A 72,089-nucleotide genomic window follows, 5' to 3' on the forward strand; every position below is an offset into this window, starting at 1 on the left:
AAAAATTAAATGCAAATCCGCCTCATTCATGATTATCTGCAGGTCTTCTTCTCTCTTCCAGACCAAGATGCAGCAATTGCATGAAGAGGCACCCATGGCAATGTCACTGGGTGTAAATACTAAGGGACTCTTGTGTGTATTAACATGTCAGTCAGAGTGGTCTGGAGATAGACCATGTCCCAGTAGACTACCAGAGGTGCGAGGAGCACTGGGTACTTAGCTTTCATTAGGCAGAGCTCTGACAGTAATGAGCCGAAAGCTCCATCAATTACACCCATCAGACTGGCCCGATGTCATCCGCTCATCACACCGACTATTTTCAGCTCGCTAGGCTACAGGCAGCTCGGGTGAATTGGAGTTTCTCTGTTCCCTCACCTTACATCAGGAGAAAGGAAGTTACTCTTCCAAAGGGGCCTCAGCACTGAGAGCTAATTGCTATAGTGTGGATTCGCGCAGACAGAAGTCCAGTTGCCGATTTGCTCAGATGATTGGATGTGCTCCAGACAACTTGTGGTAAATATATCTTTACAAAGTTGAGCAATGGTGGATATCACACGGCATGCTCTGAGAGTTACATAAAACTAATGAAGAGCAATTCAAAATGGCACTGGAGCTCTTCTCACTGTACTGGTGCTATTGCACATCAGTGCAATGTTCACTTCATACTACTTCATGTAAACTGATTTCCCAAAAGACCTGATCCACAGTCTTTATAAAAACATAGACAAATAATGATTTAGTGACATATTGATTTAATGACATATATATATATATATATATATATATATATATATATATATATATATATATATATATATATATATATATGTAATTTATATATATGACATATAAATGTCAAATGCACCACATGGATATGTCACTAAATCATTATTTGTCTATGAAATGTTATGCTACCAAGACAAATTCAATACAGCTTGTAGAACTGGAGAGTACTGTTGCATGAGAAGCACTCATTAAAACAATAGGTCATATGAGAACAACCCATTATAACCTTTAACAATGTTACTTTGTCATGACAGCCTAATCATGTCAGTGGTCAAAGGCAGGTAATTTGTAACAGCAGATAAGGTCTAAAAGCTGTCCTTACTTGATTGCAGAGGATGTAGAAGATAAATGAAAACACATCAGTCAGATTTTAACTTCAGCTGTTACCACTACAATACAATTACTGCTAATTATCCATGAACTCATGGATAATTGCAACCTCTCTGTAGAAATGAGGCCCTAGAGAAAACATTTATCTGTGTCTTTGCTGTTCTAATACTCAAGTTATTTATGTATTTATTTATTTATTTACATCATTCCAAAAATGTTGGGACAGTTCAGGTAAAATGTAACCTGTATTCAAATGTAGACAGTACAAAGACTAGATATTTAATATTGAGCTTCATTGTTTTTTGGTGAATATATGCCCATTTCATATACCAAAAAAGGCTTGGACAGGAGACTAGGTAGCTGTAAAATGGTGACATGTTAAAACAATACAAAAACTTTAGGCATAAATACAACAAATTTGACCCTAAAGACAGTTTTTCCATTTTAAAAGCAGTGCATTGTTTTATAACATAATGGATAAAACCTCATCAGAATTCTTCACCATCTGCACACAGGTTTTACATGAAGCTGAACATGAAAATCACATGATTTCCATAGAATATTTCCAATTTTCACCACTGACATCCAGCGAAAGCAACAGTGGTTGCATGTTCCACCCGATGAGGGTGAATATCATATACAATCACATGCAAACGTTTGGTGGGTCAAATGATATGTTGGTTTTCTTAGTGAAAATAAGTTAACATGCTGTACAAAAGCACTTCTGCACATTTGAATGTGCATTTACTATATAGTTGCTAAATTGTATATAGTATTGTAATGTAGTGTATAATGTTTGTATTAATTTAATATAGTATATAATATTTTTTCATGCTACATTTTTTTATCATGGTAATCTCTGCAAATAATTACAAACTGTCTGCTAAAATGTGTAGAACATTGTAATATTTTAGTGTGTTGTCCTCATTTCTACTTTTATAAAACATGCAATTTGATTAGGCGTGCCCAAGCTTCTGCATATGTCTGTAGGTCAAACATTTGTATGTTATATACACAGTTGCTCCAACTGTGATTGCACCTCTCTCACTCTCATTATGCTACTTCATGTCTCGGGTAACTGGAGCTTTCAACTTCCTTGTTGCTTTTGTTAGTTGTTTTCTGCTCATATCTTAATCCAAGTGTCTCCCACGAGTACCATCCAGTGTAGTCTGCTGAATTACTGATTGCCAACATCAGTGGTGTGTTTTGCCTGTAGATGATGCTTGAGGCATGATGTTCTTCAGTGATGAGCAAATTCAGAGCATTGCAGTAAGTAAGTGATACTTTTTTAATCCCAGGGAAATTCCATTTTCCATTGCATTTGAAGTGAAACATCACATACACACTAGTGAGCAAACACTAGGGGGCAGTGAGCACACTTGCACGGAGCGGTGGGCAGCCCTATCCATGACACCCGGGGAGCAATTGGGGTTAGGTGTCTTGCTCAAGGACACCTCAGTCATGTAGTGTCGGCACTGGGGATCGAACCGGCACCCTTTCGGTCACAAGGCCAGTTCCCTAACCTCCAGCCCACGACTGACCCCAGTAGCTAGAAATAGCAGTTTTATCAATAGAGTCATTAATGGAACTTACCATTTTGAGGCTGTATTTGGACTAAAGTCATAGCAACATACAGCAGCTGGGCTTTAGCGCGGAGTTATGGGTGTTTTGAAAGGTGAAACAAGGAAAAGGCATTAAAAAAAATTAGAAACATTAATGATTTATCATGACAACATGTTATGAACATCTGAATGTTGGCACTACTAATACTACATCAGAGAAAACATTGACAAAAAAAGTAAGCAATCAGTTCATTCAAAGCACTGTTTTTTGTTAGTGTATTAGAATGGGTATTACATTCCCAAAAGCAAATGCTCTTTGTCTGTTTCTTGCATTCTATAGCTGTCATTTTCCTTACGGACCCCTCCTCCTATACTGTGACACTGCCAAATGTGGGTACAGCCTTTTTTCATGTGTGCTGAAAATGGATCTCTATATGAAAAAAGCTTTATTCTTATGTCCACATTCACTCTCTCTGCTGCTATTGTAGAAGAGCACAGCTGAAGAGATGAGAGGAGAGGAGGGGAGGGAGGGAGGGAGAGAGAGAGAGATGGAAGGAAAACAGAGCCGTCAGAATAGATATGAGGAAAGCAAGTAGAGGAGCACCTGAGGGAGCAGGAATGGCGAACGCATCATTAGTTCAATTTTCACCCCACATCTGATTTCAAAAGAAGGCGCTCACATAAGAACAACATTCAACACAAATGTATCCTTTCTTGGAAAGGAAAAATGTGAAGTGAGCAATGGGCAAAGTATCTTTCAAATTTTAAGCAAATGTAGGTGCTGTGTTAATGTTTCTCAAGTATTCTGTATAAATTCTATGAACACATCTGTTTAAAGCTACCATACTAGATTCATAAAGGTCAAAGAAATGCAGACACAGCCTACAGAATGGTACCCTTGTATAAAAGCCCAGCACTCTTATGTGCAATCATCATCCACTTTACTAGGAACACAAACCTTGTGCTACCACTCACTGGCCACTTTATGAGACCCACCTACCATACAGGTCCATACAGGTGCATAATTTATCATCCACCTTCTAAACCTTTCATTATTGGTCAGTTTCTGACCACACGACTGCTGTTGAACATGTTTTATTTGGATGGTAGAGCATTCTCAGCACAGTGGTGACAAAGACACTGTAGTGTTTATTGCATGCAGTAGTATGAGTTAATGGGTTTTCAGGTAGAGTGATCCACCACTCAAAAATATCCAGCTGAGAGCAGCTCTGATGAACTCATGAAGAGCTAGAGGATGGCTAATGCAAACTGTGCAGATAGAATGCAATCCACTGCAAGGTGGATTTTCAAGGCAATAAAGATACTAATGAAGTGGCCACTGAGTGTAGTTGAAATCTGAGTGAAGCTTTATACCAGGAAACTGCAAGAGCACATTTGGCTTGTTTCTAGGATCAGCAGGGTTCCATGTCACTGATGAATTGCGAATCTGAGTTCTTTTTACCTGTCCTAAGAGACACACCTAAAAGGATAGCAACTGACCTGTCCATTCTCTGCCCCTAAATGTGTTCTTTTGTAAACACCTAAACTGGAAGTACATCATGTTTAGGCTTTGTAATACAGGTAATACTCTAACACTAGATCAGCTGCATTTTAGCAGTGTGGCCATTGTTGTTAGTATAGCCTTTTAAACTGTAAAATCAATTTAATGTAGCAACTCTAAATAAACAGTGTAGTAGTGAGATGAGAATAATGCTTGAATGCTGAATTTCACCTCTGGACATCACATCAACATCAACATGAGTGCTTACACCGTCAACAGTAGCAAAGTACTTTTTTTCAATTTTAAGATGAAATTATAGGAAAATTTGCTTTAGCTCAATGAACATAGAGACAGAGTAATTAGCCAAATCTCCAAGACAGACTATAATATAAGTTTTCTGTTTTGAGAAGGTAAAGACATAGTTAAAATGAATTAATTAGCCTGTTACTAACAATACTTGCATTCACGGAGGCATCTAGGCCTTTTCCCACTTTGGAAGAAGCATGCAAAAGCATGAAAATGGCAGAATTCCAAGCTGTGACTTCCCATTTCCCATTTATTTTTATATTTAAATTTACGGCATTTGGCTGACTCTCTTATCCAGAGCAACTTACAAAATCACTTTACACAGGTAGGCAAAGGTAGCATTAGGAGTCTTGCCCAAGGACTCTTATTGGTATAGTATAGGGTGCTTGTCCAAGTAGGGGATTGAACCCACTACACTATACCAACCACTACACCAACCATTTCTAAGTTGTATAAGGCGTATCTGATTTCTGATAACATTCTACTGTCATAGTTTACCTGTCTTGGCTCCGCTTTCCTCTCCTCAGTCTGAGTCTTTGCTTCTAAGTTTTTTGTTTCTTTTCTTTGCCAGGTGTTTCTAGTCTTGTCCCTTGTCTTGTAACCCCCTTGAATTAGTCTTGTTTTATCTAATCTTGCATCTGCTATGCTGTGTTTGAAACGTGTTTTCTTTGCTTTTTGAAGATCTTTGCTTCATATTTTGTTCCTTTAAATTACTTTATATAATATTCATCACACAGGGCTGAACAATTTGTATAACTGTATAATAATGCAATTGCAATAAGTGCAATTTTCTGACCAATAATGTAACTGTGATAATTGTGATTAATTTCTATAAGTTAAGCTCCGGGACTGCTTAGAGAAGAACACCAGCATAACCATTTTTTCTGGCTTGGGACTTAAACTCTGAACATCGTATTCCAGGTTGCCAGTTAGTCATGGTTGTGATGTGACATACACAGAACACGGGTGTTCAGTTGCTTCTGATTGGTCCAACTATTTTACAAGCAGTTCACAAGCTCTGTGATGTTACTTTACAATTCCCCACGTAAAACTTAAGCCAGCATAGTTGATGAAGTGGGCTTAAACTCTTGAGATTTGAAAACTGTACTCTTTCAAATTCTGATTTGGAAAAAAAATGATTAATCTTTCATCTTTAACACATACATACATCCTCAAAGTCTCCATTTGTGTAATCTGTAAAGTTAACAAGATAACAACAGTTGTAAGTCATTTAAGGTGGAGGATCGGTAAAGTTCCTAAGAAAGTAAAATATGGGAAATTTACATGAACCCCGTAGTGTAACACTGACATAGGCATGCCATAACCATCTCATGGCAGGTGTCATACACTATATTTCCAAAAGTATTTCCTTGTCTGCCTTCACATGTATATGAACTTGAGTAACATCTCATTCTTAATCCTTAGCATTTAACATGTCAGCCCACCCTTTGCAACTATAACAGCTTCAACTCTTCTGGGAAGGCTTTCCACAAGGTTTAGGAGTGTGTTTATGGGAGGTTTTGACCATTCTTCCAGAAGCGCATTTGTGAGGTCACATACTTTTGTGAGGTCAGATACTTTTGGCAATATATTGTATGTCATTATAACAGATTTTGACCAGGAAACATAACACGGTCATGTTACTATAACTTTGTCATTACAGATGTCATAATATTTGATGTACTGATGGCTTATGTCACATGCTAAAATATGCTATGAATACTCTGGTTAGTTGCCATGACAACAAACATCATGGTCTCTGTCATGACAGCATATAACAGCATATGATACCTGCTATGACATGTTTACAGCTTGGTTATGTCAATGTCATGTATCAGGGTCCATATAAAGTGTTATTAAAAGCAGTCTCTTGTTTCTTCTTTATGATGCATGCATGTTTGCATCCTTGGGCTCAGTGTGAAATTAAAATCCTTCTCCATTCTATCGATCCTGTGAAATAACACATTTACCGTAAAACACAACAGTGGCTCTGTGCTAAACGATGGTGTGCATACCTGGCAGTCAAAAGCTATTAAGAACTTGACCTTCACTCTGAGAGGCACAGAGTGAAAACTGCTGGCACAACGGGGTCCTGACTGAGAGACAGACAGAGAACCACACACACTCTATCCCTTCCTGAGCCCAGATTATATACACACAGAGAGGTGTGAGACTTTGACGAACACTCTCATTTCTCTGACAGCTTCAATCCACCTCTCTGTTGTTTGGGGAGGAAAAGCCTGGCGTTTAAATGAAACAGCTTTGTGGAGAAGGCGCTGGGCTGGAATGAGCTGTTTTTTGAAGGGAATGGGTCTGCTGCCTGCCCTGTGCTCTCCCTCTGTCTCCCTTTGCCATTGTGATTGGAATCTGCTGAAAGAAGATAGAGAGACCATTGGCAAGTACGATCAAGGCAGGTGACACAAGCCAGCATGTGGATGGTGGGGAACTGAACTGGTCTGGTTTCTTTGGGTCAAAAATCATACAGGTTTGTCAACAAGCCACCCCTCTCAGCCCAGAACAAACATATCACTGCGTGGCAGAGCTCTGTGGAGCATTGTGTAAAATAACTGCTGAGACGGCTTCTGGATATCAATCAGCTTTTTAAATCCTTTTAAACTGCGTCTGATTGTAGTCTTATCATACAATAGAACCATTAGATATATAGCTTGTAAGGCTTGCATTAAATGAATATCACCATTTTTAATTCAATTTAGTTTAGAAGTCTCAATTTGAACAACATTCAACATGTATCTTTTCTTGGAAAGGAAAAGTGCAAAGTGGGCAATGGCCAAATGTTAAGAAAATGTATGTGCTGTGTTTACATTTCTCAGATGTTCTGTATGAATTCTATAAACATCTCTGTTCAAAGCTACCATATGAAATTCATAAAGGTCAAAGAAATACAGCCATAGCATGTCAAATGGCACCCTTGTATGAGAGTACAGCACTTATATGTGCAATCATCACCCACTTTAGTAGGAACACCAACCTTGTGCTACCACTCACTGGCCACTTTGAGACCCACCTACCATCCAGGTCCATTATATCGGTGTCCAGTTACAAAGGTTAGCCCATCTGTCAGTGCACCAATTTTAGAAACTAATCTTAATCCATTTAATCTCAAATTTTACCCAGATATGTGAGGGCATTAATGTTTGATGAAAAAACAAGACACAGACTACAGTGGGATCCAGAGGTCTGAGAGTTAAGTGTTACAGATGACAAGTAAAACAAAGAAGAAATATTCAAATCCACATTTAAGGTCGCTATTCAAATAAGCAGATATGTGACATTGACAATGTCAAGAATTAATTCCAAAACAGTGTAATTCAGGGATTAAGATGTTCAAGAAGTCATTCAGAGTTGTAAATGGTTAGTTGTAGAGAAACTTGCTCACACTGATGCCTTTAGCGTCACTATGTCTACCGCACAAATATTGCCATTTTATTTACTACCCAAAACCACCAAGTGAACCTACATATGTCTGAGTTTTATATACACTCACCAGCAAGTTTATTAGGTGTACCCATTCAGTTGCTTTTTAACACAAAGAGCTAATCAGCCAATCACATGGCCACAACTCAATACATTTAGGCATGAAGAGGTGGTGAAGACAACTTTCTGAAGTGCAAACTGAGCATCAGAATGGGGAAAAAAGGGGATTTAAGTGACTTTGAATGTGGCATGGTTGTTGGTGCCAGACGGGCTGGTCTGAGTATTTCAGAAACTGCTGATCTACTGGGATCTTCACACACAACCATCTCTAGGGTTCACAGAGAATGGTCTGAAAAAGAGAAAATATCCAGTGAGCGGCAGTTGTGTGGACGAAAATGCATTGTTGATGTGAGAGATGATAGAAAGGCAACAGTAACTCAAATAACCAACCAAAATCTCTGAGGAATGTTTCCAACACCTTGTTGAAAGTATGCCAGAAGAATTAAGGCAGTTCTGAAAGCAAAAGGGGTTCCAACCTTTTACTAGCAAGACATACCTAATAAAGTGGCCATTTGGCCATTGAGTGTGTATAATGTTAATGATGCTAAAATATGGATAAATCTCTAAATATTTTAAAGTTTTCTTTTGGGACTATTTTGCCTCAAAATGCCCTGCATGTACTCTTCTACCATACCAAAGTACCATAAAATGATGTCTTGGACATGAAATCCTTAAGATGTCCAGTTTCTATCACCACCACCATTAACAATTTCTGGAGAATGGAGCACTTCACATCAAACTGCTTTGAATGACATGTTTACATATTGACTACTTAATTATGTAGAATAAATTTTACATTTCCTCTTTATGACCTTTGTACTCAAAGTTCAGGACTTTTTATTCCTTCCCTTCAATTAAAGCACATATTCAGATGACCCTCAAGTAGATTTAATCTACTCATCAGAGACTTGTCATTCAGTTAATCAGCTCTCAGGCACCCTCAGTACTCAGCAACAGACCATTTAAAGATTATATGTACTAATCATGGTAGTTGTAGAAAGGAGTGTAGGAAATGGGGGTTGCTGAGGCGATTGGAGCATGTTGAGATTTCAGCGCCCTCAACATACAACGCTTTCCCATGTCCCTGGTTATAAGTGTATAATAACATTTTCCTTACTTCCTTTCTCTAGAGCCTTGATGTAGACATCATGTGCCACAAGTGTGACCTTGAAGTAAACAGCTCTGATTATGTGACTAATTAGACCACCCTCATAAAAATGAAATTTACACTTTATTGTTGAGATGAAAGTACATTATCTAGTCTTTCAGAGCTTTAAAACTCAAAAATGAACTGACTGTAATGCAAATCACCCACAATTAATTCAATTTTTCATGGTATAAATATAACCTTTTCACTACATTGCGCCAATACATATTACCTCAGTAAAAACCATGAAAAGGAATTTGGCAGAGCTGGTCTGACTTTGCTTTATGACCATGAATCCTATCATAACACATCAGTTCTGGTCCTTATGAATAAAACTACAAACTAACCCCCAGAAGAGCACAGACTTCATTTGGAGTGTATAGGCAGCATAACAGCAACCCAAAAATGACCTCTGTGTTCCCTCCCCTTATAATATACTGAGACAGAAACAGAAGTTTAAGTAACCTGTAACGTAAATAGTATAAAATAGCTCAAAATGTGGCATTAACTACAAATTAAGATTGTCTTCGTATTTGAATTTTTACCTTGATGTATCTTGTTTGTCCATGGTACAGAGCCAGACGCTCTTGAGGAGCCAAGGAACAAATCAACTGTAGTGCCACATATATACATTTGTAATTTTAATACATCTCATGCACTGAGCATAGAAAAATCAGCCATATTGCAGCACTGACAGTGCCTTGCTCGAGGGCACAGTAGGTAGTATGGAACGATACATGCAGACTTTGTCTGTCACCAGATTTGGAAGCATAAACATGAAACCAGTCATCTAATTACATCCACACAGTGATATTATAATACACAACTTAGAAAAATCACAGCAATCCGCCAGTAAGTGATTTGTGAGTCATCAGCCTTCTTACAGCAATTCAAGAACCTAGTATCTTTGCTGATTGTGCCTCTCAACGTAAATGAAATTTGGAGAATAAACCACTATAAAAGGCCACAAACCGCTAGGCAACCCATAAATGAATGGAATAATTTGTTCTGTGATAAATGAACTCCCTTGAGTCCAGAAGGAGAAGACTAAGAACTACAAATGCATCTTGTATCTCTTTCACAATGAAAGTAAAGAATTTTTGTTCCAAGTAAGAATGTGAATATTGGGAAGATCTGCAATTCTGTAAGCTATAGTTCTATAAGCTAAGGTGGTTGGTTTGAAACAACCTTATAAATTCTTGCTGTGTACAATTTCTACATCCACAGAATGAGAAGTGAGCAAAATATATTGTGAAGGATAGAATCAGTTTTTCAGCTTGTATGTAGATTGAGGCTAAGTAAAGTCTACAACAGTGGTCTCCAACCCTGGTCCTGAAGAGCTAACTTCCTGCAGTGTTTAGTTACAACCTGTATCTGATAAGCTGCCCTGCCCCTTAAGTAGCTCTAATATATCTGATCCAGCCAATCAGGGACTTGGAAAGAGGTTAATTAGCTGAAGCAGATGTGGTAAACTGTGGTTGGAACTAGACTCTGCAGGAAGGTAACTTTCCAAAACCAGCGTTGGAGACCACCGGGCTACATGCTTTTGGTGTTTTATCATATCATTCTTACAAGATTCTTTAGTAAAGACACTAGTTTTATATATATATATATATATATATATATATATAAACATGGCAACTCAAAGAACCATTTCAATGTTTCCATGTTTCGGTAATCCATGGTTAAATAGTTCTTACAAACCCAATTCCAATGAAGTTGGGATGTTGTGTAAAACATAAATAAAAACAGAATACGATGATTTGAAAATTGTAACCTTCTCAACCTACACTCACCAGCCACTTTATTAGGTATGCCTTGTTAGTAAAATGTTGGACCCCCTTTTGCCTTCAGAACTGCCTTAATTCGTTGTGGCATACTTTTAACAAGGTGTTGGAAACGTTCCTCAGAGATTTTGGTTGGTTATTTGAGTTCCTTTTGCCTTTCTATCATCTTGAACCAGTCCGCCCATTCTCCTCTGACCTCTCACATCAACAATGCATTTTCGTCCACACAACTGACCTCTCACTGGATAGTTTCTCTTTTTCGGACCATTCTCTGTAAACCCTAGAGATGGTTGTGTTTCAAAATACTCAGACCAGCCCGTCTGGCACCAACAACCAAGCCATGTTCAAAGTCACTTAAATCACCTTTCTTCCCCCCATTCTGATGCTCAGTTTGCACTTCAGCAAGTTGTCTTGACCACCTCTACATGCTTAAATGCATTGAGTTGCGGCCATGTGATTGGATGATTAGCTGTTTGTGTTAACAAGCAACTGAACCGGGGTATTTAATAAAGTGGCCGGTGAGTGTAAATTCAATTGAATACACTACAAAGACAAGATATTCAATGTTCAAATGGATAAACTTTATTGTTTTTGCAAATATTCACTCATTTTGAATTTGATGCCTGCAATACATTCCAAAGAAGTTGGGACAGGGGCATGTTTACCACTGTGTTACATCACCTTTCCTTTTAACAACACTCAATAAGTGTTTGGGAACTGAGGACACTAATTGTTGAAGCTTTGTAGGTGGAATTCTTTCCCATTCTTGCTTGATGTACAACTTCAGTTGCTCAACAGTCCGGGGTCTCCGTTGCCGTACTTTGCACCTGGACTGCAGTAATACCCGCACTCTTTTACTATGAAGCCACGCTGTTGTAACATGTGCAGAATGTGGCTTGGCGTTGTCTTGCTCAAATAAGCAGGGACATCCCTGAAAAAGACGTTGCTTAGATGGCAGCATATGTTGCTCCAAAACCTGTATGTACCTTTCAGCATTAATGGTGCCTTCACAGATGTGCAAGTTACCCATGCCATGGGCACTAACACACCCCCATACCATCAGAGATGCTGGCTTTTGAACTTTGCGCTGATAACAATCCGGACAGTCCTTTTCCTCTTTGGCCCAGAGGACACAACGTCCATGATTTCCAAAAACAATGAAATGTGGACTCTTCAGACCACAGGACACTTTTCCACTTCAGTCCACGCATCAGTCCATCTCAGATGAGCTCGGGCCCAGAGAAGCCGTCGGTGTTTCTGGGTGTTGATATACGGCTTTTTCTCTTTGCATGGCAAAGATAATGGAGTTTTAACTTGCACTTGTAGATGGAGAGATGAACTGTGTTCACTGACAGTGGTTTTCTGAAGTGTTCCTGAGCCCATGTGGTTAATATCCATTACAGAATGATGTCGGTTTTTAGTGCAGTGCTGCCTGAGGGATCAAAGGTCACAGGCATTCAATGTTGGTTTTCTGCCTTGCCGCTTACTTGCAGAGATTTCAGCAGATTCTCTGAATCTTTTGATGATATTATGGACTGTAGATGATGAAATCCCTAAATTCCTTGCAACTGCACATTGAGAAACGTTGTTCTTAAACTGTTGGACTATTTGCTCACGCAGTTGTTCACAAAGTGGTGAACCTCTCTCCATCCTTGCTTGTGAACGACTGAGCCTTTCAGGGATGCTCCCTTTATACCCAATCATGACGCTCACCTGTTTCCAATTAACCTGTCCACCTGTGGAATGTTCCAAACAGATGTTTTTCGAGCATTCCTCAACTTTCTCAGTCTTTTGTTGCCCCTGTCCCAGGTTCTTTGGAACGTGTTGCAGGCATCAAATTCAAAATGATTGAATTTTTGCAAAAAAACAACAAAGTTTATCCATTTGAACATTAAATATCTTGTCTTTGTAGTGTATTCAATTGAATATAGGTTGAAAAGGATTTGCAAATCATCATATTCTGTTTTTATTTATGTTTTACACAACATCCCAACTTCATTGGAATTGGGGTTATAAATCTGTTTTTTATTTCTAAAGAACCTTCAAAATGGGTTGTTGTAGCACCAAAAAGGATTCCACTATTGTTAGACATCATACAACCTTTATGTAATATTACTACGGGCTAATTATTATTAATTATTGAATAATGAAGATTGCATAGTAATAAGCCTGCATTTTCGTGAGTTAACTTCCTCACAATCACTTCTACAAAAACAGTTCATTAACAGAACCAGCCACTGAAGGGTTCTTTAGGGAATCAAAGGTGTTTCTACTATGGCACTGCTCCAAAGAAACCTTTTGAGTGTTGGCATGCTATCCTCCCATTAGGCTGCCACAATGATCCCCCTATGGTATAAGGCACAAGAGTTCAGAGCAGATAAAAGATGCTCTATGCATGCAGAGATGTTTCATGCAATGGTCTTTGGTTAAGAAAAATATTATGACAGTACAGGAAACCAAAGCTATGAACTAGTCAATAACAGAAGGCTTGAGCATGTCTACCTGTAGCCAGGTTTCCACTTAATCAGTTTTATCTGTAAAAATGTTATTTAAATTTGAAACTTATACCTAGCATTCTTCCTTTCTTACCACCAATGCTTGACTGACTCAAACAATTCACATACAATTTATCTCCTTGTGATCTATCACATGACGCTAGAGCTTGAATAGCTTAACACAGTGTTTTTTTTTTAAGTACAGACTTTAAAGACTTTAAAGACTAATGACCCTGATCTAGAATATCACCCAAATGACTGTTTCACCATTTCAGCTTCTGCCTTCCAGAGATGAGGGGCTTCTCAATTCACTTGAGGCTTGAGGGCAGTTGCAATTTGTGTGTCATTGGAACTCTCGGCTGATTGTCTATCTAAACACCATCAACAGAGTTTTTATCGCTGACCCATCCAGCACTTCCCTTGTTGCCATTCTGTGCTCTGAGGTAAATAAGTCATGTATTTTTGCCTTGCATCTACATGCAATCATTAAATTCCTTTTGTCATTCCCTTTGTTCCCATTCCACGATTTTTTCCAAGTGATTTTGGGCCATTTCTTTTGGTCCATTTGCCATGAAATTTACACGCAATGTAAAGAACAGACATTTACACACACACACACACACACACACACACACACACACAAACACACACACACACACACACACACACACACACACACACACATGCACACGCCACTTTATTAGGTACGTAAAAGTAAAAAGGTTGCAAGTAAAAGGTTGGACTTTTGCCTTCAGAACTGCCTTAATTCTTAGTGGCACACTTTCCACAAGGTGTTGTAAACATTCCTCAGAGATTTTGGTTGGTTATTTGAGTTACTGTTGCCTTTCTATCATCTCAAACCAGTCTGCCCATTCTCCTCTGACCTCTCACATCAACAAGGCATTTTCGTCCACACAACTGCCGCTCACTGGATATTTTCTCTTTTTCAGACCGTTCTCTGTAAACCCTAGAGATGGTTGTGTGTGAAAATCCCAGTAGATCAGCAGTTTCTGAAATACTCAGACCAGCCCGTCTGGCACCAACAACCACGTTCAAAGTCTCTTAAATTATCTTTCTTCCCCATTCTGATGCTCAGTTTGGACGTCAGCAAGTTGTCTTGACTATCTCTTCATGCTTAAATGCATTGAGTTGTGGCCATAATGTATATAATAAATAAATTAAAGAAATAGACAATATATAAAGAGTCTTTAGCTAATGGCATCAGTCCAAAAAACATTGGCATTAAAGAATCTGATCATTATTCATTCCACAACAAGACTGTCCAGAAAAAAAAACAAAGAAACAATCCACATCATAACTCAAAAAGAAAGGTTAGGTTTAAACCAGCCTTTCAAGATTGATCTCTTGTCAGTGGTTGCCATCACAACCTTTCTTTGTTGTGTACTAAGAAACAAATTAGAGTCATCAAAAAGCAAACAAAGTTGTGGACAAAAGAATGTCGACAGATAAATAGCCACAGAGAATTTGTGTGACATGCAACCACAATGCCTTCACAATTGAAACTGAGCTCTACGTATGATATTTGTGCAAATAAAACTAGTCCAGGCTAAAACACCCCTTAAAACATCTGTCAAGGTCTCCTCTGTCCCTGTCTTCATCTGTTTTCTTGCCCTTTGTTGTAGCCATGTGCTCTTTAGCCATGTGCTTGTGTTTTTGTTGTGGTTCTTTTGCTCCGACCCTTTCCCCCTCCTTCCCCTTTAGTATCCTCACCTATCTGTAGCCTCTGTCTCCTCCCTCTCCCAGGTGTTGTCCATTTGTTGTAGCCTTTATCTAGCCCTTTGTTTCAGTCAGTGTTTGTCTGGTCTACTTGTCACTTTGTTAGATGTAGTTATTGTGTGACTAGCTCATGTTTGGTTTGCTCAGTGTTTCCTTGTTAAGCTTAATAGTATAAGTCGCAAGTACATCCAGCCTCTTTGCTCTCTACACACATGATAACATCAATATAAATAGAGCTAAACTGCTATTAGCTGAGTAGGAAGATACATGTAAATGTGCTTATGGGTTTTTATGCCATCAACAAAAACAATGTATTAAAACAAGCTGTTTTAAAACAAACTGCCCTGCGATGTACTGGCAACCTGTCCAGGGTGTATCCTGCCTTCCACCCGATGACAGCTGGGATAGGCTCCATCTCCCCCCTCGATCCCGAGGGAGAAGTGGCTTAGAAGATGTGTTAGATGTTTCTGTTTATGGAAAAGATTGAATAAAAATATTCTTGGTTGGTAATCGATAAAATAAACATTGGCTGACAAGACAGCCCTCCTAATAAGGTAATATAGGGAAGCAGACTATGGATTGTACGCAGTAGACTCTCTAATGGGGAAAGAGTTTCTGGGCTCACAGAAGGGAGCTGTGCCAAATGACAGTTTAAGTTATAGCTGAGGTTCACTCTTGTACATATATGGAGGGCTGTGTGAGATGCCCTATGGAGAGTTGAGCAAGATGGCCCTGTAGGGAGAAAACCGTCTGGTAAGAGTCAGACCAGAGTGGGTTTTAAAAAAAAGACATCATATGCGTTTGGTTTTAAAGATGGTATGGCATTGTGTAACTGGGGTGGGCAGATTACCTCACAGCCCCAGAGGAGAGTAAAAAATGTATTTTTTAGATGTTTTTTGCATTGTGGTTGACCAGGAACCATGTTGCCATTTTACATTTTTAGGCATTTGGCTGACGCTCTTATCCAGAGCGACTTACAATTTGATCATTTTACACAGGTAGGCGAAGGTAGTGTTAGGAGTCTTGCCCAAGGACTCTTATTGGTATAGTGTAGGGTGCTTACCCAGGCGGGGGATTGAACATTAGTCTACAGCGTAGAAGGCAGAGGTGTTACCCACTACACTGCACCAACCGTTTGATGCTTAAATAAAGCGCAGGCCTTTTCCTTCATTCCACAAGAAACGCGGTGGCTGTCTTTTTGTCTTTTTGCATTCCTTTTCATCATTTTTCATTTTTGTTGATATTCTTTGATTCTTTTCATTCTTTCTGAAGACATTAGATTAATAATATAGATAATATCAGAGTTACTTATAAATGTCCAGAACCTGGGCAAAAAAAGAGAGCTCTTGGTTGTGACAACATTTTGAAGCATTGTACATTATTTCTTTACATTTTACATTGAGATCTTTTATGAAAACAAGGCTCCACAAGTTGTTTTTCCATTACATGGGCCCTAGACATATTGTGATTGTTACAGCAGCCAGAGAACATTTCTTTGCATCTGCCGAGCATTTTATAGAAAGACTTGCAAACAGCATGCTTTGGACATTTCCATGAAAAACATGAATAATGTGGAACCATCCATTTCTTCTGTTCTCATTTCATATCCACATGCATCCTCTAAGCACAGCGCACCAAAGAAAAGGCTCTGTTTTGATATCTGGCATCCAACTGTGTTTCTATTTCTCCATATTGCAGCCTTCATACATCTTGACACACATCTTTCTTCCCTGTGTCCAATTTTTGACTGTGACCTTAGGGTTAGTTCTGATCCCATTGATTCAGGTCATGACACTACTGCAGCCACTTTGGCTGAGACTTCACGGTGATTGTGCACACACAAGCACATTCACACACACACACACATATCTCCCCCCTGTCCAATCTCTGGCTCTGACCTCAGGGCCAGCACTGATCTCATCGATTGTGATGACGCCACTGCAGTCACTTGGGCTGAAATTCAGCGAACACTCAGACATGCACTCCAGTGGAGAGTACAAGATGTATTTATAAAAGAGAATATTTTACATGGATATTTATGAAATGAAAAAATGAAATTCATAGACAAGAAATCTAAAGCAGGTTTGTGTCCATGGTCGCATATGGGATAAATAAGTCTTGCTGAAGCAGTAGCTGGCTTTATGAATAACATCATTTAAACATGATACCATCAGTAGTAATGCAGTAGAATGTAGGACAATCTGTAACTCTTCACTGCTACATAACAGTAACATAACTATACCTTAAACCCCTCAGGGCAGATGTCATATGATGCCATTCAGTAATAACAATGTGATGTTAGCATTGTCAGGGACTGTAATATAATGCCCAAATAAATATCTGTTACAGCTGCACTGTGTTAAAGAGTGCTGTGTGAGATCTTTCTTACCTACTGCTATAAGGCTCTACAACAATTCTCCTTACTGCAGAGACCGGTACTGATCTGCTGCTGTCTGAACTGTGCTGAACCACATCACGGTATCTCCTCTCTGATCAATCAAGACTGTGCAATATATCACAACTATTACTGTAATGACACTTTTCACTATGCATTTTACTTTATACTACATTAATGATGCAACTCAAAGTTAGTCATGTCTTTAATATGTGCTGTTAGACTACCTCATACCACTCAGTGCCTGCTGACTGTAAATACAGCAAATCTGCCTCATATGTCCATTCTGCATAATTTATGTACGTTTATGTGTAATTATATGTCTTGCTACTGACACACTGCAATTTCCCTGGGATCAATAAAGTTCTATCTATCTATCTATCTATCTATCTATCTATCTATCTATCTATCTATCTATCTATCTATCTATCTATCTATCTATCTAATGCTTGATGTCATGACTGCTAACTGTAACATGCAACATGTCATGACATTAAACATTATGGTAAATGTTATGGCAATTACCAGTGAGGGCAACATGACATATTACTGAGCAAAATATTGCCATGGCAATTTCATAACATGTTTTTGGTCAAAATTATGTTATGTAAATAAAAGTGTGCAAAATGCTACAACAGCATATGTACTTTCTATTTGGTTAAACAATTATTCAAATGTCTGTGACACTGCACAGCTCCAGTGAGTTCCTTTATTGTCTTTTGGGTATTATTTGCTCATAAATATAAATTTTGCTTATATATATATATATATATATATATATATATATATATATATATATATATATCCATCCATTTTCTAAGCCGCTTCTCCCTCAGGGTCGCAGGGGGGTGCTGGAGCCTATCCCAGTGGTCATCAGGCGGAAGGCAGGATACACCCTGGATAGGCTGCCAGTCCATTGCAGGGCAGGCAGACAGACACAGACAGTCGCTCACACACTCACACCCAGGGGCAATTCAGTATGTCCAATTGGCCTGACTGCATGTCTTTGGACGAAACCAGAGAACCCAGAGGAAACCCACGCAGACATGGGGAGAACATGCAAACTCCAAACAGAGAGGACCCCAGTCACCTGGCCGGGGAATTGAACCCAGGCCCTCCTCGCTGTGAGGCGACAGCGCTACCCACCGTGCCGCCGATATACATATTATAATACAATATAATACAATATAATACAATACAATATAATATAATATAATATAATATAATATAATATAATATAATATAATATAATATAATACAATATTCTCAGTCTTTTCTCGGTCTCACTACTCCTGGTTTTGATCTTGACTACAAAGTTGACTTAGACTTTAAGAACAGCCACAGCTGTAATCTTGTTCTTCTGACATATGACCACTATTTATTGATGGCCTAGTATAAACCATGCTGTTTCTCATGAACACTCAACTTGTCCTGCTCTATGGATTCAGGCTGGCATTCTCCCAAAAGCAAACCGCTTGTGCCATATGGTTTTTAAACTTGTCATTCACTCGCCATATGCACTTGCCATCTCTAAATCCACTTTAAAGCTCATTTGTTTACATAGGCATGTAATTAACTCCTATGACACTACAGAAGGTGCTAAGCAAACCTCTGTGATGATGACACATCCAGTAGTCAATGTCAACACACAGTGATTCAGAAAACAGGGATATCGTATCATATTTGTCCATGAAGAGTTGGCAGAAAATGAATAATTAATTCCTAGAGACTGCAACCCACTCTACAGTTCCCCTAGAATAACATTAGACTGAAGCTGAGAGCTTGTGTATGATGGGGTAATAACCTACCATGACATATTTAGATACTTCTTGTCTGATTCATCCCATGAACTTTCTATGGCCTCAACTGAGCCGTAATCTTCCTTTGATCATTTAATTTCCCCTCTAATCAGTGTAATGTACCTCGCCTTCCCCACTACCATGGATCTCATACACTATATGTGAGTAATGTTTGCTATGACTATTTATTAGTTGTCTACAATGATCTAATTTTACTTGCTATGAAACATGCGTCTGCAATTAGACTTGTGACCATTTAACTAAAGCAGACAGAAAGAGATGGTTCCCCATGTGAGTCATGTTACGCTCTAGCTTTCTTATCCTGGGGAGTTTTTCCTCACTCTGGTTAAGCCTGGGATGGAAAATCCACACCGCAAAATGTAACACAGCAATACCTTTCCTGCAGTGGACTGAAATTAAGTAAAGTACATCAAAAACTAAACTGAAATGATTTGTATTGAACCAAATTCACTCAAATTAATTCAAATGAAGTCAATTGAACTGCACTTAACTGAACTGAACTTAACTGAGATTAACTGAACTGAAGTGAATACAAATTAACGAAGTGAACCAAACTGGAACTGAATTAAATTGCTTTTAGATGAACTGAAGTAAATTAAAATGAACTGAATCACACTGGAGCTGAATTAATTTGCTTTGAGAAGAACTGGACTAAATGAACTGACCTAATGTGAGTTGAACTGACCTAAAATAAACTGTGAGTGTAGCTGAACTAAAATAATCTGAAGCAAAGTGAGCCAAGCTGGACTGAACTGAATTCCGTAAAGATGAACTGAACTGGCAACTGCCCAATTGAAACTGGACTGAAATGTGAACAGGACTAAACCTAAACTGATCTTAACTGCACTGAATTTGACCAAACTGGATTGCACTGCGCTGAACTGAACTGACCACAAAAACCACAAAAAAAAGACCTGAACTAAAGTGAATCGGATTGAACTGAAATGAACAAAAGTGCTCTGAAGGGAAATGAACCGACCTGGACTGAACTAGACTGAATTGTGTTGAACTGACCTGCACATAATTGACCAGAACTGCAGTTATAATGGAATAAAATGAAAATAAACTGCACTGAATTGAACTAAATCGCAATGAATTGTGTTGAAAAGTGAAGTGAACTGGACTGAGCCGCCCTGCACTGAACCGAAACCGAACCGAAACGAGCTGGACTGAACAAAAACACCAACTAAACGGAGAATAATGAAGCAACTTCATTGGCTGCACTCGGCTGCCCCCGCCCCCTGATTGGCCCCGCCCCCCGCCGAGCCCGCCGTGCTGCGCGTGTGTGTTTGCCGAGAGGAGCGTGTGGAGAGCTGGGGGAAGGGGAGCAGGGCAGCAGCGCCGGGGCTTGGTTTAGATGCGGATTACCCCTGTTCTAGTGGCTCCACCGAGAGATGAGAGGTAAGAAAACGAAAGCGGATTAGTGACATATAGCAAGAGCGTCAGACAGCTGAAAGAGAGATAGAGAGAGGGAGATGTGTGAAAGGCAGAGGAGATGCTGACTGCACATGGATGACGAATCTGTCCGACCTGAAGTGTTTGGAGCTCCTTATAGAAGCGACATTTCACACAAGCCTGCTGCTCTCAATCACAGCAGCTGCTGGATTCGAGGTAAGAGACCGAGAACGTCAGTCAGTGTTGGTCAGCGATGGTGCTGCTTAAGTTCGCATCGTCACCTTTGCCTCAGTTTTTATTGCAATATTGTATAAATAGTGAAAAAAATGTCCAGAAAGTTTCTGTCAGTGATGCAGAACTGTGTCCATGTGCACTAACCCGTTCGGGCTGCCTGCCTGCGTGCCGTCAAAGGACTTTACTGAGAATGAACGCAAACAAGTGATGATAACAGACGTCCGTGGAAATGGCTGCAGTTCACAGATATCTGAGCGCGTCTCGTCCAGATGCTGTAAATATGTGCTTTCGTAAAGAAATGCTGTGTGGCACAGTTTGCTGCTAATGACAGAATGCAGCTGTTTTTGCCGGTCCAGCTCTTAACAGTCACGCATTAAAGCTAGATTAAGGCTCAGATGTGGATGTGTCCTCATAGACAGTGCTGTGTGGCGCTGTAAACGGGAGCATGGGGCTCACATAGAAAGTGCACTTTGACTTTGAAGAGAGATTTTCTTGCAGACCTCTCACCCCGCACTTGCGTTGAAGGTGTAGTAAATGTCAAAGGCGAGCAATACACGAGGTCGCTCTGAAAGTCCTGTTGTTTTACAGTCTAACCATCAATCACCGATTGTTCAGTAGATTTACCGTCTCACCTTTTATTTAGTTAAAGCCCTTCATTGTAATCGTAATGATGTTAACCATCAACCATGGCCGAATGCGATGGTGGCACTGTCTTCATTACTTAAGAGTTTTCTGTGTCTTCATTGGTTCATGATTATCAAACTGATGCAGTGACTGCAATTTGTCGGATTGTTATTAAGGTAGGCAGTATGACAACATTTGATCATAATATTATGATATGCAATATGATAACATTTGATCAGTACAGTATGATAAACATTATCTTTGTGCACAGAATAATTATTGTACTCTTAGTAGTTTTGAAATAGTTTTAAATAGTTATTAGTCAGTTCCTAATTGTAAGTAGGAACTGACTAATAACTATTTAAAACTATTTCAATATTCTCTCTCTCTCACTCTCTCTCTCTCTCTCTATATATATATATATTGTGATCACTAGATCACTATATATCTAAGACTGAACTTTGGAGATGTGGAAAAATATGATGTGTGTCAATAAAAAACAGCAAATCGAATGTTTTTACATGCAGATAATAATATTTCTAGTGAATTCACAGGTTGTATATGAGCCTTGTATGTTACACTGTGTACTACAGTAAAGCATATTGTTGAGGAATATATATTGTGTATTGTGAACATGTAGTGAATTGTGATTGATTTGGTGTTAAAATGGCTTTTGTACCTGGAAATTCAATAACTAAAGGGTGGTCTCTGACTTTTTCACACTACTGCATGCCAAAGTGTTGCAGTTAATTATAATCATTGTGTTTTGTCTTACATACAGTGTAACGCTTTATTTAATTCATGTTATTGCAGCTGTTTTTTTTTCCTATTTAAAGTTTACAGAAGAGGATTTATGCAATCACATAATATTTAAATTCCAACTCTGGAAATCTGCTTCATTTGCCTCACACGCCAGGCTATAAAATTCCAGACAAGTGCACACCAAGTGAAACTGTCATGATGTTATATTTCTGCCATATCTCTCTCTGTGAATACTGTCCATTCAGTGTTTCTGTGAACTATTTTCAAATACGGATGTGGTTTGAGTGACCTCGTGTGAGCGTCCATCACTATATCCTACTTTCAGGCAATAGTAATGGATTACCACAGGACTGCTGTCAGTGAGTCACTTTTCAGCCCTGTGCCTTACGGTGTTAATCAAGATTGTTTTGTCACAGTTGACCTTTCAAGAGCTTATACCCCCATGCACATTAGGTGAAATGAGACAAGAGGCATTGCATATGCTGCTGCATAGTGAATACGTTCATCTCGGTAGCTCAGGCGGCTGCTGTATTGCAGGATTCATCAGAAAAACAGTGTGAAAAAACATACACAGTGTAACATCCAAGGCTCATATAAAGCTTGTGAATTCACTAGAAATATTGGCTGCATGTAAAAACATTTGCTAACTTGTTAGTTTTGCTGTTTTTATTAAGCTTCAACTCATACACACCTGATTGAAATAATGAAATCACCTGTCACAGTGCTCCCACAGTTACCGAAGCCTGTTTGTAGTACGTCTGAATTGCCATCACCATGAACTGCAAGACAACCTCAGAAATGACTTTCTTTCTTTCGTGCAGGCTTTTCTCTGCCTCAAATTTCTTTCTCGCTTGACCAACCAAATATGATAATGGAGTTAGTCCTCCCTCCAAAAGTGAATGTAAATAATGAATGTGGTTGGGAGAGTTGATTGAAGTTCTGGATCTCAACCTGTTAGGTAGAGTGTTGTGCTTTTACTGGGCATCAGGGTCTCAGGAGGCTGGACAGTGTATTTTTGGCTGTTTTGTGTGCCTTCTTGGCCATTTATTTTCATGACTGAATTGTTTAGAATGGAGGACTTGAAAGTATCTAGTAAACTGTGGAGGGGACTAACTGAGACTTGGTAATACTAATTCAAAAGATTTTTATTATTAATTCGGACAGTGCTGGCCTTTCAATGGGCTGCTTTCCCAGACAGATTAAGCTTAGTCTTGGACTAAATCACTCTCAGTGAGGATTTTCCATCAAATTCCTCCCTGTCATGAGCCTGTGTGCAGTAAACAAGCCAGTTAGTCTTCGCTCTGTTGCCATTAAAGCTTGTCAGGGTCATTAAGGGAATGCAGATTTGACTTGCTAAAGAGAAAAATTCCACATTATACCACAACTAGTTCTGACCTTGCAGTGTGATTGGCGGAGAAGCATTCTGTAAGTGCAGATGCTTTCCGATAATGGCATTCTGACCGAATCTCTCTATTAAAATGTGACAACAACAAAGTAATGAGTTTGTTACAAAGTAATTACAATTACGATTGTATCTTTTCCTGTCAGAAAGTGACGCAACCAAATGACACAAACAAAATACTCCCATTGTAAATAAAGAGATTGTAGAGCACATTTTTAATGGACTGTTTTTATTTTTAATGCATCCCATTATGTCTCATCATGCAAATGTTCCAACTCAACGAATACTTTTGACAAAACATGGCTAAATTAGCCAAAAATAGCTGAGGAAAAGCTAAAAAAAAAACATGGAGTGGAGAAAAGTGAGCTGTGTCCAGCACTACTTGAATACGTAGCATTAGGAGGGTAAAGAGGTTAAGAGTTAGGAGGGAATACATGTTCTTAAACGTGTTCTGCATGCATTGCTGTAAATCACCCTGTAAAGCCTGATATAATAATATAAAAGTCAGAGATGTTGGGTCAAATTTCAGGCAAGTTTTTTGGACCATGTCATCCATCATTATTTATGAACATCACACACAGACTCAAAAAGGAAATTTGGCTCAATGTTTGAGTCTCAAATGCAAAATCAGCATTATACTAATGAAATGCCAAAGTAAATAATTCACTTACCTTCAGTTACATCCTTCACCAAGTTTTGACTGAGTTCTCATTTCCAGAGGTCTCCAAATCCCCAAATTTTACACAGTGCAGCTTAGTTATATTTAGTCATATTTCTTTAATCTGTTGTGAGTTACTGGTGTTATATTTAAATGTGCTACACGAATGTAAAGTGTGTAGCTAGTTCAAATCGTGATCTGTAAGCTGATAGGTCTTTTGTTTATGTTTTGACTTGATACACAGACTTCACATGTCCAGTGTAGACCATTGTTAGGGTACTTGCTCAATAAAAGTAATCCATTACAAATGACTTCTCTCAAACTGTAAGGTTTGCTTTACTGATTACTTCTTGCCAAAAAATAGTTTCACTACTCATTATTTCACTTGCAAGTTACTGGAAGGTACATGGAAAACCAGTATTCCTTTCAACACTTTATTAAGAAAGGAATCAGCAATAACAGTATGCATGATTTCAAATGCATGTCAGACAGTTATACTGATTAAAATAATGAATGAAAAAACATCTATAAACTTTCCAGTAGAAACAGTCTTTAAGAATAAAATGCAGGGCTGTTCCTGAATGAAAATCAAGTCCAGCCTGTTTAGATGAGATGTGGGATCTCTCTTTTTTCTTCATCATGGAGATCTATATTCTTTCATATTAGTGTGATGAGATGCTTTGACAGTCTATGGCACGGTTATTCCAGCACTCCACCGATCATACTCACAGCTGAAAATGCGTAGTCAGCTATTGCAGGTTGCACACACAGCACAACTTAATTACAGATAATCTATATAGAGGATATTTATGTTTTGTTAATATTGTTCTCTCACATATAAGAAACAAAGTAACTTAATTCCCATTAAGTCAGTAGCTATAATATGATTCTAAGAATTTCAACTGTAATGCATTGCACTATGTGAAATGCAGGTAACATGTGCCTCAACACCCGCAACCCTGGTGTAGACGACCTCTGTTTGCAATGCAATGTGACTCATTTAGCTGTATTTATGTGCAGGAGCACTTGATTGGAACAGTTTCTCTTGTTGATCAGTTTTTGTGTCATCATCTCAAAATCTCAGAAATATAAATAAAACATAATGTCAACAATGAAACGTATAATTGTCGTATAATTGCAATAATGCATTTGAAGTAATGCTATACCGTGACATATTGGCCCTCAGCCTCATGCCTACAACCGCAGCACCAGAGTGCCAATATGTCACAGCATAGCACTCCTCCTTGTGTATTATCGCATGAATGTACTGTGCAGTCTCTTCCAAAAAACATGATGGAATACCAAAAATATTTGCTTTTCCTTTTTCATGTATGGGCAATTAAGCAACAGCTGTTGTCATAGAAATGGAGCTTGAAATTTCGGCATCATCCAGTGAATATGCAGTAACTACTGATTAATGTGCTTGCAAACTGCAAGCAGAACACATTGCAGTCATATCTGTGTACTTCAGGCTAGTCCTTGTGCGAGATGTGCAATTCCCCAGCTGGGTCTACAGAGAGCTCGCTCACACAGGCCTGGGCTGCTGTTAGTTTCCTGTGTCAGAACCACAGCCACTCTGTTTTGTGCACACTTCCATTTGAGTTTAGTGGTCAATAAAACAGTGTCCAGGGCCCAGCGTTTGCCATCATTTCAGTGGGCATTTATCGAGCGGATTTTAGTTATGGTGGCTTGTTTATGGCCCTGCTGTAAATCTGCAAATTTAAATGTGGCTCAGGCAACACAAAACATAAATAACCAAAGACAGTCTATTCCTAACAAAAATTTTAATGCATTGCCCAATAGATTTGCGTGCCTCCCACTGTGCCTTGAGGGCGTTGTAAGTGCTTTGCTGTGGCTCAGTGAAGTAGAACACATTTGGCATGGGTCAGGTATAAGGGCTGTGCTTACTCCTGCATATGATGACAGCTGTACACTTCACTCTCTGAGTGTAGCCCTTAAGGTGTAAAGCTGTTCACTGTTGTATGGAAATATTAGCACATAATGAGGTGGGCCTGGACTATGTTAATATTCACATAAATCCAGGCCTGTCCTGGTTTATGATGTGCTGCACATTCACTAGTTTTATTGTGGCATCTCTTGTCTAATTACAGACTTCCATTGTAATCATAATGACGTTAGTGGTCAGACTTGGTAGAAAGTGATGGAAGTGCTGGTAAATTTGGCCTATTATACTGAATCATTATCTTTTGGCTTCAAGAATTCATGATCATTAGAGAGATGCACCAGCTAAAATTGGTGATTGTGCTCTTTTATAAAGATGAAATGCATTTATTATATACAGAGTAAAGTTACAGTGAAAAAAGTATTTAACGATGAAAGAATGTGAGTACAGTGATGTACAGACGTCAGAGACATTTTCATTTATTGAGTCTCAGCAACTAAATATATTATCAAAGTCTGCAGGGATATTTATCCACACCTCCAAAGTTCAGTCTTTTGGTTACATGGTTACATTTTCTGCCTTTCGTAGTCCATGAAATCCAAATAATGTATTAAACCACATCAATCTGTACAACCTTAGAGGTCCAGTATTGATGCTGTAGTGCAATTTCTTTCTTTTTTTGTCTGTTTCCTTTCTCATTAAGAGTTTCTTGACAGCTACACATCCTTTCAGACTCATAGTATTGATTTGTCTTCTCACAGTGGGAGGATGGAACACCTGTGGATTTTTTCTGATCTAAAGCAAGAGAGGAGGTTGATTTTCTCTTCTCTCTTTCATGAAAGCACTGTTTATCTGATGGAGACAGTTATGGGTGTCTATGAAGTCTGTTCTTAGTCTCATTTTTTAATATTTTAAAATATTTTTACCTCCTGTTTTAGAAGAGTAGGCAAATTAAATACCGATACATTTAGTAGCATACTGGGTTTTGGAGGCATCTGTATAATTGTCTGTTGAATATATGTTCATTGCCTTTGTCTTGACTCTGAAAAATGTAAAACTGTTTTTACTGGAAATTGAATAAAAGAAAGGGTGGTCTCAGACTTTTGCACAATACCATGTGTAGGACTTTTGCATTATTAGACTATATACAAAAGAACAGGTGAAAAAAATCTAACACACACATATACATACATACATACATACAAATAATATGGGGATGTTCAATAAGCTTGTTTGTTTACAGGCTCTCTACAATTGCTCAAAATCTGTGGTTTTTAAGATACACACAGCTCTTCAGTGTTGTAGAAGTACTGATGATGCCCATGATACATTTGTGATGTAATTTATCACAGTAACAATGACATATCGTCACATTGCCCATTACTTTAGAATAAATAGAATTTGTTTAAACTGTTATTGATACTTCTCACACATGGTGCTGTCCTTTTTTGGCCTTTTCTCATGCCTATTTTAGTCTGCATAAGACAACACAGGCTTTTTGTGTGCCTCTTGTACAAAAACTTTATTGGCTTTCATGGGCTGTCATAGGGATTCATCCCCATGATTGTAAATCAGTCATAGACTAGACTCCTCTGACTGGTCTTGCCCTTTTGCAGTAATATGAAAAACAGATAAAACGCTGACCAGACAACTGCAGGCTACTTTCAGTGATGCTTCCTGATTCTCTTTGAGTATCTCAGACTCTACCAACGTCTGGAAAAGAGCAGAATTACGTCATCATACAGCATGCCTGATTTGCAGCTACAGAACCTCTGACTAATGTGAGCCATTACCTCTGCAGCACTGTACATCAGTAAGACTAGGAGAGCAGCATATATTTAAAATCAAAACAACAGTGAATCTGTCTGTCGAATGTTTACTCTAGGGAGGAAAAAATAGGCTCGAATAGCTATTATATTTTGATTTCATTGAAAGTCTAATCCCTTCAAATGTTATGCTCTGTACTTTGTTTTTGGAGTTGGCCTAGAACCATTTTCTGAGTGAAGGAAGACAGATTGGGGTCACTGCAGGCCATCAGAGCAGCAGGTCACCTCTCATATGTCTGCTGTTCCACTGCAGCATGCACTGTCGGGCAGAGAAAGTGACAGAATGGCCATTGGAGGGGAAAAAAAAGCAAAATACAAAACACAGCTCAGTGTTATGTCTGTACAAAATGTTAAAGACATCCAGGTGAGTTTTTGTGCAATGTAGAGAAAGAAAAATGTCTGCAGAGGAACAAAAGTGGTACTGAAATTAGGCACCGTTGTGTAAAAAGCTATCAGTGCATGCATTCTGGCAGTCCTTTGCCAATAGACAGGCTGGCTTGTTATCCATTTAGTTTATCAAAAAGCAGCCTCAGGTTCTACGACTAGTAGGCCTTCTGGAAACCATGTTTATTATGCATAATGTAAAAATTTCAAGAGTTTTGAAAAACCAAAAAAACAAACGCTCAACTTTAAAAGTTAATCAGTGATTTCTGTCTCAGTCTTCTCCCGTCGTCTCTCATTTGCTGTCTTTTGTTTATACCATGAAATGTGAAAGATTAAACTAACTTAGTTATAGTTAGTGTGTCAGACTCAGCATAGTTTTTGCACATATTGTAGTTGTGCTGTTGAAAACATGTATTGCAGTCATATACAAAAGTCTGAACACCGGTCACCTCATTTTTGTTGATTTTGTTTGTGAATATAAGTTAACACACCTCTACAGGGAACAAACATAAATATTCTATTTGCCTGTACACATTAGTGTGGAATTTCAATTTATTTGACCAGAGGTGCCCAGCCTTTTGCATATGGTTGGATATGAGGCAGTTCAGTTTTATAAGATTTCTATTTCACAGTCTTGGACATATCAATTTGTGTAAAATCTAACAGTTTTTGCGCCAATAATGTAAATACATTAAATATTGAAAATTGAATCTATTATCTAATAAATGCAGGGAACATGAAAAAGAGGATAAATGCAGCTTGCAGTTTTCATAAACTATGTTATGTCTTGTTTCAAGGGGCACTGTGTAGATCTTCACTTTGCTGTTGCTTTTGTTTCCTTGCTGCTTGGTGTGTAAATGATGCTTCAGTTTCAGTGTGCTTCAGTGATAAGCAAATTCACGTCATTGCAGTAGCTGGAAATGACTTTGGTTATATCAAGAGAACCATCAATAGAACTTGCCTTGCAACTGTGTTTGAATGAGAGGGCTACAGTCATGGAGTCATCGCAACAGCACATGAGCAGCTGGACTTAGGCCAACAAGACCATAATTTTTAAATGCAATTTAAAAATTAGCATATTTAATCATTTATTGCTAATGCATTATTAAAGTGTTAACTTTTACCTGACTACTATTGTTGCACCCCTCTTAAAACATATCTGTGGTTTCTGGAAACAGAGTCCAGTATGGCTGCAGGAAATTGACCAACTATTTCCAACACATTTGATTTTGGTTTATCACTAAAAAATTCAGGGTTTGGTTCTTAGACAAGAGGGCAGGGCATAAAGGTGTGTAACGGGGAGTGAGGTAGTGGACACATGTGCAGAGGTAAGGACAAAGACCAGCAAAGACAAAGCGCAAACACAGGGCTTAAGTAACAAAGGGAAAACGAGGGACAGGTGAAAACAATCAGGGGCGGAGTCACAAAAGACTAGGGGCAGGAGTGCAGATACCAAAACAAACGCACATGGACAGGACTGGGAGGGGCCAATCATGACTAGGTGGGAATAGTTCCGCAGTTAAAGAACACATCATGAATCTGATGTAGACCTTTTCTTAGAATCTTTCTCAAGAACAAATTAAAGAAAAAAATTAAATTAGGAAGATATTGATAAATGAGGACCATTGTTTTGCTGTTGCAACAGATATTTCAGATTTAGAGGAATGATTCTTTTATGTTGTCCTGGGTCAGATATATTCAGAAAAAGAACAAAAGAACCTTCAAGTGCTGTAGTACCTAACAACAACTCATTGAGTTAAATAGTAGTATCTTGTGTGACTATTGATTTGACCCTTTGACCCTCATAAGTTTCAGTTTAGTTGGAGAGTACAGTCACCATGTAGGTCAAGAATTGTGCAAAACCAGTTTTATTAACAAAATGTAAATAATGAAGTCACATTACGTGCACCACAGTCCTGCTGTGCAATGCAGGCATGACCTTGTGGAACGAAGGCCTTGTCTGTGTATTGCCGTACCACTGTAATGAGAACATGATGGCAAAAGCGCTCTATGGTTCATAGCTGCAAGTAGCATTTTTGTGTAGCTTCAGCATGAAAATAGAGCCCATCATTGTATCGTTGTTTGATTATGCAGGGGTCTGCCTGTACTCTTGTTAGTTTAAGAATATGGTATATGATCTATGTCTGTCACACAAAGTAATGGGAAAGTCACAATGAGCAGCTGTAAGCAGAGAATTGGTTAAGGACCACTCCATCAAATTCAATGCACACAGTGTGCAGTGGGTCCATAAATGATGCTGTAGGGAATCAGGACCTTTCTCCAATATTGTATAACATTTTCAATGGCCTGCAAATACGGAATACAATGTTATTAACCTAAGATAAGACAAGCTGTTTAGCTGCAATGTGCTGACACGTTGAGAGGAAAAACTTTTTGGCACCTGAGCAGGAGGGCCACAGGTCAATCCCATCAGCCTGTGCAGCGGAAGTGAGGCTGCCCTGGTGTAAGCAAGGTGATAAGATGCTGAGGAAGCTTGTGAAGACAAATGGGCACATAGCTCTAGACCCCCCCCCAGCACCACCCTGCTGTTGCTTACTGATAATTGCACAACCTCAGAGGGGTTCCTGCTGCAGTAATGGAGGTGACATGAACAGGGGCATGCTATTATAGTCCAAAGTTTTGTTTTTGCTACATATCCAACTATGAAAAAAAATATGCTGTATTATGCGCTGCCCATGTTGTCATGTTTGGTGAATAGAAAACAAAACTGCCCTTGGCCATTCATTATTATTTAGATATGTGTTTGTTTCTTTGTAATTTTAATATTATTTAACAGCAAGAGAACAGTGCAACTAGAGGAAAGAAATAGCTGCAATGAAGAATACATCCCATAATTTTCTTAATTACAATAAGTAATTTTCTCATATAGGCCATTCTTTAATTAACAGCCCTCCTCCCTATGGCTGGTTTTGAAATAAATGAGTCTGTGTGAATCACCTCATCCATAATTTCATAAAACCCCTGTCTCCAAACACCTAGGCTCATACAGCCATTAACAGAACCTCAGTGTAGAAGCCTCTTTCTACAGGCCTCCTGGTGGCCATTCTGGTGTTGCAGTACAAATTGTCTAGGATATTTTGAATTAATCTAATCAAACAGCATGTTTATTCCATGTGACTCTCTTATCAGATTAACAAGAACACGGTCGGCTCTCTGTGTGAAATAACGCTGTGTTGAGCTGCTAGCGAGCAATGATGGGCGAAAGAGGAGGACTGAGAACTACTTTGTTTTCTTTTATAAATCATATTTTAATTTCCATTAACGCCACTGAAAAAAACTGCGTAGTGCAAAGTAAGGGTGAGCAATATGACAGTATTTTATCGTTATTGTGATAAATTACACCGACATTATGACCAGCTCCTTGTATCTACACTTATTGTCCATTTTATCAGCTCCACTTACTATACAGGTGCACTCTGTAGTTCTACAATTACAAAATGTAGTCCATCTGTTTCTCTGCATACTTTGTTAGCTCCCTTTTACCTTGTTCTTCAGTGGTCAGGAACCCCATAGACCCTCACAGAGCAGGTACTATTTGGATGGTGGATCATGGGTGGATGTGCTGGTATGAGTGGATCAGACACAGCAGTGCTGCTGGAGCTTTTAAACACCTCAGTGTCACTGCTGGACTGAGAATATTCCACCAACCAAAAATATCCAGCCAGCAGTGTCCTGTGACCACTGATGAAGTACTATAGGATGACCAATACAAACTGTGTTGCAGCAGATGAGCTATTGTCTATGACAGACAAGGTGGTCTGACAAGTCTAATAGAGTGGACAGTTAGTGGACACAGTGTTTAAAAAAACTCCAGCAGCACTGCTGTGTCTGATCTACTCATACCAGCGCAACACACACTAACACACCACCACCATGTCAGTGTTGCTGCAGTGCTGAGATTGATCTGCCACCCAAATAGTTTTTGGTTGGTGGAATATTCTCAGTCCAGCAGTGACACTGAGGTGTTTAAAAGCTCCAGCAGCACTGCTGTGTCTGATCCTCTCGTACCAGCACATCCATCCATGATCCACCACCCAAATAGTACCTGCTCTGTGAGGGTCTATGGGGTTCCTGACCACTGAAGAACAGGGTAAAAGGGGGCTAATAAAGTATCAGAGAAACAGATGGACTACATTTTGTAATTGTAGAACTACAGAGTGGAGCTGATCAAATGGACAATGAGCGTAGAAACAAGGAGGTGGTCATAATGTTATGCCTGATATGTGAACACTGACTACATGTTTTTTTATTATTATTATTTTACAAAGCATAATTAGTCTTGTTTAATTGGATTCAGTGCTGTGCAGTTTGTAAAATATTGAATAGTTGTAGGTTTATTATTATTATTGTTATTATTATAGTATTTTTAAATACACTACAGGTTCAATGTTGTCAGTTTCAACTTATTAAATTTCAAAAAATCATATAATTGTGATCCCCGCGACCCTGATGGAGAAGCGGCTTAGAAAATGGATGGATGGATGGATGGATATAATTGTGATGTATATTGTGTATTGTGAAAATATCTTGAAGTATCCTATAGCTTTGCCATATTCATTCAGAATCAGATAGATAGATTGAAGGCTGTGGTGGCCTTCTTTTTTCCTGCATAATTCAAAGAGATCACAGATAAATTTTGTCATATTTTTTCTTTAACATAGGTTACTATTGAGTTCTTCAACTCATCTGAGATGATTTGGCATGACATTTAAGACTTTAACACGATGCTGTTTTGACTGAGTGTATTGTGGCTCACGTTGATTTCCCCAAGTGATAAAGAAAGTGCAATGACAGTGAAGGCTATGTTATTTTGATTTCATGCATGTTTTGTCATCTCTATCTTAGGAAAGATGGAGTTGTCAGAAGCAGCAGCATGCTCCTGAGTGTGCGCTGGCAGTGAAGGAAAAACCACCAGCTGCCAGTCACTCATTGCTCAGCGGCTGTAGAATAATGAACGTCCAGGCTGATTGGCATTCTCAGCAGGCTCGCGGCGATGGTTTCCCCTAGAGTCGGCAAGAACGCCCGCCACTGCATCCTCGGCCTTTATGCAGATCTGGGCTGCTTGCCAGAGCTGGGCCCAGAACAAGGAGCGAGGGGTTAAAGTGACAAAAGCAGGGTTTAGTTAGCGGAGCTGGCTCTTTTAAGCAGCGTTGCACAGAGACCAATTATCCCTGGGGAAGATTTTCCTCCACTCTCTAAAGATAAAAGATTGGCATTCCTGCCTCCGAGTATGAAGCGGAAATAAAAGTGAAGGTTCAGTGCAAAAACTCGGATGAATGGTGGTTGAAACCTAATGCGAGGCCACGAAAAATTGGAGGAAATTTCCAGGCTTCCGCCATCTGTGAGGGCTCGAAAGCTTTTACTTCACATCTCACGCAGTAAACCGAGTGCACATTCATATTCATACGCAGTCTGGTGATTATACTGTTAGCCCTTAAAATTAATCAGTGCGGGGCTCAGCTCGTGTTTGCCTCTGCTGGGGCCTCAGCAGACAGATTTCAGATGAAACAGACTAAGAGGAAATGTGGGCCACAAAGTGAGTCGGCTCGACTGATTGGCAGGAGCACAGTGCTCCGGGAGACGGCCCACCCCTAACTTCAATTAGGCTACTTACAAGATTTGTTTTTCAAGTTTTCCAACTCATATAAGCATTCTCCTCGGATTTGAAATAATGAGCTGATTAAGTTTTGAGAAGTGCAAGTCATTTTCTCAATTGTGAAAAATGCCACCCTTCAAATGAGTTTCACGAAGTCTGAGTATGCTAGTGTTAATTATCATACATATTACCACTCAATGAAATTTAGAATAATTAACTATTTATGCCTACATAATATTCAGCTGCTAAATTGTTTTGGCAAGAGAATTCTTTAGAATTAGAACAGATATTTAATCCAGAGACTTCCTAGGAGCAGACTAATGGCGACTCAACCCAGCTGTGATAAGTTAAGACCAGTGGACTATATCCCCCTCAGATAAGGCCACTCTGCTCCCATAAAGAAGGAGTGGAAAATAGAGTAGAGGTGCCAGCTCAGCCAGGGAGACTTCCTCTCACCTTAATGGAGACATACAACCAGAAAAACCCTGCCCATACCTCATCCACATTTTCCCTCTGGTCTCCAACTCTCAGGTTTATCACCAAGGATAAAAAGAAAAAAGATGTGCCTTGGCTTGTAACTATCTGCTTTCTATTTTCACTTCAGGTTCCCCGAACCACTGCATCTGTAGAGGAATGTTCTCCGCCTCAGGTACTTCTACCAACAGGAAATGGAGTACAGCTACCTGGCCTTCACTTAATCCTTATGTATTTTCACTGCACTGAAGCAAAGCGCCAAGTTGTGAAGGAATCACAAGGGTCTGTTTTTAAGCAGAATGCAAATACGGATTCCTTGAGGAAATATCAGAGTTACATTACATAACCCACTCTTGTGGGTTAACGCTACGTGAGCATGACATTATAAGAACCGAGGCCTGTTTGTGCCTTCCATTGCCGCTGTAACAGGAGGGCAAAATGGCAAAGCCTTTCTACAGACTCCAGCGCTTCTTGCGGCGGACTCAGTTGCTATTTCTGTTCCTGGGTGTGGCCTATATCATGGCAGGAAGTGTCCTCTTGCTTCAGAGATCTGGACTGGTGATATCTCAGCGTGGTAGTAGCAGCACTTTCCTCATTCCACCCTCGCTGCCTTCACCTCCCAGGGCTCTGGAGCCTCCTGCTCTCAGGACAGGCTATGGCATGACGGGACCTCGGTTCGGTATAAAAGGCTATCAGGGGAGTCAGACAGAGGATTGGTCTGGACCACAGTGGCTGATGTCACGCAACCAAGAGATTCGGCACCTGCGCAGACGTTGGTTCCATAGTCTTATGTCTGAGCAGGACACAACCAGAGTTGAGAGAGTCAGTCCGAAGAGGAAAGTCAGACACAAAGGTAAACATCATGAAATTTTAAGATGTTGTTTCAGTAGCTGATGATGGTAACTGGAATGTACAGATGTACTCTATGATGTCCAAAAGTATCCAGACGCCTTTAAATTACTGACAATAGAAAAGCATTGTCAGTAGAGATGCTCTGGAGCAGCCACAAATGATACCTAAATTCATCACGCCCAATGTTCACATCTTCAATTTAGGGTATAAAGCCCGTGAACATTGTGTTGCAGAGCAGGAAAATTGCATTTTCGAGAGTGATGCACAATCCACTACCCCTGGGATGAGTTGGAGTGAATCCAAACTAATCATCCAACCTGACCGCACTAATGGTCTTGTGGCAGAATGCAATCAAATCCTCACATCAATGTTCCAACATATAGTGTAAAACCTTCCCAGAAGAGTAGAATCTGTTACTGCAGCAAAGGGGGAGGGGCAAACTCCCTTCTAATGAACTTGATTTCAGAAGAAATGTTGAATGAGCTTGTCCACACACTTTTGGACTTGTGGTGTGCATACATGATAAGGCACAGTGCAAAATGTGCTTTGATGTGGTCTGCTTGCAGTGCATCTGAAATTAACATTCACTTTACCCGGGCTGTAGCTAAACACACAAACTGCAGTGCCCCCCCCCCCCCCCCCCTTTTAAAAAGAAACAATCACACACAGTGTCACTGATTCAAAGCATCATTCTTTTACCCATCATCTTTTACTCATTTCCATGAGCCACACTTTAACCAAGTCTAAATGACTAAACAAAAGCTATCGTGAATTTGAACAAATAAGCTTCCCTAGGTTAATATGTGACCTCTGGGAAACACTGAACTGCCAATACAAATCCCTACTTACTACTTACATTGGTATGCTTGGCCATTTGGGCCTAAATGGTGCAGTAAAATAGTGGAGCCTTTAACAAGGAGAACATGCAAGTACAATAAGACAGCAGAGTTAAAAACTTAATTCCCACCAAAATATTCTTTAGGGGTGTCATTCTATTATAGCTCAAAAACAGTATTTGGGACATAATACAGCTCTTTTTAAGTGGGATGCTGCAAGTGACAAGAAAGTCACTGCTACAGGAGTTGGTAGGCAAACTCTGGAGGTCTTCTGAGGATTGAAACAGTGCTGTTCTGTTGGTAAATATTCTGGCAGCATGCCTTGAAGGCCTGTGCCACCAGTACTTCCTGCCATTGTTAAATGAAGTCTTCTAATTACACTAATGCTAATTAGAGAATTCCATACAGTGTTTTTCACCAAAATGGTTGGTAAAATAAACAGAATATTAAGTGATACTTTTTTTGATTCCACCTCCGCATTTAACCCATCCATGAAGTGAAACACCACATACACACTAGTGAACACACACACTAGGGGGCAGTGAGCACACTTGCCCGGAGCGGTAGGCAGCCCTATCCATGGCGCCCGGAGAGCAGTTGGGGGTTAGGTGTCTTGCTCAAGAACACCTCAGTCATGGACTGTCGGCCCTGGGGATTGAACCGGCAACCTTCTGGTTCTGGCCAGATCCCTAACCTCCAGCCCATGACTGCCCCCAAATATGTAATCAGCCCCGGTACCAGAATGTTCAACCGTGCGCAATCATGCCTCAAATGCATGTATGTTACTTGTAAATACCGAAATAATGGTGGCTTGTAAAACGTCAACCACAAACAGCTCAGCACCCAAGACAAACCAACATGAACATTTAGATCTGAAATGGTAACTGAACTGCTGTGGGACACACACAGTCATTCATATGTTAATCAGTGTAGCATTTCATATTGGCTGTGCACAACAGGCAGCATGGCATTGCAGCAACAGCACATGAGAAGCCTACTTTGTGGTGCTTCTCTCTTTCTGCATCTCACTTAAAAAGAGCTAAAAGGAAAAGGGTTGTGGAAGTGTGCATTATACTGGCCATGTTGCTGCAGATTATCACTTTGTGATGGCTTCTTTGTACACGGTTTTGTTGCAGTCCTGTTGGACAAAGACGAGGAATGATAAATCAGCTTGTTTTAGCCATCTAATAACTGGGGCAGAGCAGTGAACTTAACAAACATGGAATAGCAGGCTGCCTTTTTTAGATACAACAAACAGTGAAACAGGAGGAACCGGAGGGGAACAGGAGGAGAGGTGGTAGAAGAGAAACATTAAGAACTGGTTCCACTAAAGGAACCTGAGGAAGCAATTAGAGAGTGTACTAGCATTTACACTGTAAAGAAAAGAAGTGTCTCACAGTTCTGGATCATTTGTAGAATTTATTGAAAAGTTGAAAAGCCTATAAATAAATAAAGAAAATTATTGTGTTGAATAGAAGTAGCAGCAGCAGTGGTAGTATCAATAATATTACTATTTTAATCATTATTGATATTGTGAAATCATATCATCTGAATAGTGGAAAATGCTTTGAAATAAGTTTGAGTTTATATTGCCTACACCTAGTGCCACATAAGCTCTGCATTTAGGCTTATACACCAGCTTTATCCATAATGCTTGTATAGGCAGAAGGCATTCTAATTGTGATTGAGAGCTGACACAGAAAAGTCTCAGTACATTTGCCTTTGAATAAAATGCTCCATAATCTTGGTTTTAATCTAGGATTTAACCTCTTGACCCAAATCTTGCTGTTCAGTAACTATTCTGAATTATTCAGTAACTGCTATGAATTGTTCAGAAGATATTATGAAACAAATATAAGTTATGCAGCTATGGATATGAGGAGATACAATTGAGGGCTCACACAATTTTGAGAAGTTTGAGTGGTCAAAAAAAACAAAAGAAGCCTGAACATTCTTTGTGTTTGTGTCCTCTGTTCTTCTGAAAAGGTACCTACATTGGCTGTTTTTTGGATGATTCCAAGGACCGGGCCTTGAAGGGCATGGTGTTCTATGATTTCCGCAAGATGACCAGCACTCTGTGTCAGGACACTTGCACAGAAAGGTACCTGAATTACTCACACAGATCTATACCACCAGAAGAAATATGTTGCTTAGAACCTCCTCTGTGCTCGACTTAAATCAAGAAGCAATGAAACAGTGTTTAGGGAAGTGAACATGCAGTGTGCAGCGTAGCGCCAGCTGGCTGGGCCCAACCTGGGATTTGGAACAAGGCCAATTAAGGGAACACCACTCTGGAGTCTGGGCTCTGCCAGTGTGGATGGTAAGGGAGTCTTTGCTGTTTGCAATGATGGAGCCAACACCTGCTCCAGCTCCTCGGCCTGAGTTAATTGACCACCAGAGAAATTGGGTGGGGGAGGATTGCCCCCTTTAATTAACCCAGAATGTGTCACAGCTTATTTAATAACATGGGTGACATTTGCAGTCTTTTGGGGTGATTTAAGTAGTTGAGTGGAAAACATGGATTGCTGTTTGCATTTTGGTTTTGGCTCACTTCACGCTTGCTGACACTTCCAGCATGGAACAGCCGCTGAGAGAGTGCAGTTAAGGTTAGAGCTATGTAACATGGTATTTTCTGCTTTTATTCATTTCTTTATTTATTTCATACAGATTAATATTTTGGCACATTAAGAAGCTCAGTATTTGCCAGCTAATAAGCCATATCAGTATTAGACCAGATTTTATGTGAACTCACTTTGAAGTTGTTGGCACAAACTGCTGCTGATTGAATGACATTGATTTTGAAGTGAACACATTGAGTTTTATGTAATTATGAGCAATATGTGCCAGTCAGTGCTTCTGTTGAGATTCTGTGTTCTAGTTTCAGCCTTTAATGAGGTTCAAAGAGAGACAGAGAGAGAGAGAGGAAAAATAAACCCTCTCTAGAACGTCTAAGCTTGTGTCTTTTAGGCTGACCAGTCAGGAGGTTGTTTACGAGTCTACAAAGACCAATTGCTTTGACTTAACTGCTTTTGTGTGCTAGTAATGAAAATATGGCCTGTAGGCAATCAGCCTGTGTGTGCAATAGTATGCAAACGTTTTAACATGCTAGGTCAAATTATTATATACATTTTTTATTTAAATATATTTTACGTGAAAATAAGTTAATACATCCTCTATAGAGAACTATAATATGGCAGTATTTTCTGTAAATTTTAAAGTACAGTTGCTGTTTATTTACTGATTTTAACATATTGGAGAAAAATAAAACATAAAATATAATGTGCCATAACTTTTGCACAGAATGTGTTAAATTTAGCAAATAAACAAAAATTGTGGATAAAAATGTGCAGAAATGTGTTCTTAATGTGTTCTCTAGTGGATATGTTAACTTATTTTCACTGAGAAAATCTTTCAGTACCACATTTGTGCTTGTATACATATTTAAAAATGTATTTTCAATAATATTGTGACATTGACTGACAAAATCATTTTGAAACTATTGACTTCAAACAGTTAAATGTTCTCAGATGATCTTCTAATGGCTTTTCAGACAGACCTGAAAGATGGATATCCTTAATAACGGGCCTTACTCTCGTGGTCGGTTAAGGACAAGTCTCCCTATATACTCCTGCTTTAGCGGCTAGCATGTGTGAGCGTGTGTGGCTTTAGCAGCTTAGAGGGCAGTGAGAAAAAAAGCCAGAGCCTCTTTGATTGCACAGGTAGCAGTTAGCTCAGTGGCTTTGCTTTGAGCTGTGTGCTCAGGCACAGCCATTAATTCACAGAAATAACAGTGGGAAAGGCTCCGTTTAGGTTGCCATAGCAATGTGTCGATGCCACATATCGAACAGGGGCATCGGGAAAACAGTTAGCAGAGGTGCTCGGTCTAATGCCCATTGAGCCTTTCAGCAACTCGCTCAAAATGCAATCACTCTGGAGCTTTTGCACGTTCAGCACGCATCATTGTAGGTCAGACAGGACAGGACAAGACGGGGGTGGAATGGGATGGGGGGTGGGGGGGGGGGGTTACTGCTGGCAGGGAGTCATCAACTAACTTCGCCTACAAATGTCACTAGCGTGCGTCATGGACTGGGAGCTTGACGTGTATAAGTTGTTAATGTGTGCAGAGTTTGCCAGAAAATACTGGCTGCCATAGTGAAGCTGGCCAGGCGGCCTGCAGAGGCACCCTGCAGAGAGCTGCCACTACAAAGTGGCTTAGACCAGCGCTGCAGGCCAGCAAGAGGGACAGGCAGATGTTTGGTGCAGCAAGCTGGCCAATAACCAACTGTTAACCCCCTAGGCTGGGATGGAGAAAAGGAAAAAGAGGCTCCTGGCTATAACACCGCATCACTAATCAGCTTGAGCTAAGTTATGATACACATTGAGGCTAAAGGGTGGATTTCTGTTTTACCATTTTTAATTTTTCTGCTGGAAGCGATTAGTTCAGAAATCAGTTTTCACATTGATCCAAGGAGAATGAATAGCTGTTGTGGCATATATAGGAAACGTGAACAATGAATAATGTTAATTGTTTAGTATAATGTAGTACTTACTAAGTAATTGATGTTATCTTAAACTGCTGGCATATTAATCAGCTATTAAAAGGGAATACCACTTTTTAAAAAAAAATAAAGTCGTAATTTAGTTATGAAGATGTAAACAGAATCATTCAGCGAGGTTTGATGTGAAATGCTTTATTCTATAGAAAATAAAGAATTGTTAACAGTGGTGTTAGACTTTTATAAATCAATGTAATTGTTTGTGTAATGTTCATTTCAACATTTGAATTATGCTGAATTTTTTCCTCTTCAATTCTAAGGCTTATTATTCAGTACATGCTCTGAGTTACAGTTCTATGTAAATGCTTGGACACCCCTGGTGAAATTAAGCATTTTATTAATTATCAGTGCCATTATTAAGCCTTTTGGCTCTGTACAACAGCCAACAATAATTCTGTTCTCTGTGTAGGCTTTTTTTCCACTTTTCCTCGCAGAATTTGTTGAAGTCAAAAGGATTCATAGATTTTCTTGCATGTTTAAGATCACAGATTTTCAGTAATATTCACTCACTAACTTAATAGGATGTCCAAACTTACGCACACACCATATTTTATGCAAATGATTAATAATTGTGCATTAAAAATGACAAATATATCATATTTTAGTTTGGCCTGTTTCATACTGAGAATGTTGTAACTTATTTCCACTTAGAAAATCAACAACATATACTTTCAGAAGGGGTGCCCAAACTTTTGCTTACAACTATATTTAGTAACTCAGAGGATCCCTGGAATTTAAGGAGTTAAATGTGTTTACACATGCATTTTCAATGTCATCACTAGTCATAGAAAAAAATGTGGCAGGAAATTCGCTCAGCCACTTGTTGGCTTGCTTTCACCAGTAGCATGTTATAAACACTGAAAGCAATAGCAAACCAGGCCCTGTTTGGCACTTTAGCGCCATCTCAGTACTGGCAAACACTTTAATTAGGGAAATATCATTTGGCCACCATTCATTCCTGCAGTGGGTACCAGTATGCTGGGCTGGAATACGGGTCCGAGTGTTACTGTGGCAACCGCATCACCAGCGCACGGATGAAGGAGGAAGAGTGTAATTTGGACTGCAAGGGAGAGAAGGGCTCTATCTGTGGGGGTGTGGCCCGTCTGTCTGTCTTCAAGGTGGAGGAGGTTCTTCCTGGCCAGAGGAGATGTGAGTACTCAGAATGAGTTCTCTGTTCATTGTTCTGAAAGCTGTGGAACAGCTGGTGCACCAATAAGATGCTCTCTAGACTTGTCACTAACAGTTATAATTGTTTATAAAAAAAGCCAAACAATCAAAAATGGACTTGGATACAAACTACACATAGGCTGTCAAAGATTCCAAAAGATGCCTTTTAAAACTAAGAATAAAATGTGTATTAAAAAAAGAAACTCCACAGTGCCCTGCATAAATATTAGCACCGCCGGTAATCATGAGCAAAGTGATTGGTAAAAAATATTCTTAGTTGCTTATTATTTTGATATTTAATACAACATGTTAGCAGAACGTCTAACCTTTATTTAAGGTATAATTACTGAAACCAGAAACTAAATCTTGTCATGAAAAAAGTATTTTTCTTAAATCAATATGTGCCACAAATTATTGCACCCCTCCTAGAAATTATAGAAGAGTGTGATGTAACTGAAGTATATTCTCATTCATATTTAATAGTTTTAAGTTCACCTGAGTTATTAGGATCACTTCAATCAGCCATAACTTCCTGCTTCACTAGGGAATATATTTGAGATGAAACACAGACCAAATCCCCTCAGTCATCCATCACTATGAGAAAGACCAGAGAAGACAGCAATGATGTCACACAACATTGTTGAGCTGCACAGATCAGGAAATGGCTACAAGAACATAGTAAACCATTGAAAATACCCTTTTCACTATGAGGACAATTATTAAGAGGAATCTTAGGAATCTGCTGGAAAGAGTACATATGTCTATAGTAACAACACACACAGTGAGAAGGATGGTTTGAGAGGAGAAAGAATGTAAAAATGTGTCACAGATGGGGAATTTCAGACATTAGTTTGATCTTTGGGTCAGAATGTCTCCCAAACCACAATGAAACTCCACCTATATGACCACAAGTTGCCTGAAAAAAAGCTTCTGCTATCAAGGACCAACAGACTCAAGCTCCTGCAGTTTGCCAGAAATCACTAGAACTTTGAACGAGACCATGTTCTGTGGTCAGATGAGACCAAAATAGAGGTTTTGGCAACAAACAGCAGAGGTGAGCTTGGTGTGGACAAACAAATAGCCATACAGAAAAATACCTCAATCCTATTGTGAAGTTTAGTGGTGGGTATGTGATGTTATGGGGCTGCTTTTCTTCCGAAGACCCTGCCCAACTTGTTCAATTAGATGACATCACAGACTCCATGAAGTACCAGCAGAAATAAAATCAAACCTGACTGCCTCAGCCATGAAGTTTAAACTAGGCTATAGTTTAGCTCTTCCAGCAGTACAGTGATCCAAAGTATGTCTCAAAATCATTACATACATGGTTTACAGATCACAGAATTAGGGTTTTGCCATGATCAACCTAGTCCTCTGACCTAAACCCCATAGAAAACCTAGGTGATGAGTCCACAGTGTGGACCTGGGAATCTGAAGGCTCTGGAGAGGTTGTATGTAGATTAATGGTCTCAGATCATTTGTCATATGTTCTCCAGTCTCATTAAGCATAATGGAGAAAAATCAGAGCTGTTATCTTTGTAAAGGGAGGCTGCACAATATGTTAAATGAATTTGTTCCAACAATTGTGGCACACACATCCTGCTAAGATTTTTTTTTCAATAATGGTACGTCAAATAAAGATGAGATGTTTTGTTAATATTTTGAATGAATTATTAAAAGGATGAGCAATAAGAAATGTTTTATAGCTTGTTTTGCTCATGTTTACCAGGGCTGCAAATATTTGTGGAGGGCACTGTATGTGGAGAGAAAACATTTACATGGCTGTCTATCAAGCTGTGTTTCTTACATTTACATTACCGACAAATCATTGGCATTACACTGAATATGTCTATTTGTGCGCTCTACCTCCACTTTAACTCTTCTATCCTTCCAATCTTAAAACCAATCATTAACAACTGTGTCCTTCCAAATCTGTTCCCAAAGGAGTCACTGACATTATGGTCCCCTTCAAACAAACACTTAACATTCACAGAAGCAATTTCTCAAACTTAGTGTAGCTGCATTTAAATGTCTTTCTCATGTGCAACTAAAATGGCTAAAGGGAGATATATCTGTAAGGAGATTAGATAAGATAATAACATAATCCACGTGCATAAGGATGGAGAAAGTCAAAGTAAAATATGAGGAAAAACAAGAGTTTTCGAAACTGCAGCTCAAAATATTCAATTGGAAATACATTTATTTCACAGCAAGATAATGACCCCAAACACTACTGAAAAGGTCAAGACAACAGATGGATTTTACCTACTAATTACCTCCCCCTCATGACAGATGCTGTTTTTTGATCTTTTTATGGTAGTAGCAGTCTTGAAGATCCATTTTTTCCTTTGACCCTGAGTGGAAGGCATTCATTATATCCATAAGCAATCTGAAAGGTTGACTCAGCAGGCCACAAAACATGTTTCCAAGCTCAAAGCCCAGAAAAGTTGGCAGCATTTCTGAACACTGTTGATAAGTGACTGATTTTTGGAACATGCTACAGGCATCAATTGATAATCAGCATATATTTACAAAAAAAAAACAATTAAGTTGATGCAATACAATATTACATAACTTGATTTTGCACTATTATTGTTGAATTACAGGACAAAAAATCACTGCGTTCTGTTTTCATGTGCATTTTACGTGCTGACCCAACTGGAATTGGGTTTGAAGTACACATGATTTTGGATTAATTCATTTCTTTTCAAAACTTAATCCATTGTATTATATTATATTATATTATATTATATTATATTATATTATATTATATATTGATCATTTTAAACTTATTCTTTGTTGTGGTAAAAATATTGTAACCAAAATGGTAAAAATCATCTCAGTGGTCTTCCTCTGCATTGTGGAATTCCTGCCTTACTAGGCATGGTGGCGCGGTGGGTAGCACTGTCGTCTCACAGCGAGAAGGGCCTGGGTTCAATTCCCCGACCGGGGTCTTTGCTGTGTGGAGTTTGCATGTTCTCCCTGTGTCTGTGTGGGTTTGTAAGCGTCTAACTATTAGGGGCTACACATAAAAAAAGAAAAAAACTTTATACTTGTTCCTGCCTCAAGGAGTCAAAACATCACCTAATCTCTGAGGCTGGAGGTGGTAATGCCATGCAGAAAATGGCACCTTCTTCACCCAAAAAGAAACATGTGACCATGGTGGTTACAGGTTTCCTCCAGGTTCTCCAGTTTCCTCCCACAGTCCAAAGACAAGCAGTTAGGCCAATTGGACATGCTACATTGCCCCTAGGTGTGTGTGTGTGGTTGTGCATGTCTGTGTGTCTGCTCCGTGATGGACTGGTGACCTGTCCAGGGTGTGTCCTGCCTTCTGGCTGCTGGGATAGGTTCAAGACCAAGACTTGTTCAAGACCACATTTCTTTTTTTTATGATATACATTGTTGGGACAGGGCTTTACACACACAAGGAATGCAGTGCGATATTATAATTAATAACACCTTTATTAGAGAAATAACAAGGTATTTTTCATTGTAAGTCAGCTGTTATTCTTTTCAAAAATATGTTAGATCCAAAACGATTACAAATGGATATACAGCTCTCTGGAATGAAACTCAAGCAAGCCATTCTGTAAAAAACAAAGGTATGTATGTATGTATGTGTGCGTTAGGGCTGAATTTAATATATGAAAACATCTGGCAGAAGTCTGGTACAGAATCAGTTTTCCAGTCATATACAAACACACGCAAATGCAGAAAAAACAGATGTGGAAAAGAAACACCAGAGGGCATGCACTTTCACTTGACAAGCTAGGCTGACGCTGAATCATTTCTCTAGTCACACATATACAAGCATGCATAATTTACAAAACCACACGCACACCTAAACGCCCTGTGAATACAGTCGCACAAAGACGCATGCGCAGGGGCGCTGATATGGTCCTTACCTTGAATCTTGTCTTGCAGGGGATTTAGAGACTGGCTCCAGCTCTATGAATAGCCATATGTCTGAGTCTGTCTGGTCCAGCAGCCTCCTCCACATGCTGCTGGCCCCGACTGCCCTGACCCTCCATCCTTGTGCAGGTGCAGGCCAGCTGGAGCCATCCCAACACAACAGCAGCTGCATCCCCTCAAAGGCACTCGCAAATACAATCATTAAACCTCCAAAGCATATTTCATGTTCTAAATAGGCAGCGTTATTCGTTATTTCAAATGAATCACCCAAATTACACTGGAAAAAAAGTCCTATTTGCTTGAATACATGACAGCACAGTCTGATTCAATTTATGAGTTATTTATAAACATTTGTGTTTATATCTGCTAAAAAGCAAACACAAAGCAGATATGAAAATAAATGATATTTGAAATTATGTTCCAAGTACAGATTTTTCTGACAGGCCCTCTGATTCATCCAGTTTGTTTGCCTTTTCAGCTATTTTACGAAAAAGCTATTCAATCTTTTCAAGAGGTCTTCCAAAAAATAAAAAAACTTGCAGATGTTTATTGAATCCATTCCTCCACACAGATGTCTCACCATGGTGAATGCTTATAGATGTTAGCCTTGCAGCCTCTGAGCTAAACCCCATAGCTCCTTGTTTGCCATGTACCCAGTGTTTTAAAAGCTTTGTGTTTGATGATTTTGTGCAGCTGTGTCATCTTTCTTGCCCTCAGAGGATCAGACATTGTTCTGTCCGTTCGAGGCCGCATCGCCTCTTCATTTATTTGGAGAGGCAAACAAAAGCCCACAGGCTTTATGGCACTAGTTAATTCCAGAGAGGTGCTGATGGGTACTGTGTCATGGCATGTCCCACAGGCAAGCTGACACATGGTAGTTAATGAATTTGTAATTGCCTTAATTGCACAGTCCATGCACCCTTAGAGATGTGTGGGACATGGCCGAGCCTCTCCCTTGCTTCTCGAGGATGTGGCTCAGCTGTACTGTTGTTAATGTAGGTTGGATATTGGCTGCATGCTACAGAGAAATATGAGCCTTGCCATGATACAATGAGTTTTATGGACAATACTGTGCAAAAGTCAGAGACCATCTAATTTTTTCATTTCAAGTCAAAACGGATATTAAGTTCATTTTTCAGCATATGGTCAAAAACCCCAGAAAATTATATTATACACCATATATCAGATTTTGCACCCTCTGCCTTTATCAGCTTGCAGGAATGTGTTTTCACAACCCCAAAGGTCAGTCGTTGAAGTCGGTTGCATTGTCTGCTTAGTGTGATCCATGTAATCTCAAACACGGTCACTGATGTTGCGTTCTGGATGCTGGGGCAGTCAGTCCATTTTTCTGAGAACAACAGCAGCTTCTTTTTTGATTTTGATCTATTTCCTTTTTCTCAGTAAGAGCTTCTTAACAGCTACACATCCTTTCAGACTCATAATGTTGAATTGTCTTCTCTTAGTAGAAGGATGGACAGAAACACCTGTGGATTTTTTCAGATCTGAATCAAGAGTGGAGCTTGATTTTCACCTCTCTCTCAACGATGAATGCTTTAAGCGCCGTTTATCTGATGGTAACAGTTTTGTTGATGGTGAGCAGGTCAGTGATGGTGACCAGGTCTTGCATAGTTGTTAGGCATCACATTTTCTCTGTTTTTAAATCCATTTTTGAAGTCCAGCTTTGGAAACTCTCTTTCACTTTTTTCCTCATTTTCTTTTGACTTTTCTTTTCATTTGAAATATCCTACATTTAATATCCTCAGATAGTCAGATAGCCCATTGTAGATGTTTTGTAGATGTTTGTCTTGGATTTAATTTACATTCAACTAAATGGCTATTTATCTGGCCTTAATTTTTCCCAAAACCACACATTGGTTCTAACCTTAACTTCAATTCAAAACCTAAACCTTACTCTGGTGCTAAACCTTACCCTGGTACTAATGTTAACCCCAACCCTAACACTGTTAAGATCAACTGGATTTCAAAAGATAGTTTGATAATAATTTGAAAATACGTTGATAATCTGATGTGTACTATCCAAAAAGTGGGACTGAAATATCTCCTGAAAAATTAATAACTTGTTATTAATGGCTGATTTTGGTTGGAAATGAAATCTATAGCCTCAGACATTTGCACAGCACTCTGTGTAAACTACAGACATTTGGCATCTTACTGTTCTTAGTTAATCCATTGCTGTGAAAATAACAAATTAATACATAGCTGTGTGTGATTCAGATGTGCAGCCAAACCTTCAGTAGCTTTGTGCTGTGTAGAGCTTATATAACCTTGAGAAAGATTAGAACTGAATTCATGTTGCTTAGTGTGGGCTTCTAATTGTATTAAATGTGACCTTTTTTGCAAAACCATGGTTAGCCTAGCGGATCCTGTTTCTCGTAGGATTTCTTTTTGTTTAAATAAATAAATAAAACTGCTGCAGCTCACAGCAAAATATGCTATCATTTAGGAGCACTTTGTAGGTATACAGATGTTAAATGCAGGTGACGTTGCGTGAGCAGCAGTTCGAAAAGATGCAGTGGCTGGTTTCACAGGTCTCGGAGGAAGCCTGTGCTAGCCTCACCCTCCTAGCATTGGTAGTATCATGTGTTTGGGGGAGTCCTAACTAGCAGGTGGAATTAGAAATGACTAAATTGGGGAGAAAATCAGGTTAAAAAAAAAACCCAAAAAACAAGAAGTGTGTTTTGCACTAGTAAAAACGTAGCATTTCTGGGGTTTTTAAGCATATTAGTGACACTGCGGGATTTATATTAATAATATATATTATTATTATATTATGTATTATTATATTAATTATAATATAATATATTAACAATCAGCCAACCAAAACTATCCAATTAACAACTGATCCTCTGGTCAGAAACCAACCATCAATCAAGGGCTAGAGGATAATCAGCACAAATGAAATAGATGAGCTGTAGACTTTACAGAAATGATTTGGTGAAATATCTAACTTAGACAGTTTTTTACTTACCCCAGATGTAGATGATCAGCACAAGACACATTTAGTGCGCAAATGTTGCTTCTTTAGCTTAGTGCTGGAGCTGCAAACCTCACATTGCTAACACTAGACGACAGTTGGTACCCAAATACATCCCCGAAACGTCTTTCAACCTGCCCAAACCTCAGCCAGGTTTTTATCAAGGTCACAGAGACTTGTTGATGCTGGACATAGTATATGTGGTACATGTGGCTAAATGCAGCAGGGCCATGTTGTGCCGAATTCTGACACCACTGCAGATTTAGACTCCTCTTCATTTGCATACTCCAGATTTGTGATTTCTGTTGTTTCTATTGTCCATATACCTTTATTTGGAATATTGAAGATATGTACATGTACGTGGACGAGAGTCAGAATTCAGCCCAACATCTATTGTTTAAATGCCTGCACAGTGAGGTTTTGTTCATATCTGTAGTTCATGGTAGGTCATACTGTGTCTTAAATCACACAACGATGTCTACAGCAACTTAATAAAGACCTGAATGAGCTTTGAGTGTGTTGAGAGAAGTTATGGAGACTTCCAGAAAAGATTTGGATTGCTGTTGACGATGTTTGTTTGCAACGTTAATGTCGTAGCTCCAACACTAAACTAAAGAAGCAAAGTTTAGATACCAAGCATGTCCTGGCTTGGCAGCTACATCTGGGAAGAAAATTGTGTAAATTGAATTTCTCTCTGATCAGTTTCTTTAACTGTACACCTACAAGGTTTATCAACGTCAAACCCAACATGGTGGACCTATATCTGATAAAATGAGAGTAGTTACCAAACTGACAACTCAGTGTCTGATTATTTTATCTTATATTTACAGTCAGTCAGTAAACTTTGCTACCCTTTTCTGCCTTTAGACAGGAATGTACGTTATCGTGGCTGCTTCAAGAGACCCGATAATACTACAGCTGCAGACCTGGTCCACATGGTCCAGGCCAACCTCACGTCCCAGACCTGCATTGACGCCTGCATGGACAAGGTCTGTCTCTGTTCTCTCCTCTAACCTCTGCTTAAAGTCACTAGCTCCCCATTCACTCTCTGCTTCTTCTCTCAGCCTAAATCAGTGGAAGATTAGCATTGATTGGCCATTCTCCTGGGGTTCTGTGCTCTGGCTAATGCTCTTCTCTACGTATTCTGGATGAAAGTTTGATTTTTGCTGCAGCCTTCTGAAAACAATCTGCTTGTTTAAACATTAATGTGGCCCTTAAGAGAATCAATTCACGCCATAATCAATCTTGCACACTACTTGAATGCTGTGATTGCGGTGTAATCGTAGCTCCCTCCATCAGATAGACAGGCTTTGTTATGCTCTGCCAGCAGGGTCAATTGATTGTCAACTGAGAAACTAATTGCGGCATTTGAAAATGCTTTCACTTAATGGCATCCAAAAATAGATGAGATTTGATGTAATGATGCACAGAACTGAGGATTTACATTTCATTATATATAAGCTGAATCACAGTAGCTTTAAATTAAAAGGGTAGATGCAGTTTTAGTCTCTGTAAATGGAAGAATGAAGTATTGACTTTTGAGCGCAAATCACATAACCTAAAGCACAGAAAGCTGAGGAGGCTCTGCACAGTTTCTCTCGCACAAATTAATTGCAGAATTTCTCTCTCATTAGGAGTTTCCTTTAGCCATGCTGAGCAGACCAGACTGTTTCTGTGGCTATGCCACTCCACAGTTCTCCCTTCATGAGCCTGTGGAAGAAAAATACTGTGCCCTGGTAAACAGCAGCCTGCCAACCCCCAAACCCAGCTCACACTTCCTCCAGGTCTACCAAACTCCTGTGCAGGGTAAGATTCAGACTCTGTGGTTTTAAAATTCACATACAAACATGCCTGCAGCATCGTCATTGGAATAATTTGCCCCACTATGCACTTTCTTTTTTTACATTGCATTAAATAATGTATGTTAAATGTTTTATAAAAGTTCTTAGAATTAGAAAGACCCACAGAATCGTTTTCATATTGATTTTTTTATATATATAGTATAGCTTTCTAAAATTCATTTACATTCTACTATTAGGTATTAAATTAGAGACTGTAGCCCATCTTAGGTTTGTGGTGGCATAATGATAATAAGATGTACAGCATTATTAAAAAATAATTACATTAATTAAAATTTATAGCATTTCTATTGCCTATGTCTGAAAGGCCAAATAAACACATTCCACTCATTTATATTTCATAGGAGCTCACTGATCCATGGTGTGAGCGCTCTCCAATAGGTGATGCTAAAAGTAAGAGAGGAAAAATCAAAGCTAGGAAAAACCTCAGAAAAACTAACCACTAACTAAGTCACTCTCAGATATCCTTTAAATGTGAATCATTTTAGCATCAGTTAACTGGAGGCAATATCTATTTATTTTTTTAATGGGCTGGTTTATGTTGAAGCGGCTTAGAAAATGGATGGATGGATGGTTTATGTTGGTCTAGTCCTGGTCTGATGCTGGTTTAGCTGGTTACTCCATATGATCAGGCTGTTGACTGTTTCTGGTAACCAGCATGACCATATTGAATGAGCCATGCTGGTCCATGATATTAGTTTCTAGCACTCGCTCACTTTTTGGTGTGTAGGTGTGTAAGTGAACTAAACGTTTTGATTATTTTTGATTTTGAAGTAATGCAGGACGAGACAGAGCAAAAGTTAACTTTTGGTACTTTTACCTCAACCCCCCCACACACACACACACAACCCCCCTCCAATACTGTATACCTTGTGTAGATAGTTTGAAATGAAACACATGGATGAAACAAGAAGATACAACCTAATCCTAGCTCGTCTTTTTAGACATAAAGCACCTCTTGGACTTGGCTTGTAACTCACTCACTCACTCACAAACTCACAGCAGGCTAAATATTCTCCACCTGGGGGTGCTATTAGCACTCTAGCTTGGTACTTCCTATGAGTGGTGTTTCACATGAGTGACACTGTGGGTCCTTGTTCCATGCAGTACCCTACACTAGATCTACATCCAGTGGTCAGTTTCTGACCTCAGAACCACTCTTAGCTGGATATTTTTGGTTAGTGGACCACTCTTAACCTAGCAGTGACACTGATGTCCAAATACCCCACACCAAGCATATTAGTGTCACTGCCCATGACCCAAAATATATGGTCAACTGTTGCCCTCTGGTCAGAGACTGACCAATGATAAATGAGGCAGAGGCTGGCTGACAAATTGTGTACAACACTAGATGCTGTTGACATAATTGTACGCCTAATGTAGGAGTTTCTAAAAAGTGGAGGATGAATGTATTCATTTATTATTAAGTCAAATACTAATACTACTGTATTACTTCCTGTATCCAATGCACATGTTTCTAGATTCAAGATGCACTGAGAGGAGGTTTTTGCCAGAGAAGTCAAGTTGGCTGGTGGCACTATCCAGTTTCCCTGGAGCAGGCAACACCTGGGTGAGGCACCTAATTGAGCTAGCCACTGGATATTACACAGGCAGCTACTACTTTGATGGAACCCTTTATAACAGAGGTAAACATGATTTATTTCCATTTTTTTTCTGAACAATTTTAATTCTATAGTTATTTCTTACTGTTTTTGTATTTCATTTTGGTTTAGACATTGTACAGATACACTCTGACTATCTTCAGATTCATCTGCTCAGGGAAGGGATGCACACTGAATGCAATTACACATATCCACCAATGTGGTCTCCATATCCTCAAAGCTTACATAGTGCAGCTTTAATATCTCAAAATAACGACTCATTTTCTCAAAATGTTGATCTAGTATCTCAAAATAATATTTATTTTCCTTAGGATTTTAAAATACTGTGTTAAAATAATATGTTTTTAAATTTAAGGAAGCAAGTAATTACTTTGGCATAATAGGTCATTGCGAGATACTACATCATTATTTTGACACAGTAAGCCATTATTTCAACATATTAAGTCTTTATTAGGTCATTGATTCTACATATTAATATTTTGAGAAAATAAGTAATTATTTTAGAAAATAAGTCAGTTTTTTGAGAAGATAAGTCATTATTTTGAAATACTAAGTCATCATTTTGAGAAAATAAGTCATTATTATGAGAAAATGATTCCAGAAAAAGAGAAGGCGATGTTGAGAAAAAACTGGCAATTTTTCCTCCTCTATGTGGTGGGAATGGGCTTCTGTAAGTAATCTTATAGTAATTTTCACATAGAGCATTACTGTTTTAAAGCAGGCATTCTAGCAAATAGCAGTAGCCCACAAACACATTTCATGGCCCTTACTAATCAGAAATTAAATGAGCTGCTTACATTATGATTCATTAGAGCAGTCGAATATAGAATTTTGTCTCTTTGACATTGAAGTGGGCCCTCCATTATGGATTTTTTGCTAATTGACTCATCACTATTCATCTCTTCGCACTTGCTCTTGAATTTCCTATTTATTATAGCACAGCTCCCTGTTTTCACCGTTTGTCATTTTAATGCACAGTTTTCTTGGCAAGACTAACCTTCAGTTTGCTTTCACTCTCCAAACTTCATACATTTCAATCAAAACTTTCTCATAAGTCATATATTTTCATCAAAGAATTTGACCTGCCTTGAAAGCTATGCTGCGTTATTATCCATCACTAGCTCGACAACGGGCTTGGGTGGGAGTATTATGCAGAGGGGGTTCATTCCATTGCATTTGTGTTGCTTTATCAAAGTGTGTGTGTGTGTGTGTGTGTGTGTGTGTGTGTGTGTGTGTGTGTGTGTGTGTGTGTGTGTGTGTGTGTGTGTGTGTGTTTGGATTGCGACACGGCGCTATGCGCTCACCACATGGTGTTGGCTCCACATCGTAAGCTTCCATTCCCTCCTTCTGTGCAGGCTTCAAGGGCGAGAAAGATTACTGGAAAAGTGGACGGACCATCTGTGTGAAGACACACGAGAGTAGCAAGAGGGACATAGAGATGTATGACTCAGCCATCTTGCTCATCAGGAGCCCATACCGCTCTCTCATGGCAGAGTTTAATCGCAAGTGTGCTGGCCACCTTGGCTATGCCTCTGACCAGCACTGGAAGAGCAAAGGTATTGCCACCATGCAGTATTCTTTTATTCTGTCACTGGCAAGAAGATCTATTGGACTTACACCTGTATGCCAAAAAATCACATTCAGTATTACCTGGATCAATGCTATTATCCCTCAGTAATGCAAAAGGCAGCAAGCCAACTTAAATGGATTTGCAGAATTAAATAACAACTGAGACAGATAAGGACTGAAGAATTTGTGATTCTGTAGACTTTTTTAACCCTTTAATGATAGGACAAAAAATGACAATTTCTGCCTGTTTGTCTGCTTTTCAACTTTCAAAACAATATTTGATAAAAAATCTTATTTACAAAATTTTCCACCGTCCACCTCAGACAGAGTCAGACAAAAAAATTGTTCAAATTTAGCAACTTTAGTTTAGTGCTGGAGCTAAAAAGCTAACATTGCTAACCAAAACAAGAAGTCAATAGTCACCCACATTTTTTCTGGAAGTACTTCCCCAAAACATCTTTTGACATGCTCGACTCGCATCCAGGTTGCCACGAAGGCCGCACAGACTTTGTGGCTTAGGACACAGCATGACTTGTGTGACCTATAAAAATATAGAAAACTTTACTGTGTAGCTGAACACAGCAAGCAGCCGTTGTGTTGAGCTGAATTCTGACTACCCTTCACATAGCTCATGCATATAAATGCTACAGATTACATTTACAATTTCTGCTTCTATTTGTAAATCTGGAGTTTTCAAACTGAAGATATATGTTTAGAAATAGAAACAACAGAAATTGTGAACGTAAGTTATAATCCATATGCCTGCATGACGTGCATGTATGTGAAGAGGAGTCAAATTCTGAGAGGGGGAGTCAGAATTCAGCACTCTCAGCTTTCAGCTACACTAAAGCTTTCTTAACTTTTGTAGCTCGACCAGTCTTCACCACCTAAATGAAGAGCTGGATGCTATATGGGCTGCTTGAGAGACATTTTGGGGATGTACTCTTGAAAAAGATTTGGGTGTCTCAACTTTTAAGATCCAGCACCAAATGTTGGACAACATGACTGGTTGACTTTTTTAAGGAACCTTTACTATAATAACACTATTTCTCTGTGCAGTTGTTGCTTTTATTTTGATTGAACAAATTTGAACAAAAAAAAAAACCCTTACCATTTTGAACAAGTGAATATGCCAATAGGAATATACTTTGTTATTCAGTTGCCTTTTATTGTGTGCACAAGCTCTGGAGCTATTGCACTGCATCCAACAATAAAGACAGCATCATTCTTCTTTATAAAGTGGTAGAAAAACATTAAACAGAAAGTTCCAGTTCCATGTGCCGATCAGTTGTACTATGACCAATATTGACATGCTCACATCTCTACAGCTCTGAGCACAGATTTAAATTAAAATTTAAAACGGACAAAGTCTATAAATGCATCTCCAAGGACAGGGCTGAGGCTGTTTATCATTCGGAATTCTTGTGTGTCTTTGTCTCTGCAGAGTGGCCAGAGTTTGTGGGCAGTTATGCATCCTGGTGGGCGTCCCATGTGCTAGACTGGCTCCGTTTTGGCCGGAGGCTGCTGGTTGTTCATTACGAGGAGCTGCAGGAGTCGCTGGTGCCCAAGCTGCGCTCCATCACCTCCTTCCTCAACGTCAACACCACCGAGGAGCACCTTCTCTGCGCCGAAAACAACAAGGACGGACACTTCAAACGCTCGGGTGCCCGGAGACCCACCTTTGATCCCTTCACCCCAGACATGAGGAGATTGATTGACGGGTACATTGGTGCTGTGGACCAGGCCCTCAGAGCCAGCAACTATACAGGCCTGCCTCAGGAATACCTCCCAAGATGATGAGGGTTCAAAAAATGAATATAGAACTATGCGAAACCTGGTATTCACAGTTTAGTGTGAGGATGTCAACAAAGACCCATTCTTGAAAAAAAAAAAAAAAAAAATATATATATATATATATATATATATATATATATATATATATATATATATATCCCCGCGACCCTGACGGAGAAGCGGCTTAGAAAATGGATGGATGGATGGATATATATATATATATATATATGTACACACATAGAGAGCGAGCGAGAGAGAGAGAGAGAGAGAGAGAGAATCTCAGCATCAATACCAGCTCCCCTTAACATCTTGTTAAAATTGAACAGAGCAATAGAAAAGCTCCAGAATAACTTGGGGGATAAAAAGATCTTGTTCCATTATCTTGTGTTGAAATTTAAGATTTCCTTCTCCTGTAAAGTTACCTTTTCAGAAATACAATTTTTGTTCCAACAAGCAACTATGTTAATACAGCGATGTACTGTGTATATACATTATATATATATATATATATATATATATATATATATACACACACACACAGTATTAAGGGCTTTGTTGGATATCTTGGACTTGGTGACTTGGAAGTGACAGGAATTTGAAAATGTGCTTTATTTTTAGCCTCAATATTTTTTATGTTTTCCCATGGAGCTTTGCCATTGAGCAGAACATCATCATCTTTAGATGCTGCAGTGAAGATTTATAAAAGATTAAATCTTGGGAGATTATGATTAATATCACAGGGAAAACATCCAGCATTTGACCAAGTGGAAACTCATGATTCATGTCATCTTGTACCATTTTCTAGCCTTTGGGACATTGTGAGATTGTCATTTCACAAATGTTACCTGTCCGAGATGTTTTCTGTGTAATTAGGTCACACTAGTGTTTTAATAAAATGAACTAATGAACATACATTTGATGGCAACTGACTCTGCAATTTCAAACCTCCACTTTAATAGCATTGTCACAGAACTGCGACTCCTGCAGTATTTGCTGCAGATATAAGTTACAATGATTCATTTTCTGATAGCACAAAAGCAAGGTGCTCTTAAGTGTCAAGTCAGTGAGAAAGTGGGCTGTCACTTGTCAGCTATTAAAAAAGGAGTGATAAACACAACATTCTGTTCCTGGAAATGTCAGCAGCTAGCAAGATAAGTGAAAAAGAGCTTTTGTCATAAACCTTCAGCGTAGACTTATACTGTAAGAATGAGTAGTGGAAAGTCCAAACAGCAGCTTGTAATAGAGCCAACACAAACAACATGGTCTTTCCCTGCTGTACAAGCTCCATAAGGCACTAGGGGATCATTTGTCATACATAATGACACCACCTTCAAGCTGCATCTAGACTAGTTTAACAGGGTGATGCTAGCATTCTGCTAATCCTCACTGAGCTGATTAAATCGATGACAGCCCGCTTCAGGTGTGTCCGACTTTCATTTCTCTGCTGCATAGGCTGAGATCAGGTGCAGTGAAATGACAGTGCTGCCCTGATTAGGAAGCAGGCAGATAAACATTATCTCCCACTGAAATATGATTAACTATTTGAAGAGTTTGTTTGTAAAGACATATAACTCCATTTGAATGAATTTTTATAAATCATGTTTTATTATGCATTCCAGGTAATATGGGTTGTTTTGAACATGTAAAAATAACTCAGCAAAATACAGGTAACTTACAAAATTAAACTTAAAAATTATTTTTTTATTATTTTTTCTTAAAAAATTTAATTTTATTTAAATTTTGTTTCTTGATAAATGCAGATAACTCCAATGGTCATTTCATGTGTCAGAGGTAAACAGAGCCATATATTGGATACAATTGCAACAGCCTGTTAATGGGCATTATTAAACATCTATAAGGTCATATCTTGGACCTCAAAGGGCTGAATCTCAAATGGCTCATTGCTCCCTACATAGTGCACTATGTAAGTTATGAAATTTTGGCTTTAACACCCAAATATTGTGCCGTATGTCCAATATGTATTGTGCACACCTGGTAAAATCTACAGTAGGTCTTTGTAAGACACACTGTTTAGATGCAATAGCCATTATTTTCAGACCTAATGCACTTTGTAGGGAGAAGGGAGCCGTTTGAGATTCTGCCTAAAAAAGTTTGTGGCAGTGTTGCGTCACCTGACCTGAATACTGCGTGCTGATTCTCAGAACGGATTGGGTTCTGCTCGAGAACAGCGCTGGCACTTGGCTGTTTCTGCTGTAAAATGTGAACTTGCAATGCCCTGACAAAGGATCAAGAACAGCTTTTGTGAAAAAACATATTTAATAACAGCTCATATTTTTTAGAGGATGGCGTTTATCAGTTTTTGCAAATTAACTTTAAGGGCCCATGTCCTACATTTTACTTGCATTTTATTTCCTCTATGAATTCATTTTTACATGACCATTTTCCATAGTACAGCACTGTGGAAAATTCAAAGATCATCCTTTATTTGTTTAATTTCTGGTCAAAAACAACCATTACGTACAATTTATTGATGTTTTAACTTGAAGAAAAAAAGAAGATAACACATTTAACACACAATTCATGTCCTCCAAAATATCTCTTGAAAAATACAAATTCTTGTCCTCAGTGGCTTTGACTGAAAATTAATTAAATGAAGGTTGTTCTCTGACTTTGGCACAGTTCTGTAAATGAGCTTTGTTCTGACTGGCTGGCCTGCATTATGCATCATTCAAAAAGCAGTCTGGGCTGAAACACTCCTTATAACTTCAACATACAGATAAGCTCAATAGGCTGATATGCAGTATGTAAAGCATTGTTTTTTAGGAACTGGGCTGTGAATAGTATATTTAAGACTTTATTGATATTTGCATACTACATTACACTTTTATTTCAAAATAAAAATGAGGAATAATCGTTTTGCCCTGATATACGCCCTTTATGATTGTTTTCAAGGCTGAACGTTTAGTCAATTTGCCTTAGTTCTGCTTTCCAGCTTTAGGATTATCAAAAAGGAAAGAGCAGAGGAATCAGTCTCAAAATGTGAATCACATTTTTCATGTAGTTGATATGACATTCAATATGATCAACTATTCCAGTACAGAGAGCAGTTAGAATGCATGGGTTTAACCCCTACCACAGAGAGAATGTTATGTTCCTTGTATGAATTATGAATGAATTCTAATGGCTTCCCCCCACTGTGATTTCCCCCAGGAATTGGACTGAGGTCATCACTGAGGTTCATGCCTGGAGAGCCTGTGACAGATTAATCTGCAAATGAAAAGGATTTTTATTTCTGTGCTCATGTTGTAGATGACCATTGTATATGTGTATGTGTGTGTGTGTGTGTGTGTGTGTGTGTGTGTGTGTGTGTGTGTGTGTGGGTGTTTGCGCACTGCAGTGCCTCTTTTTGTTATAAAACCTCAATCGTGGTTCTTATATTCTATGAATTTGCTCCTTTTATGCACCTATAAGATGGTTCTCCAAGGGTTCTGTAGTAAAGGCAATGGTTCTGTTAAGAACCATGGGTTTTATATAGAACTATTTCATTGCATGGTGAAATTGTTCTTCAGACTGATGGAGAATGGGTTGTATTTGGTTCTATATAGAACTTTTTGAAAAGGGTCATATATAGCACCAAAAAAGGTTCTGCTATCCTTACATGTCAAACTTGTAACAATATAAGAACCCTTTTTGGTGTTATACAGATCATTTTCAATAAGGTTCTATATAGAACCATGAGGGACAGAGGGATACTACTAGTACATGTTGTGTTCTGTAGCAGATTGTTGATAGCAGATTGCTTCCAGTGCTTGGTGGTACCGTCAGTTATGACTAATACTCAAAACAACACTGTCAAATGTGAGAACGATAGATCGATCTTAACAGTAAAGCTGCTAAAAAGGTTCTTTGCATGATACCATGGTTTACTAAAAATGCATTTAATGGATGGTTTCTTTGAGAAGTATGAAGTTAGAAACTCCATATAATGTAAAAGTTCTGGGAAGAAACCTTAAACTGGTGTAGAATCTTTCTTATTACGTGAATGTTTTTAAACATTTAAAGGTTCTTCACACTCACACATCATTTACAAAATAGTTCTCTTAAAACCTTCCAATGGATGGTTCTTTAGAGAACATTTTCTCTAAATGACACATACACTATATCCAAAAGTATTCACTCATCCATCCAAATCATTGAATTCAGATGTTCCAATCATTTCCATGGCCGCGGGTATATAAAAACAGGCACCTGCAGACTGCTTCTACAAATGTGTGAAAGAATGGGTCGCTCTCAGGAGCTCAGTGAATTCCAGCGTGGTACCCTGATAGGATGCCACCTGTGCAACAAGTTCAGTCGTGAAATTCTCTCACTACTAAATATTCTACAGTCAACTGTCAGTGGTATTATAACAAAGTGGAAGTGATTGGAAATGACAGCAACTCAGCCCCGAAGTGGTAGGCCATGTAAAGTAACAGGGCAGGATCAGTGGAAGCTGAGGCTTATAGTGCACAGAGGTCGCCAACTTTCGGTAAAGTCAATCACTACAGACCTCCAAACTTCATGTGGCCTTCAGATTAGCTCAAGAACAGTGTAGAGAGCTTCATGGAATGAGTTTTCATGGCTGAGCAGCTGCATCCAAGCCTTACACCACCAAGTGCAATGCAAGGCGCCAAGTGCAGTGGTGTAAAGCGCCACCACTGGACTCTAGAGCAGTGGAGACGTGTTCTCTGGAGTGACCAATCATGTTCTCCATCTGGCAATCTGATGGACGAGTCCGGGTTCGACAGTTGCCAGGAGGACGGGACTTGTCTGACTGCATTATGCCAAATGTAAAGTTTGGTGGAGGTGGGATTATGGTGAGGGGTTGTTTTTCAGGAGTTGGGCTTGGCCCCTTAGTTCCAGTGTAAGGAACTCTTAATGCTTCAGCAGACCAAGAGATTTTGGACAATTTCATGCTCCCAGCTTTGGGGGAACAGTTTGGGGACGGAGCCCTTCCTGTGCTCAAAGCAAGGTCCATAAAGACATGGATGAGCAGGTTTGGTGTGGAAGAGCTTGACTGGCCTGCACAGAGTGTTGACTTCAACTCGATAGAAGATGGGATGAATTAGAATGGAGACTGTGAGCCAGGCCTTCTCGTCCAACATCAGTGTCTGACCTCACAATTGCGCTTTTGGGACAATGGTCAAAAATTCCCATAAACACATTCCTAAACCTTGTGGAAAGTCTTCCCAGAAGAGTTGAAGCTGTTGTAGCTGCAAAGGGTGGGCAGACATCATATTAAACACAATGGAAGAAGAATGGGATGTTACTCAAGTTCATATGCGTGTGAAGGCAGATGAGCAAATACTTTTGGAAATATAGTGTAAGTGTAAAAAATCTTTCTAGTGTTAAAAGAATTTCGACATAGTGTAAATGTTCCAGTAAGAACCCCTAATAGAACTTTTACATTATGTGTAGGTTCTTAAAACCTTTAAACAGTTCTCACATGTCATTCACAAAAGCTTTTAGTGGATGTTTCTTTTTTCAAAATGCCATGTGTAAATATGAAGAAACTTTCTACAGGCTAAAGAACCCCCACACAATGTAAAGGTGTGTGTGTGTGTGTGTGTGTGTGTGTGTGTGTGTGTGTGTGTGTGTGTGTGTGTGTAGAACCTTTCAAGAACTTTCACAATGTACAGGTTCTAGAAAGAGCCCTCAGAGTAGAACAGAATCTTGACATGGTTTTAAAGGTTCTTTAAACAACAAAAGGTACAACATAGAATGTGAGTCTATTTTTGCCTCTGATTAACCATCTTGATGCTATTTAGTCAAAGTGTTGTGGAGCGGTGCTGGCCCCTGTGGTTTTATCGCTGTGGCAATTACTGAATAAACACACTGAATAAAATGAATGAAGTGGAGGTGTCTTTTTCTTTCTTTCAGGAAGAGGAAAAAGTTGTAGGATTCATTAATCTAATATTTAAGGAAGACAAAATCTACGAGATATGCAGAATTTTCTGATGACTTATTCAGCAGTTTTCTACTGACTTATTCAAAAACAATTTAGGCCGGTCCTGCCGTTTGTCTTTTTACCTTGAGACACAAGCTGCCTGGAGCAAGATAAAAGCTCCTTAATTGCTCTTCTGTCCTTCTGTCCTTTGGAGAGTTGAAACATGGAGGAGCTTTGCTGTTCTATCCCTGGTGTACCTAAAGAGCTTGGGGCATGCTGATCATTCACTTAAGAGACCTTCTTAGGGTGCACTTCATCTTCTATGGACACAGCTCATCCATTAACCCAGTGTATGCGCGATCCCTGAAGATCTGAATGGTGCTTTGAGGGGAAACATAATCTTTTAAGTCAATTGCAGGTGAGTTTTACACTGTTATCAGCTGTCTGACTTTATGGCATTGAAGGCTATTCAACTGAGGAATAGTATTGTTGTTTCTCGAAATGTGCGTTGGCTACTAGGGTGCTTGTAAACATCTATTCATGAAGATTGACTTGCAAAACTCATATATCTATATGTGTATAATGTTCTGCAATACAGTTAGAGGCCAAGTTAAAAGTCAATGTCTGCATTTTGTTATGCTTGGCATGTTCTGGCCTGCTGACCTCCCAGCTGGCAGGCATGATACCTCTAGGTTGTCAGATTCCCTCAGGTGCTCTTAGTGCCGCTCACATTCAGGCTTAGATGACGCCACTGACATGAACTAATTGCTATGGCTGTGCCTGAACAGATGGGTGCTGCATATTGGAACCTTTACTTCCTGAGCATGCATGGGTCTGAAGAGCATATGGAAAAAGTTTCTTGTCACTGCCCAAATGTGAGTTGTATTCTGTTTGTCAGATACATAACGTGGTGAGGCTCCATGATGAAGCAATTTTTCAGTGCCTTCGGTCAAAAGTTGCAAATAGACTTTTGCAGCTTCTTTCAGCAGCAAAGAGCACCATTTAACCGACTGGCCATAATCCTAATAATCTGTTATCAAGTACAAGGACTGTGTCCAAGAGTAGCTTTCTTGCACAGAGAGCGGCAGAATAGAAAATGTAATACAGTGAATTTACTTTCTCAAGTATGTACAAGGGCACAGTGGGCAGTGCTGTTGCCTCACAGCAAGAAGGGCCTCGATTCCCTGGCTGGGCGACTGGGGTCCTTTCTGTATGGAGTTTACATGTTCTCCCCGTGTCAGCGTGGGTTTCGTCTGGGTGCTCCAGTTTCCTCCCACAGTCCAAAGACATGCAGTCAGGCTAACTGGACATGTTAAATTGCCCCTAGGTGTGAGTTTGTGTGTGAATGTATATGTCTGTCTGTCAGTCTGCCCTTCGATGACCTGGTGTCCAGTGTGTATTCAGCCTTCCGCTCAATGACTGCTGGGATGGGCTACAGCTGACCCAGAATGATAAGCGGCTTAGAAGGTGTGTGTGAGAATGTACAACATTTTGTCACAACTCCCTTCGGCTCTGAACTCTCTTTGGACTCAATTTCCCAGAACCCCTGGGAGATCATGTGACTTCAGCCTCACTCCATGCTCCAATCAACGCTCCAGTTCCCCAGAGTATTGATCAGTAACACCTGTTCTTCCTTGATTAGTTTAAAGCCCGGGCTTGTAGATAGTCTTATTGCAAGGTTTTGCTTCTTTTCACAGAGCTGCTGAGCGTTATTTCTGACTGTTTATTCCTGTTCTGACCCATTTTGCCTTGTTTTTTTGACCTGCCTTTTGCCTGATCCTTTTTGGACTCTTTTACCTGGTAATGTTTGTTTTTGTGTATATTGCCTAATTTGACCATTGCCTGTGACCTGACTATGATTGTGGATTCTGTTTGCACTCATCTGCGAGCGTCTGTGCCATTCTGTCGTGTTTCACATGTAACACTGTGGCATTTATTAAATGGCTAGGCTATGAAATGTATTAAATCTGAAGAGATTAGATTTAAGAGAATATAAATGAATAATAAAGGGGAACAATCAATGAAAAAATAAGACAGGAAGCAGGAAAGTTTTTTTTTAATTATTAAAACACATAGAGAGAATGTGATTCCCAATAAACATGCCAATAAAAAGACCTGGTACACTCTCAGAGAAAAAGTCACTGGGGCAGTACCCTTCTTGTCACTGGGGTGGTACATTTAGTCAGAGAACATAACTGTACCATAATCCACTGAAATTATATTTTCTAAGTTGTACTGACTCCACACACCCCGCCTCATCTCCAGGCTTTTAACTAAATGGGTCTGTTTTAAAACATCAGTTTATAAAAAGATACAAATATCTACTTTTCCACTGGGAAACACCTATTTAAGGTACACGACTGGACCTTAAAACCGCTGTTGTACCTTTGAGGGAACGTTTACACTGTTTGTACCTTGATGAACGAATCATGTACCTGCATGGTCCCTTTATTTCTAACAGTGTATACCACCTTCACATTAACACTCATCTTTAAGAGATGGGAGAACTGAAAAAACTGTTTCTGAGAACTGTTTCTGTCCATCCTTCCACTGTTAGAAGACAACTCTATGTGAGTGTGAAATGATGTGTAGCTGTCAAGAAACTTACTGAGGAACAAAGACAAAAAAGAAGAACATTTGCTTTAGAACACTGAAACTGGACGTCTGAGATGTGGAGTAAACTTTTATTCACTGATGAGGGCAAATTTGTAACTGGGATTACTTGAATTGTGAGCAGAAAATGCAACCAAGACTGAACTTTGAATGTTTTTTGTGGAAAAATATCCCTGCAGATTTCTTTGAAAAACTGAAAGCAAGTCTCCCAAAAAAGGATGGAAGCTGTGATAAGCTGTTAAAGCTGCTAGAGTGTACACACACACTAAAGGGTGGTTCTAGACTTTTGCACATTATTATAATTTTTGCTGTTCAGGTTACTTACAGAAAATATGATGCTATATGGTTTCAATTCATACGATGCTTTGAAAACTAAGACAGTTCAGTTGGTCAATTGAGCAGAAGATGATTCCATATTAATTGAGAAAGATGTTTAACATTAGGAACACACACACACACACTCATTATCCAAGCAGCCTATCCTCCTGGATCATGGGGGGTGCTTGAATCTATCCCAGCAGTCATTGGGTGGAACCATTGAGAACAAAATTACAATCATATTCATATCCAGAGTATCTCATATAAGGCAGTGACCCAGTCTTCCTGATTAGACAGCAATTCACAGTGATGTGCGACCAGAAATCAATATAAATACATTATAACAGTTTGTTATTTATTTTATTATTTATTATTTATTATTTGCTATTTTTACATCTTATAAATTACTTTAAATTGTAGGAAAAAACTGGTTTATGTTCTGGTGTCTAGTTTAAAACATTTCAGTCTACACTGTGTAAGTTATTACTGAGTAGCAATTATCAATATGACAAGTGATTCTAAGCTTTTAAAGGGTTGTGTACTTTTGAAGTAATGTATGTTGATGTATAAAATTATTTTTATTACTTTAATAAAAGTCTTTTTATTGCACTTTTTAAGCATACCAGTAAAAATGTTCATTGCACTAATTTATTTTCAGATTCCCCCAAAAAACCCCAAAATCCAGCTTCAAAACTGCACTGAAATGTTATGCTCTGCATCCCATTCAGCCGAATGACATTCTAATTTTCTCTGTAATTGAAAAGAGAGCACAAAATGTTCAGAGGAAAACCCTGTTGATTACTCAGTAGGAAACCTCTGTAAGAGAACCGACTTGCATGGGAATGTAATTAATTTTATGGTTTGTTAAACAGCACTTTTAAATTGTGGTGAATTTTTGCAGAACCCCTTAAAGGAAACAGCTTGGACAAATGCACTTGTAGCTTGATGACAAAATGGTTTCTTTAGCAGTAAGTAGCGTTTTTGTGAAAGAAATTGCACGCTTGTTATTTGTTATTGTTAAACATGCTGTTTCTCGTTCTCTTAACATTTGGCGAAATAACACCATTGCCCCATTGCCTACATGCGTCCTAAAGATATAGACATGCTAATAAGCTGTTTAAATGACCTGCGAGCTATGAATAGTAATTCATCTGAAATTTGAATTCCAAAACAGTTTGACCAGTGCAAGAGAATCCATACTCTGTTCAAACCTATAATCTCAACAGTCCCATTCCCTTCATCGTTAAGGCTAAGTTCTGAGTGAAACGTAGAGAAACTCATGACAGATTTGGCACCCAAATGCAGTTCTACCAGTTGGTGCTGAACCAGGGAAGTTCAGGGATGGATGCCCAGAGGCTCTGAGCAAAGCAGAAAACTGTAGTCAGCTCAAAGAACAAAGCAGAGATCAGTGCATTCTCCAGGCCTGAGCATACTACTGAATGGAACCCAACAGAGATTTTTGTCTGTTGCTGTTTGGAGTCTTGGTTGGATATGTTGTTTATGCTTAAGGGCCAGAGTGAGCCTGGCTCATGTTAATGATGTGCATCTCAATGAAAGTGGTGAACGAAAATACTCTTATGAGAGGAGCTGTCTGAGCTGTGAGTGCAGCAGGTTTGTTCAAGCCTTCTAAAATGTAGTGAAGACTGAATTTTTGTTGCTGGACAAGGTTGGGCTTCTACTCTGCCATGCATCAAACAGGGCCTTCAAAACGAGTCTCCTTCGGTTTGTGATTGCTATTCAGCTCTGTAATCATACACAACATGCTTATCTAGACAAACAAAATGTAAAGCAAAAAGATAATTGCAAAATAACAGTAAATGCTCAGCCTCTAATGATGATGTGACAAGGCACTGTGATACAAAGGCACAATGTGAGTGATACAGGGCATGATGGGAAAAACACTGTGCCTCTCACTTACAAACACATTCTGTTTTTGTGTTCAATATGCTGTGTGACTATTTAATTACATGCTGACAAAAGTGCATGAACACAGCCACACAGAATTATCTGTGAGCAAAAACAACCACGCACACCAGAGCTGTTTCTGGCTATATGTGATATAAACAGTTGCTTTAGGTCCCCAAGCCACCTGGGGACTCCTAGTATGTTCAGGTAATGCTAGTTGGATTAGTTGGAGTTTCCATGGCAGCTGGTTTATAGATCTGATTATGTTATAGCCACGTTAATATTGATCCAGCTCAATGTTGCCATTGGAATTTCAACCTCAACCAAAATAATGATTCTGATGGAAAATCAATCATGGATTAGTGTTACTCTGCTATCTGGATTAGCACAATGATTCATACACAATTATGTAACATTTCTGCCCAAAACAAACCCTGTATTTTGAAATCTGCTGATCCAGTAATTGATTATTTGTATTATTATTTGTATATTATTATTAATAAATATTAATACAAATAAATAAATAGGCCTGTGCAAAAGGCACATGCTAAATATGTTATTCCTTGTATAGGATGTGTTAACTTATTTTTATTTAGAAAATCAACAAAATGTAATTTGATTTTTCTTAAAGATTGTCCGTCCTTTCTGCAGCTGATACAAAAGAATGCATTAAGGGGTGAAGCACAGATAGGTCATTTCTTTAGTACACATAAATTATAAAACTATTTTGCATTAGCTCATGTCAAGATATGGCAGTGTCTAGTGATTGTGTTCCAGCTATAAAGGTTTATATATAACGAGCCTGTTTGTGCAAAAGGGTTTTGAAAGTCACAGCATGTAGTCTTAATGTACAGCAAACTGCTTTTCAGGCTAAATGACTGAATGTCTCTTTCACAAAGTGGTTATTCTTCCCTGCAAAGTGTTTAAATGATCCAGTGGATGGACTATAGACATCGCTTATGGGGTCAGTCACAATACAGTAATAGAATAATGTAAACAAATAGCATTCATTCATTCCAGTCTAACCAATAGCACTTACAGAGGATTACCGCTCAGTGTCCACTGCATGTCTCCCATCACCTAAATAGAGCTCTGTTGTTATAACTCCTCAGTAAATAAGGACACTTCCTCAAAAGCTGTTTGAAGAAATTAGATTTTTAGAAACTACTTGACTGATTTCTGAATTTGAAACTTGAGCTCTGAAGACCCACCACATAAAATTTGACTGGTTATTGGCCTGAATATACAGTTCTAGAAAAGACATTCCTTTGATATATAACCTTTGAGGAAGGTCTTTGAACTTTAAAGGTTTTGACACTCACAAATGCTTTGAAAAAGGTTCTTTAGGGAACCAAAAGTGGTTTGACACTATTTTGGCACTTTTAGTAGTGAAGTATTAATTGCTGCTCAACAAACCACTCAGCCATACCTCAACCCATAAAACTGTCAGCATCACTTCAGATCTAGTCTAGGTTCATGGCTGAACTGAGGTGAGCAGGTAGATTGGAGCACAAGAGGACAGTACTACCATTAGATAGCTAATAAGGGCCAGTGAGCAGGAAGTGATGGGATGAGCAGCTCTGTCATTCAGTGCACCACAGTGGACAATGGCGTGTTGAAAAGTGGGTCTTTCTGAGGTCACACTGTGGCTCTGCATGCTTTTTGTACATGCACTCAAACACCCTCACACATACATACACTACCTATGGGGACATACCTGTGCTACTACCTGAGTCTACCTTCTCCCCAACTTCTGCCTACTTTCGCTTTAACTTCTGCCTACATCCTGTCTAACTTCTGCCTACCTTTTTTCTAATTTCTGCCCAGAGATGAGGACTCAATGAGTCTCATGTCGAACTCATGTTTAACTGACTCACAACTCAACTTAGGCTCACACTTATCTGACTCATGACTTGGACTTGCGCAAAATTGACACATAATTGAACTCAGAATATAAGACTAAAAAAAAGAGCATGAACAAAACTGAATGAATTAGGACTGTCATAAAACAGTAAAAGTATTCAACCTTTTGTTTCCAGACTTACATGTGTGATTTTGCCTTTTAGATTTACTCTGGTCATGTGCACTGTTGAGAGTTTTAGGTATTGCATTGTAGTCATTGTAGTGAATTTATGTAGTCACTGCTGCTATGAAAAATGCTCTCTGTTTTTCCTTTTTCTTATTGGAAATGAGCAAAAAAATCTGCAATTAATGTCAGGAACTTCACTGATATTCCTGACACTGATTTCTCATCTTTTTGTAAAAGGGGAAAGTGCCCAAGTGTGGGTTTCATCCCAGAACAGAAAAGGAGTTTTTGTAAAAACTGGCATGCCTGCGATGTCATGACTAAAGCCTGGAGGCAGAAATCAGGGAAAAGGTAAATAGCAGTCATTTCTGTAGTCATTCGTTTTGTCAAAGTTACAGATCACATTCCTTTAAAACTTTCTAGCATAGTTACAAACTACAGATCAAGTAACAGTTTCAAGTTGTTTTGCCCCTTTACTTTAAGCCTTTGCTGTCTGTAACACTTCAGACTGCAGGCTTGTTATTTAAAGCAGTGCTTTAAGTGAGACTGAGCTCAGACTCGCACCTCAGAGACTCAGGGTTCTACTTGGACTCACATGAAGAGACTTGTGAGCATCTCTGCTTCTGCTTAGCTTCTGACTAACCTTTGCTGAGTTCTGTCTGGAAAAAAAATCAAACATAAGGTGTGACTGAGGAAACATTCAAACACTGGCTTTGGGGGGCATATTGATTGCAATAAATTCTTTTGTCCTTCATTTGGCATAGTATGTACTGTTAAAGCCTTGCTGTGCAGGGAACAAGCAAGCATGAGAACTCAGTCCTGAGTATTCATTTGAACTTATTCAAAGGCTTCAAGAACCTGCATGTGTTGGAAAATTCAGCACACTTACGATGTTCCAGGTTCTCAGATTTAAACCTTAGATGAGACAGTTATTGCCAAAATATAAGAAAAACATGACTGATGCTGATCACTGATCACTTTTTGTCTCTCCTTTTCACTCTACAGGTGTTGTGATGTAACAGTGAGGATGCTGTTAATGCTTGGCCGCACTCTTCCATCCACCAATCCCAGTCACTGCTACATGCTAAGAGGAGGGTCTTGGCAAATGAAAGGACCTACCTGAGAGGAGTTGAGTGTAAAAGCATTTTGTGCATTTCACGGTGCTAGTAGTGTTGTTAGGCAGTGCTACTTGATGGCCTTAAAATGTAGCTAGTAAATGTCTTCATCTAACCTTTTTGCCTCCCCCGCATCTCTCTTATCTTTCTCCAGCAAGATGTGTGGATAGGCAGGTTTGGACATGCCAATACACAAACATCAGTTGTTTCAGTGTTGAGACACGTTAGGTAAGGGGAGCGTGCCACCCGCTGTATTTTGGGTTAAGATCAGACCTGGTTGAGCAGGCTAGTTTGGTTTCATTTCTTTGGCACTGTCCACCTTTGCTGTTGGCTGGATAATCAGTCAAAGTCAATGTTCATAATTAAGGAGTGTTTTTATTTGATGTCTTAATGGGACATGAAGTATAAAGCATTGACTACTGTTGTCCGTGTCCTTCCCTTCCATCTCCCATCACAAGCCACATGTTACATCTCTTCTAGCTACATCTGAGAGGAATGTAACAAATAGTAATGAAAAGTTATTACTTTCAATTTCTGTGGGTTATCTAATGTCAAGCCCCAGACAAAGACATGGCCAATATGCTCCATGTCCTCCATCATTCCTTCCATCATGATTGCATGGCTTAAGGTGCATCCTAATTTCCATTAGTTTGCTACTGAATTTCACAAATTCATGAATATGACAAAAAAATCCCTCATCATTTCCAATACATCATATTCATAAGTGTCACAAATCCTGAGAATGATCGAGTTGTTCGATTTTTCTCTGAGCTTTAGATCTAAAGCTCTTTCTCAGGAGGCAGCTCCAGATAATTTATTACCACCGAACACTGGTTTTATCAAACCTATCATCATTCATCAAAAAATAACGGATTTGTCACTTTTCCATTATAAAAACGAAGCAGTCATTTCCATGAGAAGTCCTCCGAGTCGTCTAATTGATGCTGTCAGGACCGAAGAACAAAACTTTAGCTAGCATGACTCACAGAGGGGAAGCTCAAAATGGAAGCAGATTAAATGCAATTTTCTATTCTGCCAGAGCCAGCCGGGGCCCCATGCTGAGCTTCTTTCTCTTCATCTACCGTTTGCTGCAATTCAGTATCTCATTCGACCTTGAGCTCCCAGTCTCTCCACTGCTGGCTCAGAGGGGGTCAGAGATGTGCTTCTGCCTCAGGTGGGCTGTGATTGTGCCAGCTGTTGGCTTGATGAGGACCTTAGAGGGGGCTGGTCACCCTGTACCTTTCTGCTTGACTGGGTCAAGTGACCCCTGTGATTCTGAGAAAGTTCCTTGGCACTGAGGTACAGTAGAGCATTAGAGCTTTTAAGAAAACGGCATCTATTAATGAAATGAAAGCTTAGGAATTATAAATTGTGCATTAGAGGAAGCTAAGCTGTAAGTATAAGATATGCTGCTCCCCAGATATCCAAGCAGATTTTTGTCTAATTGGTATACTTTTAACTCTTTTTCCACATCTAAAACTTCCAATGAATTAGGATGACATAGGACCTAGCAACATAAAAAGTTATGGATGTATTTGAAAAGGATGATGTTATATAAAAACCGAGTGTCAAACTTAATGTGAAAGGAGGAGGAAGTAGGATAGTGGCTAAACAAGAGCTAACAGCTACATGCATCCCAAAATACAACTGATTTCAGGTGTCACTCGACTTTGTGCTGTCAGTCTTCGTTCTCTAAATGTGTGTAATTCGGAACCTGTACTGTGGTGTCTGGCACCTTTGGCCTGCTAAATAAGAAATAGTTAGCTTTATGTTAATTAATATGATAAGGATCCAAACACCATGAAGCAGGTTCAGTTTTGCCTTTCTGTCACTGAATGTTGCTCTTTCAGATCCGATTTTTGATTGTCAACACTTATTTCAGTTAGTGGGAATCGAACCTGTAGTACTTGCTGGCTTTGTGGTCTGCTCACTAATCAAACTTCATGATAGCTTGCAGGCTACAGAAACAAACATTATAGAACAGGTTTAAGTTCGCTTCTCTGTCCCACTAATATTAGTCGCTTGACTTCACTTCTACAGATTTCAATCATTCCCTGCTGGAAAAGCAGCACAGATTGGCATTAATAACATGTGCTGATATTAGTGAATACTGCAGTTTACAATAAAACCTACAATGAACACTATATTGCTGTCATAAGACATCACATTTATTCTTCATTCAAATGACTGCTATAATCCAATTCATTTTGGACCATTTCTATGGTCTATTTGTAACGTGGAGCAATGAGGAAGCAGACACATATGCGTAGAAAAGCAAGATTTATTCGGGGCAAATCCAAAATCAGGGTCTAGACAGTCCAGGGTCAATGAGCCAATACAGAGAGAACGAGATTCAGACATAATGAAAGAAACACAGGATCCAAAGACTACACTTCAAACAGAACAAGCAAACCTCCAAACAG

At 39.2% G+C, this 72,089-nt stretch overlaps 1 protein-coding gene across 3 annotated transcripts; it reads left to right on the top strand.

The window, feature by feature from the left end:
* Nucleotides 1–20,647: 20,647 nt before the first annotated feature.
* On the top strand, nucleotides 20,648–55,909 carry LOC108432998 (WSC domain-containing protein 1). 3 transcript variants are annotated; one of them, XM_037546722.1, is made up of 10 exons: nucleotides 20,648–20,762; nucleotides 34,771–35,493; nucleotides 38,315–38,429; nucleotides 41,849–42,033; nucleotides 47,427–47,555; nucleotides 49,826–49,947; nucleotides 50,593–50,764; nucleotides 52,299–52,463; nucleotides 53,795–53,995; nucleotides 55,453–55,909. In XM_037546722.1, the coding sequence occupies exons 2-10, from the start codon at nucleotides 35,079–35,081 to the stop codon at nucleotides 55,803–55,805; spliced, it is 1,857 nt and encodes a 618-aa protein (XP_037402619.1). In that variant the 5' UTR covers nucleotides 20,648–20,762; nucleotides 34,771–35,078; the 3' UTR covers nucleotides 55,806–55,909. The 3 variants fall into 3 exon arrangements, with proteins under 3 accessions (XP_037402619.1, XP_037402618.1, XP_017562692.1); XM_037546721.1 differs by having other exon boundaries at nucleotides 20,659–20,972; XM_017707203.2 differs by lacking the exon at nucleotides 47,427–47,555 and having other exon boundaries at nucleotides 20,660–20,972.
* The last annotated feature ends 16,180 nt before the right edge of the window (nucleotides 55,910–72,089 follow it).

This window comes from Pygocentrus nattereri, chromosome 17 (genome assembly GCF_015220715.1).
Source record: "Pygocentrus nattereri isolate fPygNat1 chromosome 17, fPygNat1.pri, whole genome shotgun sequence".
Taxonomy (NCBI): Eukaryota; Metazoa; Chordata; class Actinopteri; order Characiformes; family Serrasalmidae; genus Pygocentrus; species Pygocentrus nattereri.

Bases quoted from the DNA above. Each gene is read 5' to 3' on its own strand.
- LOC108432998 (XM_037546722.1), top strand. From the start codon at position 35,079: ATGGCAAAGCCTTTCTACAGACTCCAGCGCTTCTTGCGGCGGACTCAG. The intron at 38,430-41,848 runs GTACCTGAATTA...TCATTCCTGCAG, and splicing joins CAGGACACTTGCACAGAAAG to TGGGTACCAGTATGCTGGGC. The intron at 52,464-53,794 runs GTAAACATGATT...CCTTCTGTGCAG, and splicing joins TGGAACCCTTTATAACAGAG to GCTTCAAGGGCGAGAAAGAT.